The following is a 72,089-nucleotide window of genomic DNA, read 5'->3' as shown; positions in this document are numbered from 1 at the left end:
ATAAAGGAAATTTTTAATGAAAGAATGTAAATGAAACAACTTATTAAAGAATGCGTAAGTGATTTTGTAAAAGATTGAATAAGTAAATAAAAAGGACTATTTCACTTTGCTTCGCATGCACTTGAACAATTGTAGAAAGCATTTGAAATACAAATAAGCTTAATATTAAACAAGCAAATACTGCACCGAATATAAGTAGGTCTCAATTAATATTTAAGGTGTTAACAACAATAACTTTCTCATTTAATAATAACAAAAATAATTTTTGACTTACTAAAAAATCTTCTAATAAGAGTATCAATTTTTAAAAATTGCTTGTATTATTAAATTCTTTCATTTTTAGAGGTAATTATTTTTTTTTTGACTGGAATAGACTACATGTGTTACTACATAGTTAAAATATATAACTAAGCAGGTGACGCTTAAAAACATTTCACCATTTCACTTCGCCCCGCTATTTCATTTTGCTCCACATTCTCCTATTTGTTTAGCATCTATGATTTGCTATTACATTTGAAGTTATTTATTTGTTGGGAAATACAACAAAAAAAAAAAAAAAAAAAAAGAAGAAACAGTCAAATGTGTCATATGACAAGTTTAGGACTAAAATTACGAATATCAGTGCCCACTGTATGTGCTTATATTTATCTCCTTGACCAAATATTCTAATAAATCCGTTGCCTGTTCGGATTAAAAGAAAAAGTTTAAAATATGTATTTATAGCAGAAAAAAACTGTAAATTATAAAGTTATAAAGATTAAAATGAATTTACAGGCTTTTTGGAGTTTGTAAGCAGTTCTTCAATTTAAAATCGCATTCAACTTCTATTCTGGAGAGGTCATTATTAAATTTTGACCGCTTGTTACGGTAGGAAGGGGCGGCTTATTCGAACACAGATGTCGGGGGAGGGGGGGGGGGGTCTGGCATTCTCTCCTGGTCATTTCTTGAAATTGAAGTCTCTAAACATCAGCTTTAGGCTATTTTTGGTCACTCTAAGGGGGGGGGGGTGGATCATGACTTCCGTGACCCAAGCTCCTGGATTGACGTCTTTTCTAACAAAGTTCGTGATGGTTCAGAGTTTGAGAACATACTGTTCTCTCAAATATGCAAGATATTTATGGGTCTTTCACAAAGTCGTTGCTGTTGATTATTGCGAAATCAAACTGTTTGATGTCATAAACCGTTGAACTATCGCATTTGTTAATATCTACGTAATTAAACTAGTACCTGAAATTTCAGATAGCTAAGCCTTTTGGATTTCTCTCCCCCCCCCCCCTAAGAAAACAAATTAAATATAAAAACCTTGTTAAATCAGCTTTTGGCATTTTAAATCAAGTCAAAAATATTTCTTCATTCACATCATTGGTGCATGTAAATGCTCAACGCTTGGAGAGCTGGAATTAAAGAGCTTTTAAATATTCCACTAATTGCAACAACTTGTGTCCCAAGTAGTACGTAAATATCTATTTGTATAAGAGCAATTATGACCCCCTCCTCCCCTAGGAGAACTTTTTGGTTGCTCCCCTTTTAATCCTGCGATCTGCCAATTTGAAGAATTTCCAAGGCATAAACGTTACTTTAAGGTCTTACAAAAACGAATAAATAAATAAATAAATAAATAAAATATATAAATAAAATTAACGGAGGGGAGAAAACTTTGTGCCCACTGAGGCAAGCATTACTAGTTTTTAAACTTTCTTTTTATATGCTGAAACAACAATCTAGAATTGATCCCTCATTCCATAAGCAATTCATAAAAATACCTCTTATTAATTGAAAATATATTTAATTACATTTCCGGAATATATATTTTGACGTTTGAAATAAAAGAAATAATTCACAAACTGGATGTCTTTCATCTAAAAATATTTTTAATAACCTGAGGAGCGTTTAAAAATATTTTTCTACGAGGGAGAAAAAAAGAATCTTATAGAGTTTAGTAAAACGAATCGAACCGAAAATAAACAGTCACGTTCTTTGCATTTCATATTAGATTGATGTCTATTTTTAGTTTCTACATTCATTTGACGTCACAATTTTGTTTTCAGTTTGTCATTTCCCTTTTTAGTCATTTTTTCTTTGATTGTTTGACACTTATATTAAATCTCACGGATTGAATTTAAAATTCTTTTAAATCTATATTTATGCATGCAACGTAACGTTAACACCACGTAACTGCACCACGTTTTATTTTATAATGTTGCATTTTAGGCGATTCCAGTTAGGAGTTGGATGATTCCTTATATTCCATTTTCTGCTAGTTCTGTTTTTGTTATTTTACTTTATGATTAGAACTATTTTATTAAAGGCTTATTTATTCACTATATTGCCCTTTTAATGGTCAAAATATTTAAAAACCTTTCACAAATTACTTAGGTACATACCATTGATGCTTTATTTTACAAATAGAAAATCAATTTACAAAATTGTTTTAATTTATATATATATATATATATATATATATATATATATATATATATATATATATATATATATATATATATATATATATATATATATATATATATATATATATATATATATATATATATATATATTTTTTTTTTTTTTTTCCATCATGAGCCTTCACGCATCGCAGATACATGAGCTTGGAGCTACAAACTGAATTGAACAGACAATGATAACAAAATTCAAAAATGGTAACAAGTAATATAAAATATTTTTTAAATCATAAAACAGTAAAATGGGGTTGTTTCCTTCAGTAAAAAATGCTCCTTCCCTCTTTGAAATTGGTAGAATAAGGAAAAACATGGACAGAAAATATTTTTATTTTCCTAAAATATAATTTTCAATTAATTTTTTAAAATATCTGATTTTAAAACCTAGATGTTTCAACATGTGACGCCACAAGTGGTGAAAGCCATCTTGAATCGGAGCGCGTGGTTGTCTTTTCTGGCAAGATTTCGCCATTTAATGATTTTTTCGCGTGAGGAGTTTATTAGCGTAACGAGAATAGTTAGTTAGCTAAAATATTCATTTAGCGCCTTTGCAGCGTCCTGAATCTTCATTCTGATAACCCTAGCGATTTGCTCACTTGTGACGTCAGCAGCGAAAATGAAAACAACGGCTGAATGTCGTTTAAGATTACTATTTTAAGAGAGAAAATGTCACAATTAAGAAAAAAATTAACTGACCCTATGTTTTTGACCATACTCTTTCAGAAATATATATATATATATATATATTTGAAAAATTAGAAACAACTCAATTATCAACACTAAGCAATAAAAATGCAAAATGCAACGATAAATAGGAGAAAAATACGTGCAGATGCATGAACGACAAAAGATTTTAAAAAACAATTGTTAGTTAGAGGATATTATTTAAATTTATAAACGAGATTCAACAGTGTCCGGCTTGGTTTGTACTGATTTCGTAAGAATGTTCCTTATGTAATCAACTTTATAAGACTCCAAGTTCCTAGAAAGACTTGGGAATGAGGGCCTTATCGAAGATAATAAATTCGCTAATATCTTTTTTAGAGTGTGTTATAAAAACATTGCATTCGTTATTTTAAATATATCAGGTATTTTAAACATGATAATTAATATTTTGGCGTTTTGTATTTATAAATTTGTGAAGGAGCATGAGTGGTTATATTTTTGTATAGGGTAACGACCCCGGTAATTGGCACTTTAAGATTTTGTCCTTTAAACTTACCTCTGTTTTCATTAGTTTGAAAAAAAAAAAAAAAACACTTGCAAATATTTTTGTATCAAAGAATGCATATCTGGGCTATATTTAGTTCACTAAAAGCAAAAATATTTGAACAGATATTTTTATAAAAATATATGCATTAAAAGTTACCAATATCACCAGTAATTGGCGCCAGATACCCCCGTGTATGACACCTTGTGATCTAATGATGTGTACATATTTATAAACTGGAAACTCACTTTATTTTTCAATTTTAGATTACATACAATTTTTATCATCTTAAGAAACATAATTAATGTTAATTTAAAGTAGGTAATTTTACATAAATTAATGCTAAATCACACATTTTGACATTGAAAAAGTATTTTTGAGACATAAAAATAAATTTGGAGTATTACATGGAAAAAACATCGATATTATTGCTGTTTCTTCGGTCGGTATGATGCAGTTTTGATTTTATGAATTATAGTTGTTTCCACAGAAAAGGGAACATTATCCGATGATTCTAAGGGACCATAAAAGATGAAACGGTTCAATACAATCGCAATATCTGACTGTGTTGGCCAGACGTAATTTTTTTTTTTGTTGTTTCTCTTAACAATTTGCCAGTAGGTTCTGTAGGATTCAAACCAATAGTACAACATATAGGTTGTACTATTGATTGATATTTTTATCAATATGTACCATAGATTGATATTAATATTATTGCAGCAAAAGTATCAGAAATCAAACTAGTGGCACATTGCACAACTCATTAGTGACTTTGGCACATGTGCCAATTACTGGGGACCAGCAAAACTGAAGCCCCTCTAAATGGCATCCATCAATTACTTCAAAAATCCCAAAACAGACAAAAATATACTTCTACCTAACATCTTTCAACTAAACAAAACTTTTGTCAACCAAAATTTAAATTATATTTTAAGTCAGATTTTAATGGATTGATGAATGCTCATGCTTCCCTTAAGCCAGAGAAGAAGCTTTTACAACAAAAATGGCTGATTTGACACAAGCCACATTGTTTCTTCTTCCTATGCACTGTTTCCATTTAGTAAGATTAATTGAAGTTATAATATTTAAAGTAAATGTATATTTAGTTGGTATATATTTTTTTAAATTTTGGATATGAATCTTATTTTAGGACATTTCTGCATTTCTGTTGGAAGTGCTTATCACTGGGGACCTGCCAATTACGGGGGGGGGGGGGGGGTGTTACTCTGCGCGTGTATTTATCGTAAATATATTTTTCGTTCTTAACCATTTTATATGTTACATAAGGGTTATGCTTAAGCCACGTTCCCAAAGATATTTTTCTTTTGATTCACTTATTATCTGGAGGATAAATTACTAGCACAAATCATTATGATTCTAAGTCACAAGCTTTTGAGAATCACTAAAACACAAATATTATTTACACACGAAAAATAATTGCATATAAGTTACTCATAAAAAATCAAATTGAGTTAGAAAAATGCTAAATATGAGTTATTCGGAGAAACATCATTGCAAAATTTCTCCCACATACGCACATAATAAACGGCAAACGACTTTAGAAATTGGCGGACCCTGTATAGGTAGTTTAAAGACTTTAGGCTAATAAACCAAAGTCCACCAAAATTGTCACATTAAAAAAAATAATAAAAACTGAATGAAAAAAAAAGTACTTGACTTAAACTTTCCCGATTAAGCTAATACATAATTTTGGCATACATAATTTTTTGTCCATACGAACAAAATATGGGGGGGGGGGGAACTAATTTTTCAAGTCGCTCATTATCTCATATTTTTTCTTTTAAGTCAAAACAATTGTAAAAAAAGTTTCATCTAATTTGTACAACGGCAACCCGTGCCGACTTGCACCTGAAAGTGAACCAGCACTGTGTACTAGGCCGAATCAAAAATAATACACACACACACACACACACACACACACACACACACACACACACATATATATATATATATATATATATATATATATATATATATATATATATATATATATATATATATATATGTTGGAAGTTCGAAATTTCATGTTGTTAAAACGTAACCCTTATAGCCCCACATTGTACCACAAATATATTTATCCTCTCTTGCAATCTTGCAATTTAGACTCCCACGTTCAAAATGTGGATTTTTTAAATTTTAAGTTGAATTTTTCATTTTAAATACATTATTTTTTTATTATTCATTTGCAAAAATGTTGATTTAAAAATGTGTTGCTAATAATTTTTAACTTGATATTTTATTTAAATGTATATGTAATTTTTTAAAAGATAAATAAAAAAAATCAATTTTTTGAAGAAAATTGTAAATTTTAGGCCTCCTGCTGGACACCTAAATAATTTTTAATTTGGCTAAATATTTTTGCAGTATATGTGGCAATAGGAGCGGCGTTTTATCAACATGAAATTCCGAACTTCCAAAAAAATTTTTTTTATTTTTTATTCGTCCTAGCACACAGGGCTGGTTTACACTTTCAGGCGCAAGTCGGCACGGGATGTCTTTGTTCAAGTTATATGAATCTTTTTTACAACTATTTTGACCTAAAAGGAAAAATATAAGAGAGAGAGAGAGAGAGAGAGAGAGAGAGAGATAATGCACAAGTAGAAGAAACTATTTTTTTAAATACGCATTCAAAATAATAGTAGACGTCTAATAAAATTAATTAGAAACATTTATTATTGAAAAATTATAATTTTGTCTTAATAAAATACCGAAAATACTAGTAAATCTTATGAAATATCGGTTTTAAAGAATTGAAGGGCTCGGAGAAAGAATGTGACGTGCCACATGAAGTGAAATTTTCAGTAGGCAAATTTCCAACTTCTAAAAAATATTTGTAGAATTTTTCAAAGGTGTTATACATTCTATATTCTCTGCAATACGAAAACCAGATATGCTTTTCTCCAAAAGACATAGTCCTTTGTCACGTTCATTTCAATTTTAGTTATGAGAAACAAAAATTTTGATGGAAAAGTCACTCCTTGTGGCTTGTCACATTTCTGCCCCGAGCACTTCAGTTGAAAAATAACTCGAACTACCGGTATTCGGTATAGCGGAATACCACTATTGCAATCACTAACTATGAGGCTAAATACTTCCTGAATCACTCCACTTTTACATTCTATTACTTTTTAACCACAACTTTCTTCATAAGTAAAAGCTTATTGCGTTATTGTTTTCGTAATGGTTGACTTATTAATTGCTAACGCCTATAAAATTGTTTGGCAGTGTAGTTGGTTTCGACGTTCGTTCGTGTTGTATTTTTAGAGGAGTTGCAGAGCTAATTATTTAACGTCTTATTGAAAAAGCATTTCTATGCAACGTAAAGATAAAAAAAATGTCAGCGTTAAAAATACATAAATAAAAAAATAATGTTATTAATTGCTAACGCCTATAAAATTATGTGGCGGTGTAGTTGGTTTCGACATTCATTCGTGATGTATTTTTAGAGGAGTTGCAGAGCTAAGTATTTAACGTCTTATTGAAAAAGCATTTCTATACAACGTAAAGATAAATAAAATGTCAGCGTTAAGAATGCATAAATAAAAAAGTAATGTAAATATAAAAAAATGGAATTTGTGACTTTCTTTGACTCATGTCTTCTTATCATTATTAATGCTTGGAAGTTCCCCCGATAAAGGAAATCACAGAATAGCAGAGATCCCATCTTTTGTGTAGGAAGATTTGATGATTTGTATGTGAAGAGTGACTTAGTAAGTAAGAATTTATTGAAGATAAGATGATTTATTTCAATTCACTTCAGAAAAGTTTATTTAAGATAGATAGAGGAAGTATTAGTCATTACTAAAACTTCTTTTTTCTGATGCTGAAATTTTAAACATTTATTTTCCATGTTTCGAAATTTTCTTTGCATATTTACTACATTGCGTTTTGCTAGACTTAAACCTGAAAAGTTTCGAGTTTTTTTTTTATCGTATTGTCAATCAGAAAATGATTCGTTTATTTTTTTGGTATATACTTAGGGTTACTGGCTGTCCGGATCTCAAGTTCCCTTCTAGATTCTTGTCCCAATCTGAAAAATGTGGAGGTTTGAAGATGCTAGTCGTTTTGACATCATTTCACTTTGATTCAGTCAGATTCAGGGCGGATACAGAAAATATTTTTGGAGGGGTCCCGGCAAGTTGAAGAGCGCCCCCCTCACCATACAATGTTTGGTAACAAAGTTTTCATAACTTTATTTTATAATGTTTCTTTTTCTTGGATCCGTTAAGGATAATTAATCTATTTTTATGCACATAAATATTGTGTAGTAATATACTTTGAATGTGGACGTTAACTATCTCTTAACATTTCAAGCCAAATAAATATTAAACCCTACATAATTTCACAGAGATGATGTAAATTGAATGGTTTTAATTAGGAACATTGTCATAATGATTATAACACAAGGCAAGGTTATTAAAGAAACCCATACCTCTTTTGAGTTTTTTTAAATTAATAAAATTTTATTTCAACTATAAAATATTATGTAATCAAGAAAGATTCATAACATCTGTTAGAATCCAGAAACTATTCTTTTGCTAATTACAAGGCAAATGCTGATTTGTTCAAAATCGTGATACAGTTGAGAAAACAATTTGAAACTACATGTTGTTTCATTAATATTACGGTTTTTCCAAGAAACTACCATGTGATTTCTTTCTTTTTGCCGTTTTTACAAGCTGAAAAAAAGAAATCTATTACTTAGTATATATAGCTTCCGGGATCGAAATAATTAAAAAAAATGTAATTATTGATTCCACCAAAGAAGAATGAATGCAGGAATCACGATAACTACATTCCTTTTATTTCGAAACCAGTGAGTTAAATGCATTCTACCATTTTATCCTGGACTCCAACATTACTTCTTTAGCAAAGAAAATTCTTTTATTCAAGTGAGGCAGCGAGAAGCAAAGGGATGTGACAAAATGAAAAATTTGGAGGTAATCTGTACAAATGGTAGGTGAACCTCTCCTCTGTATTGGGGCAAGAGATAGTACTAGTAGCCTTGGTAAGTGCTGCTGTACAGCATAATTTAGAAAAAAATTAATGAAAGCCTACCTAGGGTCTGAACTTTGAATGCGTTTTACTAAAAACTTTAAAAAAACCACTTACATCCCTTTGCTTCTCACCGCCTCAAATATTCTTTGTGTGTTTGTGTTCTTTTTGAATAACTGAAAAAAAATAGTGTCTTTATATTACAGAGAAGTCAATTCAAAAATAATAAAAGAAATAGTTTAATTAATTTATCTCTTTGGGAGGAGCCCGAGCCCCCTGCACCCCTCCACCCTAATATCCGCTGCTGGCATTTTTATCTCTGACTTGTGTTAGTGTTAATTCTACGGAATATGGTATTTCGATTTTTAAATCAAAAAGATCTTTTCTTTACCAAGAGCTTTTCCCAATCAAGTTTGCTTGAAGGAAATTCTGCCTTAAAGTTCGGGCTTTGAACTTGCCTTTAGTTTCTCTGTAGGCGCTAACGTAAAGTTTTTTTTTGCACTGTTCAAAATTGAACGAAAAATTGTTCAAAAAGTGAAAAGTGGGAATGAGATGTCCTTGCCTAGATCTTTCAAAAAAAAAAAAAAAAAGAAAAAAAAGAAAAAGAAAAAGAAAAAAGAAAACAAAAAAGTCCGAACCAGACCATTTACTCAAAAGTTATTAGAGGGAGACAGACAGACTGACCGACTAACAGACAGACAGACAGACCGACATTTTTCCATCTCAAAACCTTACTTTCCAAATGTTCGATATTTATTTCATCATTTTATTCGTTTTTATTTTTTAGCGACATTTTTGAGATACATGAAGTATATTTTCATGCTTGTTTTCTTCTTTGCTTTACTACACCGGGAAAGTCGGCTAAAAAGATTGCACGATTTGTACTTAACTGAATAAAAAGACATGAATTTCCAATTTCATCAAAATTTTTCTGAAATGGAGAAAACTTCCTAAATACCCAATGAATTTTAAATTAACATTCGATTTAAAACCCAAGAGAAAAACAAGTTATCGACTTGTCTGAGAGCTCTTTCGTCATTTATGGATAGCGTCTTTCTTAGCTTGCGTCATTTCAGCTATTATTCGAACCCGATTTAGAATCAACGTTTGCATTTATTCACGGCTTTTTATCTCTTTTCCATTCCAGAACTATTTTTCTTATACGGACTGGCGGTGTTACAGATTATGTGGAAGCCATATCTGTCGTTTGACGCATGTGCTATTAATAACCCTTGTTAATACTTGACGGTGAGAAATGTCTTAATGCTCGCTTCTTCTTCAAATAAGAATAACATGATGAAATTTTATAAAAAAATAACAATTAAAGCTTAAAAACTTCTGTCTATGGATCATTCCTCGTCAAATAGCCAAAATTAAATAGTTGGCCGCGCCATCATGTCTCCGATTTTTTTCCATTATTTTTTTTAAGAATAGATATCTATAAGAAAAGCCCGAATTAATGTTTTTAGATGTTTTGAATGAAAACTACGCTTTGGAGAATTTGTTCAAAAATTCGATTTTTGATCATTTTTCGGAGTCACTGTTTTGGCATGAATTCAGAAAATCTCTCTAATTTCTTTATTTTTCAACCAATTAAGCTGAATTTGGTATCAATTTCAAGCTAGTATTTTTCTCTTTCAGTGTGAACAACAGAAAGTATTCTATAAACAGTAGGGTGTTGCCGTTCTTTATCTAAAGTCGGTTTTTATGTTCTTTCAATTGGGAGATTAAATAAGTTATATCTCCGGAGTACCTACTACGATCTGCATCAATTTTTTTTTGTAGCATATTTAAATCATTTTCGTGCTATGTAGAAAAAAGTAGAAGGGTGTTTTTTGTTGTTTTGAAATAAAAAAAAAGTTTGTTTTACAGAAAATACAAATTTTCTATTACTTCAAATCCCTTTTAAGCTTAAAAAAAAGTCAAAAACTTTTCAGAACAATTAATATTGGACTCCCAAAGGATTTGTATCAATAATCAATCGCTAAAAAGTTGTTTACTTTTTAAAAGAATTGTGTAAAAACTTCCGTTTTAGACTTTGCAAAATAAATAAATAAATAAAAAAAAACACTTTTGATTGAAAGTGTACTAAATATTAAGAATAATAATTTGGAGAATAGTATAAAAAATATTTTTAATGGAATTATTATTATTATTATTATTATTTTTTTTTGTCATTAAAGGATGGAAAAAAATTACTGTTGAAAATTTTTCTTAGCATAATCTTGTTTGGATTACGCTACACCTGACAATGAACTTCCACACTTGCAGTAAGTACTCCACAACTCTAGATTTCTCTGAAGGAGATTATTTTTGCTAATTGAAGTATATTTTAAAACCTCTTTTAAACTTAGTGATAGAAATTCTGACTTTTTCATCTTCTGGTACAAAGGAAATAGTAAATTTAAAAAAAAAATGCCGTCCGCACAACATGCCGTGCCGCCTTTCATTTCACATTTCATAATCGACGAAAGCTATGTGTCTATTAACTTTCGAAGCGAAAGAAGAATGATGCGTATTGCATGAGTATTGTAAGAGCGGAAGATCATTGTCAGGCGTTATGTAATCCAAACAAATTTATGTTATGAAAACTTTTCAATAGTAATTATACTTTTTCCCCCCATTTTGTCCATTATTTTCATAAAAAAATAATGGACGAAATCTGAGATATAACGGTACATGGCATTAGGCGATTTGACGTGAAATGACCCCTATTAGATTTAATACGTTTAAAAGCACTGCAAAAGGGGTATAATTATTTGAAAATGTTTTAGTAGCAGGTAACTTACGGTTAAATAGTCACAATTATATCCTCCAAAACTATGTTTTTATGCATTGAAACCAATTTTGTTACAATGAATAAATTAAATAAATATTTGTGAAAAAAAAGATTAAAAAAGTTTTTTAACAGTTAAAATACTCCATGACATTTTTTAAAGGAGTGAAATTTATTTTGATGGATTGATATATTAGAAGAGAGCGAAAATCATAGCATGTGAATGAATGGCGGAAAAAGCGTTGTATGTAGGTTTTTAACATTTTTTTTTACAGTGGAAAAATGGTGAATATAGTCCAGAGAATGAATCACCCGTTATTTTATTTTGTTTACACGGTCAAAAATGTGCTAATTGGCATTGACCTTGTAAATAAAGTTTTCATAATTTATGGAAGAACATAGTTATTTTCATACAATACAACGTTTCATACATATCAACATACAACGTTTTACCCGCCATCCATTCATATAATGACCAATTCCATTTAAAAAAAAAAAAAACAGGACGAGATGAGATATGCAATGATTGTTCAAATTTTTAACACTTAAAATGTTTGACACTTTGTTTGAAAGAATATTAAAATGTAATATTTTGAAAATTCCAATTGCTTTTTTTTCCCTTTTTCCACTATGTAAAATTTCAAATACAAAGCTCGTATATAATTTTGAATAAATTTTTGAGACGTGTTTTTGATTTTCTCTGCGTAAAATACGCATGTAAATGCATTAAAAATATCTTTAGTTCTAGAAATAGTTTAAATGCAAATATTTGAAATCAGTTCCAGTCTAGGCCGTTTGAGTGAAGTTTAACCGATGTATTTGAAAATCGATCTAATATACGATTGAGTAGGCTTATTTAGTGATGAGCAACTTCGTAAGAGTTTTATTTATTTGAGAAATTTAATGATTGATTAATTTCCAGTGGTGCCAAACTAGTAGGGGTTGAAACTTTTAGGGGGAAGGGGTACTTTTGAGGGGTGTTTTTCACTTTTTTTTTGGGGTGAGGGGACTCTTGCTCTTTCGGGTTCTTCGCGATATTTAGGAGGAGGAGGGGGGGTGCGTCTTTGCTTCTAAGGGGGCACCCCTGTAATTTCGAATCGTTTTTTAAAACTGCTAAAACTCTGAAGCGTGATGTGTGATAAACGTTACAAAACTGATCTGTCTACTTTGAATAGATTTCTCAAAAAATATTATGCCACTGCTAAGTACAAAGATGTTTTAAAATTGAAAGCTATGGTTTCGAAGTTTGAAATGCATATTCATTTACCTTTTCTGAAGTTAAAAAAAAAAAAAAAGAAAATCTGGAGCTACTTATCACAGTCAAAATGCCTTCCACATATTTTAATCATTGAAGTTGCGTTAAAAAGATGCGTCTTTTGCTTAAGTAGATCAGTGTTTACAAAAAATTTTGTTTTTGAAATCAAAAATATACATTTCGAAGATAGTAGGGGATGTTTTGCGAACGGTATGATTACTCTGAAACAGCTTCAGCGTTTTAGTTAGTAATTTATCTTTATAGTTTCCGTTTAACAGCTAAACATTATTTGCTTAAATCCATTTATGAGTCGCTTTATCTTAAAGAAAAACATTTCTTAATTAAATTAGTCAATTTTTTAGAAGGTTTTTGGAGCCTCTTTTCACAAGTTTCTCGTATAGTTTCATAGAAATGTATGTTAAACACAACTATTATAAAATTCAATTTTTAGAAACGTAATAACACTTTAGCAGTACTACTTGGTGCTTCAGTTAAATAATTCAGAACTCCTAGGAATGGGCAGGATGCATCCTGACGACTCGAAATTACGAAATCATACAGTAATGGGGGAAGGGATTGGGGGGGGGGGGTCCTGACGCGAGAAATTTTTGATATTCCGGGAGTATTCCAGACTGTTCGGAGCTCCATGCGCCGGAAGATGTGAGGTGTGCATTGTAGCCAGGAGAAAAAAAACTTAGACCACTTACTTTTACACATGTACCTTGTACTTTTTTACATGTAAAATAAGAAAGGTTTTTCGCTTACGGTCTGTTTTCTTTATGGTGCTTCTGTGTAGGGGGGGGGGCGGTATATGGACCATTTCTTCGTCTTTTGAAAACTCAATTTTTTAAACGACTGGACGTACTCTTTCTGTATTTAATATCGCTGTTTTTTTATGTTCGAAAAAATAAATAGTTATTTTATATCGCCAGAGAGAAAAACAGACTATAAATGTTTGAAAAAATCCAATTTTGTAAAACATAATTTTCTTTCTAAATGTTTTATTCTCATTTTTTGAAAGCTGAAATAAGGTAGGTTGTTTCTGAAATTATTTTTAATTTCATCACTTAAGTCAATTATTTTAGTCAGAATTCTTCATTTTTATTTTTATCCATGTAAATGCAGCAGTCTCCCCACTTAATCTGATCACTTTAAGATATAATGACTTCGATAAAAACCGATTGCTAACAATAAACAAATCAGGAAAAGATTTATTTTTACCAACTAAGATCACACACATTTAAAAATACAATGAAAAAAAACTCACATTTAAGTACTGTGAGTTTTTTCATTTTATTTTTAATGATGAACTTTTTTCATAAGCGATTAATATCATAAACCGCTTCCTCCAGTCAGAGGATACTGCTTTGTATATGGTACTTTTCTGTTAAAGGTATTTCCCTTGGAGCATTTGTAATTTTTGGCGATTTTAATTTAGGAAACTACACGCAAAGACAAAAATTTCGCAGTTAGCGGTATTCAACAACTTTAATTTCTAAATTCTAGGTTTGCCATATACTTGTAGATATGTCGCCAAGGCAGAATGTAAACAAATCGTCAAACCGAGAAAACATTTTTAACGGAAAAGTACCTCGTTAATAAATTTTATGTAGGGAAATGTATGGCAAAGTGAAGAAGAATGAGCTTTTTAAAAATGAACACATTTGAAATTTGTTTTGAAACTGACAGTATATAAAGAAAGAACATTGTATTTTATAATTAAAAACTCGCATTGAAATATTATTTTTAATTTTTGGCTCTAAAACTGTGCCTTCAAAAAAAAGTGGAAAATTTTCACTCTTTTTTTCATAGGGCAAAGTGAAAAATGAACTATTTTTCAAATGAAATATTTTTTATTCGATTGGGAAAAATATTTTTTAACATAAAATAATGAGTAAATAAAAGCATAAACAATAAATAAAAAGATAATGTAACGTAAACTAATAAATAAATATTTTTTTCCAAATACATGATGAGGAAAAATAAATGAGTGAATAAAATAGTGAATGAATAAGAAAATAAATGAAAGAATGAATTAATATATAAGTGAATGATTAAACGAAGGAATGCAAATAAATTAGTTAATAAATGAATACGTAAGTGATTTAGTAAATTATTGAATGAGTAAACGAAATGAACTTTTCATTTCACTTTGCCCCACATTCTGTTACCTATCTTTATATGAAATTTGAGATTTCTTTGAAAAAACTTTTATTCTTTTTGTCAAGAAATCTGCAGATTGTTTTAAACAAAATTAATTGAAAGAAAGAGGGCGTATAGAATGTAAATATAACTTTATTATCTCTCGCGGTTCGACACAATGTCAATGATGTTATATACATCCAGTACAACAGAATTGGTGATGCTTAATTTTTCACCAGGACAAGATGCCGTTTTAAAAGGCGGTCACATTCCGCCTAAAATGTTATGACACATTGAAACACACGTAACGTGATGAATATTAAAAAATATACATCGTATATATATATATGTATATGTATATATATATATTTGACATTTGGCAATATTAACAACAGTAACAGTTAAAAAGCTCTGTGAAATAAACAATGAAGCACTAACAATACGATGCACAACAACACAATTAGTTTATGTTTCGAAAATATAACATTTATTTGTTTCAAATGAACGAGTTGTTGAATTCTTAGTGAAATTCAAAGTAGATGTGAGAAGAAATTTTCTCGACGCATTATTTAATATTTTTTCAACAAATACTAAAATTATCGGATGAGGGGGGAGGGGGAGAGAAATATATTTTGTAAGTTCCACAAAAAAGAAACTGCGTTTACGTCTTATAAATCGTATTTATTTGTGAAATGGTTAAAGGTACCAGAACTATGAAAGAAATTAACATCTCAACCATTTGTCTGTTCTGATGTAAATATTTCTGTATTTAATATTCCCCTGATATATCTCAACTAAGATACGAAAAAAAAAACAAAAACAAAGAAAGAATGTATGCTTTTTAATTTTACGTGTTGCTGAAGGTGTTTTTGATTTTGACTACAATTTTTAATAACTTTTTGTCGAGTGCATTTTTTAAACAAACAATAATATTGCACTAAAACTCATAAGGTAACAAGGTAGGAAAGCTTTAGGTTTTCTTTCCCAACAAGAATGAATTTTTTTCAAGGTTTTTTGTTTCGTTTAGAATAAACTAAAATTATTTTATGTATTTTAAAGAAACAAAGCAAGTAAAGATTTACCTGAATGTCTTAGGGTAAAAATAGCGCGGTGACAACTAAAGCCTTCAGAATTCGCATATAAAGTGTACTTGCTCATTTCCAAAACCGTTATTAATAACCAACAAATCAACGTTTCAGAGGAAGAAAAATGTACTTTGCCACGAACAGAGAAAATGTAAGCCATAAATAAACTTTTCCCCCTTAATTTTTAGAAAATAATTTTCAAAGAAAAAAACAGGGGGTGGGAAGCTTCAATTAAAGTGTGATTACATATCGCAAGGTATGTTATTTCCCTTCATTTATATCAAATGTATTTTTGATATTTTTACATATGAATTAACTTCGCAACATTGCGTTTAAGAAGTAGATTGTAATTTAACTTTACTAGCAATGGTCGGTCTAACTATAATTGGAAAAATTTTTTCACTCAAAGAAATAAGTTTGGCACCCCTTCCAAAGGGCTATTATGTCACCCAACAGGGAAAAAGGTTTAATAATAAATTCTGGTACCTTAGAAGAGTATCACTGTATGTTCAATGGACAAATTAACTTTATTGAAGTTTTCATTAAAAAAAAAGTTTGAAATGTACAAAAAAGATATGGGCGAAAAATATGCAAAGAGTTTCTTATTAATATCAATATCATGTTATAAAAATTACTTTTTTTAAACTAATGTAAAAACATTTCCGTTTAAAACTTTAAATTTTCTTTATAAAAGAACAAGTGTTGATTGATTAAGGTTTTACGAAGTCTTAATAATCTTTTTCGTTTAATATACTAAACAATTCGTTCACCTAAACTCATAGAAAATTATCATTATTTTGCCCAATGCTCTTAGAATCTCTTAACACTAACAATTAGAAACAACAAATTTTCAAAATATGCAATATAAATAACTCAATTTTCAACACCGGTAAAATACAATACATAATATTCATTTCATTACATAAAATTTGATTTTCGAAATCATTTAATTTCGCTTTTAATAGACATTTTTGTATTCATAAACGTTAAAATCTTGCACTTTCCAATTGCTTACAACAATAATAATGCTTTGAAAGACAAAATAAGTATTTACAAAAATAATTGTTATAAACAAAACTAGAAGCAGGGTTTTGATTTCATAAAAACAATAGCAAAGTAAATAAACACATAAAACACAAAAAGTCTGTACATTAACATGAAATTTAAATACTTGATGCCACAAGAAAATTTTGACAGATAAGACATCATTTGTACAAAGATGAATACAGTGGTAAATCACATTAAGTTTTGTAATGCATCAGTTACGTGCTGTTTATAATTACAACAATGTTTTTAACTGTGATTGTGCCGGCAAAACGTACGAATGAAAATAATGATACACAAAGTTCAAAATGTACATAAATAAAAAGAAAACGTGAACATCTTTAAAAACTATAGAAGACAGTTTGTTGATGGAGTTTTATGTACAATGAAAAATCACCGGAGGAAAAAAAAATCCGGACATGTTTTAATGTTCAAATGAGCACATTTAGATAATTAAATCTATGAGGAGCACCAACGCTTGATATGAGATATTTTAATGAAACTATAATTTGCGTTTATTAAAGATCGCGTTTCATTGAAGAATAAAGCTGTGGTTAAAATCTAAATTAAACCATTATTACTTTGGAACAGCATAATTAGCTATGCTGAAATAAAGTTTTTAAAGCTATACTGAGCAGAAAAACATTTTATTGTCACAAAATTTCAAAAATAAAGTTGCACCCTAAATGTCAATAAAATTACTATCAAATCTGGCTTACCTTATGTGGAATTTCATTATTTTGTAACATCCATACAAATTCGTGAAGTGCTTTTAATACATGAAAAAATTACGAATTCAAAGCTTTTTATACTTCAATTATAAGTCATAAATTGGTTTGAAGAATACTGATAATATTCATATCATTTTTTTCGAAACCTTAATCAGGATGTTTTGTTTTTGTTTTGGACGAAAAATAATAAACATTGTTCGTTTTATGACTTGTGATTTCAAATTGAATATTTTGAATTACAGTTTTGTTTAAAGAAGTAAAAAGTAAATAAATAAATAAATAAATAAAAACGCTAAAATCTATGAACCTTAAAGCAGTTTTTTTTTATCCTTTCCTTTTTTTTTGGAATACAAAATTTTAACATCGCGTGTACAATTATTTAAGTAAGTCGTGTAATTTATGAGCTGAGGAAAAAAAACTACCTATTCCAATAAATAAATAAATAAATAAAATAAAATAAATAAGAAAACAAAATAACTGTCTGCTATTGAAAAAGAGCAAATTAAGATATAAATAGCTAGTTCATAATTTGAAAGTATCCGGATATATTTTTAGGGGTAAAGAGTGTACTTTTAAAGTATAAAATTACAGTAAGCTTACTACATAATAACTCATAACCGAAGAAAAATGAAAAATTAATAAGTTTTGTAATATTTACAATAAAGTAAAACCATCAGTTAGTTTTTAACGAATTTATTTTGAGAAGGCAAATTCTTCGATTTTTTTTCTAAAATCATTTACTGGTTAAAAATTATTTGAGTTATAGATGTGTAATACGTAGTATATATTTTTTACTTTCTAGACAATTATAGTCCTGTTACTAATATTTGTGAACAAATCAAATACTTTGAAGCGAAATGCATATTTAAACGTAGTAAGTAACGTATTTTCATTGCGTCGAATGCTTGATTTAATTGGCACAAAAATATTTTATCGCATGCTATGAAAAGACATGTTAGTTGTTTCATTATTAAAATGCATTGACGATTACATTTATGGGAATATTTTTTTAATTTTTAAACAAAATTAAAATCGGACAGAAGTAAAATTCAAACAACGTTGGTGGCCTCTTTTATCTGTTAAAAATCTGATTTCTGCAAATTTCTAATTTTTTTTTTAGTAGCGACTAATAAGAGAAAAATAAATATATGATTGTATGGTTATAAGGTATGATAAAAAGAATACAAAAATACGAGTCAGTTGAGTCTGTGAAGGATCAGACTTGTTGTAAGGCGTATTTACTGCTAAATACCAGAATAAAAATAGATTTGTTTAGTATGTTTGTTCAAAATGTTTTCTTCTCCTTTTTTTAAAGAAGTGCTGTTGCCACCTCACACACATCCTAAGCTAGCTTCTACTTTCTTCTTCTACCTTAAAAATCACAATTGAAGTTCATTTAATTTTCTGGTCAAAGCATTATTTTGACTTAATCAACGTAATGAAAAATGTTTTGTTATCTATGAAGAAAACTGATTATAATAAAACTTTTCACAAATTAAATTTTACTATCAAAACTTGCTTGTTCAAATCCTTATTGAGTAATATTTTTCCAGATTAATGAACCACTATACTGTTCATAAACAATTGGTTTCTAGTTAAAAGTGGTAAATTTTTGTAACAGTAATAAAAAAATTATTTTTTGGGTCTGATTATATGATGCGCTTACGGTACGATTGCGCTGCATTAGAGCTATTAATAGTTTGAACTAACGGGTGTAAGTAAAATACCGTTACTTTTCCACTATAGTTACGTTTCTTGGCACCTTTTCCAACTTGACGATTATTTTTTTCCTTAATCATTGTTCTATGTTTGATCAAAGTTGCAAAAAAATTTTCGGCGATACTATACGTTATTTTGTCTTTTTGATGAACTTTTCAACAAAACAAATGGTTCAAAAAGACCAAAAAGTTCTACGAAAATGAGAAATAGTCTGCCAAATAACCAAATCAAGCTCTTAAAATGTTTTTAAAAAAATGCGCAAAATAAAAACCAAGACAGTAAATAACGTGAATAACTCGATTACAGTAGCCCGTTAGGTACAAATTAATAATAACACTAATTAAACAAATAAATAAAGAGAAATCAAGTAAAATAGAAGCTTCATTGAAATTTAAAATATTCCACCACATAAATACACTGAATCATTTATTAACATTAAAAGTTCCATTAAAATGCAAAGCCAGAATCAGAGGAGCAAACATGGCGGCAACGTATTTTTTTTTTCGCCAAAGCAGAAAGTAACAAGTCGCCAAGCCAACTGACGTATTTTCGAGGGAAAAGTACCGAAATATCGAACTATCTATGAAAACGTTCACAAGTTGAGGTGCGTTGATTTCAACGCAGGATCAACGCTGTGATTTGGAATGTCGCTTAAGCGCAATAGCGCGTTGAAGCTGCTATGAAATAACCGAGTGTCAGCGTGCAAACGCTTTCGTATATTACTTGGTATTTCACTTACATCAGTTCTAACCATTGATCATTATAACACAGCGCAATTGCACCGTAAACGCATCATGCGAACACGTCCTTTACCGTAATACTTTTTCGAAAGATTAAAACATTTACACTTGCAAAAATACATAAAATGTTATTCTTTAAAAGAATGTTTCTTAAGATATAATGAAGATGTGCCTATTTTTCTCAACAATAATATGTCAGAAAATGTTTATAAAGTAATTATAAGTCAGACGTTTCTTTTTCTATAAGATAAATGAATTGTATTAGTTGTATATTATTTTTCTAATGAAATTGCTACAATGCGGAACATAGCTGCAAAAGTTTCGTCCATAATCAGTTTTCTTTGCACTTAAAAAACTAATGTATTTTCCAAAAAGAATAACTTAGAGTTCTTAAGCATAGAGAAATAATTTAAAAATATGTATTCGGAAAAAAAACCTCACAATGCGTTCAAAATTTAAGAGTAAATTATTTTTCGTTAACTAACATGTATAATCTAAAATTAATATATCTACATCGATAAAACGTAGTATAGCAGTTTCTTTTTACATAACATAAAAGCACAAAAATTACTTTCATCATCATAGATTTGTAAAAATAATTCGTGAATGCAATGTACAAAACGTACAACTCGAACTATTTTGTTTAAAAAATAGAATTTCGTGTTTGAAATGTTTGAGATAAAAGAGTTATTTTTCACTGCACCTTCATAGAATGTAATTAATACTTACAGAACGTAATATTAAATCAACATTTTAAACTACAGCATCACTGTAAATTCAAAAGTTGAAAATGAATCTATAAAAATACCGTTTTTGGAGCTAGATTAATTTTCAATACCTGAGTTTTATTGTAGATTGGCACCATTATGAAAGACAAAAAAATCTAAATTACCTGTATTTTCATGTACATCTTGTGTAATTTTTTCATTAATAAGTTAGATAAATATACACATAAAATTTCAATAATTTTAGAACTTGCAAAATGATTAAAATTACTGCAACAGTGAATTAAATTTCTTTTCTAACAAGTGATTTTTTTTTTTTTTTTGGCTAAATGAAATTCCATTTGCCATCGAGACAAACTTGCATTTAGTATTTTTTTTTTTTAAAGCCAAACAGCTTTTTAACTTTCATAGAGAGAAATTTAAAACAAATATTATCTTTATTTTTAAAAGAAATTCCTTCGAATATAGTGTAAAAGAAAAACTCACTTTACCAATCATGGGAAAAAATACATTTACGCATTTCTTATTATTACCTAAATGATTTTTTATTTTAAAAATACATATTATATATCGTCACAATTTCATTTTTGAATTTTTAAACGTTTTCCAGTAATTTTTCTGTTTTAAGGAGAGATATCAAGCTCGAATGTTCAATTGTTAACTATAACTTTCTTATTTTAGTAAACATATTTACAGTCGAAATTGACTGTCATTTCCTACTATAAAATCTCTCATGTTTGTCATGTGAAAAATATGGACTGGTTTAGCTGCCTCAAAAAATAACAGAGAGAAAAAAAATAAATAAAATATCACTTTCACGCCTTACTGTAGCTTAAAATCTTGATTTTTGCAAGAAACACATTTACACAAATAGGCACTGGCCTTAAAATATGCAAGCTTCAAAAGCTGAATATCACTTAAAATTTCTACTTACAGTGCAGAAAAGAAATATGTAAATCTGACGTGAAATTGAAAATGAACTGAAATGTAAACATTTTTTAAAAAAAAATACACAACCATACTCAGATAGACCACGTCGTCAGAACGAAAACTTCAACTAGTTGGTTTTAATGATAAAAGTTTCATACACATAAAAATGAAAATTCTGTACAGATAATTAGATTATAACTATTTATACTAAATTACAGTTTACTCATCGAAAGTAATAGTATCTCCTATAATCATATCTGATCTAATTTAATATTTGTTCCCACCAGTTCATATAGCTGAAAGTTTGGCGCTATAATGGCAGCATTTAGAATTGATATTTGTTTGTGTACATGAAAATTAATTTAAACGTAGAACATAACAAAGCACCTAAGTGCTGACAGAATTAAGACCAGAATACTAAAAAATTAGTTTTATTATTAATTTAATTTGAATTATTTCATTTCCTTAAAGTAAAAAATACTAATAGTGTATACATACTTAAAACAACTATAAGTGAATTTATGAAATATTTATGGTAGCCCAAGCAATGCCCGATCGTGCGCCAGCTTAGATTATAGGAGCATTATCTGACAGTTCTAAATGTTGATTTCTGAATCGAGAAGCATGGAAATGACATTGTATTTCCAATATTAAGTATTCAAATATGATTTGCTGCAATTAAAATGTTTAATTTCCTATATTTCCATTTTGACTCATATGAAACAATAGAATTATAAAACAAACGTATTTGAAGTTCAAATACTTTTCAATTAGTATTACTATTTTCTTACAAGTAAAATTGAGCTCAGAAAAAGCCAATGAAATGATGATGTTACAGCATGTGACTATCACAAAATCGACCAGCTCTCTTGAATATAGGCGGATTCAGGAAAAATCAGTTTGTAATGCAGTTTCTCATCGCATTATATGCGGAAATACAAGTGTATTCTTGTATTTAGTAGTTAAAAATGTTGGCTAAAAATGTGCAGAACTCTGTATTAGCATCTGTTATTGATTTAAAGTAATTAAAAAATATTTGCACAATGCCGCTTTGTGTTTTAGACTAACGCAACTTGAAAATATCCTCATGGCACAGCGTATTTTTAGTGGATTTTCCTGTTTATTTAGCAGTTATCTCCAAATAATAATAATAATAATAATAATAAAAATAAATAAATAAATAAATAAATAAATAAAAATAAAATAAAAATAAAAAAAGAAATTTTTATTTTGGAAAGTAGGAGAATGATTTGAAGATTTCCCCAAGTACAGTTTCTACTGTACAACAGATTGCAAAATAATTTCGCATTTTAATTTCAGAGAAATTCCATGCGGGACTTACATTTGAGAAACGATGAAATTTATTATGTTATAATTGAAAAAAAGCATTTGTCACAAATATTAAGTTTCACCAATAAGATATTTGCAGCAAAGTTTTGCTAGATTTAACCAACTTCTTGGTGAAACATTGAACTTTATTTTAAGTAATGCTGAACACAATCGAATGTTTGAACTGCACTCCAGCTATAGCTCCTAACTCTGAAAAATGTGTTGTTTTTTTAAGTGTGGAATTTTCCGTGTTATTTAAATCGCGCTGAAAAGCGTGTTGTTTTTCAGAGCGACGTGTTCCTGAATCCGCCCTTTGTCATGGAGTTGAGTTTGCGTTCGGACGACAACAACCACACCACTTAGAAGCGTTCCAAATCTTCCTTCTTACACGAACTGTCTGTCAAAGCTACATCACACCTGAGGGCAGTGGCTGACGTGGTGGTGACCACGGGGGTCGCGAGGGGTCCAGCGAGGAGACTAGTGGAGGGTGGAATGTCCAGCAGCAGGAGCCCGCCCTGTTGCTGTTGCTGCTGAGGCGACACCGCCAAAGTGGTGACCGGCGGTTGTCCCTGCGACGAGGACTGCTGTCGCTTCGACCTCTGCTTGAGGTGCACTTTGGCGTGCCGCTTCTTCTCGTCGCTGCGCGCGAACTTGCGTCCGCAGGTTTCGCAGGTGAAGGGCTTCTCGCCCGTGTGCGTGCGGATGTGTGTGGTGAGGTGGTCGGAGCGGCTGAAGGAGCGCATGCAGATGCGGCACTGGAAGGGCTTCTGGCCCGTGTGGATGCGGATGTGGCGCGTGAGCTCGTCGCTGCGCGAGAAGCGGCGGTCGCAGCTGTCGATGGGGCAGGCGTAGGGCCGCTCGTGCAGGGGCGTCTTGGAGGGACGGTTCGGGTACTTCCGGGGCTTGACCGGCAACAGCTTCAGAGGCACGCTGCTGCTCTGGTAGGCCTGGCTGAGGATCTCGTGGCCCTGCAAAAACCGACAAGACTCCATCACATCCTGGATGAAACAAAAGGTGACGAGTTACACAATCATCTTCGGAAGCACGAAGACTGCAACAACCCCTGATAGCACAACATGTCACGGTAAAGTTAAGGTGACGTCACAATGATAGCGCAGTGGCGGATTTACTGGTTTAGGGGCTCGTCGCAATGTGGTTTTGAAGCCTTCAAAGAGATCAACAGTACTATAGTGCATTCAGCGAGAATTGATAGTGGAAGTGGGCCAAATAGTAAGCCTCTTTGTTTACTTTCGCTATCAATTCTCCATGAATGCCTTATGCGTACATTATAAATTTATCACACGCCTTTTTTTATTCCCATCGGTGCCCTATGTCATAGAGGGCCCTCGCAATTGCGACATTTGCTACATGGTAAATCCGCCACTGTGGTCACGGTCACAAAATGACATAACTGTGACGTCTCACAGGCGCCACGTTGTGACACATTTGGGACATAATTCATAAGACTTCACTGCAGCAATTTATGACCGGTTACTTCATGACTTTGTGAAAACGTCACTGCAATGTCTCTTAGTGACGTCGAAACGGACTAACATTCAGAAGTTCTGCAACCTGACGATGACTTTACAGTGACGTTTCACGACCGTCACGCTATGAAGGCCCTTATGTGAGTATCACATGACTTTCACATAAGGGTTCCATGTCAGTCACTGTGCTATTAGGGATATCAATTTTCAACACACACATGGAACTTTTTAATCTTCTACTAGCGGAAGGTTAGACTACAATAGAAGTAGAAGAGTGATTTTAAAGTTCTACTAGACCGACTTTAAAAGACAAATATTAGTCATGCAACGTTACATCAAATTTTTAAACGTTCTCCTGCTAAAACATCAGAAACGTGAAGGGCTAAAAAAAAAATATATATATATATATGCATGCTATTTAAGTTTTTTCCCCATAAGACTAAACATTTGACACCCTATATCATGTAGAACAGATAAGGACAACTAGTGAAGAATGGGAACGTTTCCCTTTTAAACTGTATTTTTAAAGGCCCACAGAAAAATATAGACATTTATTTTTACTAGACATATCTATTAATCTCTGATGCCACTAAAGTGGAAGGGAAAAGAAACATTTCAAGTTCTCTAAAAGAGATTTGTCTGAAAACGTCGAAAGTTACTAGCAGCTAAAATTAATTTACGTATAGTCTGTAAGCATAGTTCGGCGCATCCCGTAAAAAGTTGGTAAAACTTGGATAAATAAGCAGTTAAGTTACCGCTCTAAGCCGTTGCTAAGACAGAATTATAGGCAGGTACGGACAGTTTACTTTTAATCCCGATTATGGGTGGAACTGGAGTATGAGTATCTGGATGTTATACTCGGGTTTTCTGTAAATGTTTTTTAGTTCTGCATTAGCTCTGACTACACAGTTAAATATAAGTTGAATGTTTCACCAAGAAATTAGCAAAAAAAAAAAAAAAGAGCTGCAATCATGTAATTGGTGATAAGTTTCACAAATGTGATGGTGTTTCCGATGCTTAACAGTTTGTAAAAGCACCATTTCCTTGGTGAAACTCATTACCAATAAGATGGGTGCAGCTAAATGTTAGCTAGACTTAACCAATTTCTTTGTGAAACATTGAACTTTCTCATTGGCAATAAGTTTCATTAATGTAATGGTGCTTTTGGTAGCCATCAGTTTTTACCAGTGAGATGGTTAAAGCTAAAAGTTTGCTAGAAATAACCAATTTCCTGATGAAACATTTTACATTTTCATTGGTGATAAGTTTCACTAATTTAATGGTGCGTTTCGTAGTCATCAGTTTCTAAAAGCACCATCACATTGGTGAAATTCGTCACCAATAACATGGTTGCAGCTAAATTTTGCTAGATTGAACCAAGTTCTTGATGAAGCATCGAATTTTATTTTTAACAGAGTATGGGATAGTAATTCGTAGTTTTGTGGTTCATATTATTTTGAATGAATGATCGACAAGTGAGTCTTACTTTGCTAGTGCTTTGATTGTACTCCGCCAGGGAGGCTGATGATGGGACACTCGTGAGCAGCATGGTGGTCGTGCCTTCCGCCGAAGAACAGGAGGATGCAACTGCTCCGGCCTCTTCGGGGAGGGGTTCCATCTTGGGGACGAGAATGGATGGTGAGAGGGAGAAGTCGGCCGACGTCGTCGTCCAGTGGTACTTGCCCGCACTCACGGAGGATGGAGAGGAGCGGTGGTAGACAATGTCGTCCGGATTGACGACTCCCATCAGATCGGACGTGGAAGACGTCGACGTCGAATAGGAGGGGGACTGCTGCTTAAGGGCGAAGGACACGGGGTCAAACTGCTGCTGAGACACAACGACTGCAAACTGGTCGAGCAGTTCCTGCTGCTGCTGCTGCTGCTGTTGCTCCTGATGAGAAGGACTCCCGCTCGAGAGGAAGGTGGCTTGTTGCTGCGCAGTGTCCTCGTCGTAGGGATGGTGGTGGTGCTGATGATGGTGGTGCAGTGGAGGCGTGGATGGCGGAGGTGGTGTAGGAGTGGACGTGGCCATGATGTTGATGAGGGGGGTCAGGAGGCTCTTCTCTGAGCCGGAGGACGGGCTGTGGAGCCAGTCGGAAGGGGAGAGCCCACCACCGGAGGCGGAGGACGAACAGGCCGACGTGACGGGCGTTGTGGCGGTGGTGAAGCTGCCCCGGTAGCTGATGCGGCCGACCGGGGAGTTGCTGTGACTGCCGGGGAACATAGTTCCCACACACTCCGTCCGGTCATTTAAGGGGTCCGCGGCCTCGGCTGCAAGAAAAACAGAAACTCATTACTTTCGTGCTCTTGGTTTCTAAAGTCATTCAAATCTTACTCACTACAACAACGCAGAGGAAAATGTTTTTTACAAAATCTCTGCTGACTTAGATTTGGGCAATTTCATTTTAATAGACCTATTATTTGCTGCTCTAAACACTTAACAAAGACTCCAAGTATGTTATATTATTTTCCAATGCATTAATTTTTGAAGACGGACACTATATAATGCAATTAAATTTTGAAGATATCAGAAACAATATTTAAATAATACTTTTAGGCTCATTAACGGACGTATCTTGTCCATTACTCTGCAAAATGTTTTATTTAAATATTGTTAATGGAAATCATCAAAATCTAATTGCATTTTATAGAAGTAGAGTTCATGTTATTCATGAAGTTCTTGCAATAAAATAAAAACATGGTATATTTGAAGTCTTTGTTGAGTATTTAGTGCAACGTATGTTGCCGTGACATTGCCCACTTTTGAGTTGCATACTAATTCTAAAATTGTAGATAAGTTTTCCTCTACCACGTAGAGTTTTTTCTCTGCACTTAACATGAAAGTGACCACCTTCCACTGGATTTCACACGAAGCCTTATTACGGCCTAATGTACTTCTTGTGGCTGACATTAACGTCTTTATTTAAAATAAAGTGTTTCTCTTCCGAAATATTATTGCTATTATTTGTGACAATTTTTAATTCACGGCAAAAATATTTCTGTGAGGAATCTAAAATAATTCCGTGTTTATCAGAAACACAAAAATACATTAAAAAAAATAGTGTTAGCAATGTATGCAATTATTGCTCACCTAAATATATTTTTTGGACTATTTTTTTAAATTTTACCTCATATTCCTCCTTTGGTTCAAAGTTACTCTATGCAGCAAGGTTACTTTGAACCTGGTTATAAATTCATCTTAGGTGGTTTTAAATTAATTATTATTTTTTAAACTTTGGATACAAATACAATATTTTAAGGGGAGTGAGTCGGTACTCTGTATACGTGAAATGCTAAAGTGGAGTAACCTTTATGTACCTTTTTCTCAAAAAGTGCTCATGGTAGAAGCTTACAATTGTCTTAGTGTTTTGAAGAGACATTTTTAAAAGCGTACTGAAGCGAAATTTTAAAGCAATTCTGTTTATTTCAAATTTATAAAATTTTAATTTAATTTTTTTAAAGAAGCACTTGCACAACCTTACAATCTTAAGGCGTAAGATTTACGTTTCCAGCTGCCAATTTTTTTCGCAAAAAATTTGAAATTTCATAACATTACTCAGAAAATTACGATTCAACAGTTTCAGATTTTAATATCAAAGAATTTATTTTAAAGTATAATCTGTTAGTTCATTAATTTAGAATTATTTCGTGAAATTATAGTTAATTAATTAAACTAATGAAGCCAATTTGTGATTATAATTGGGGTTATTAGTTATGTGATAATTAATTACTAAGTGGTGATCCACAACTAACCCTAAAAACTGAGCACTTGACCCTTTTCAGAGTTTTCAAAAATGCATACCATTGAGAGGCATTCATTATATTCAATTGATAAAGACAGATAGATTGATTCTTTTATAAAAGATGCCGTTTCTTAAACACTAAAATAAAATATTTTTAAGGAAATTTTGAAGTGTGAACTTGCACTGTAAATGTAGCTTCACTATCTTATCCGAAGTAGGACCAACTAGCAGGATTTACATGTTAAGCGCAGGTTACATTCGATCAACAGAAAACGCCGTCTGCAAACCATCAGCCACTAAAAACCTTAACCAAAAACTATTCGATTTCGTTACGCTTTTCCGAAAATCACTGCAATTTGATTAGTTATGTTCATTGTTGGTTGTGGTTTGCAGTTGCCACTTGGCAGTAAACAGATTGGAACGACTGCATGAATTGATATGCTTTGCATCATAAAGCAACATAATAAATAAAAAATACTTAATAATAATGATAATATAAACTCATCTCCGTTTATTATGATCACTGCACAAGGATCTGTTTAAGCGAGGCAACAAAATATGGCATTTCATCATACTTTAAATATATTCAGCTGAACGGAGTAAAGTGAAGATGAATAAGAAAAATTTGTTTTTACAAATTTTTTAGAAATTTATAAATAAAAGAAAGCTACAGATGACAATAAGCAGTTATATAAAAGTAAAATATTACCATGAAAAACGTTTTAAGTAATTGCATAAGAAAAAAAAATTGTGCTCATTTCTTCGAACACTAGATACTATAGCAAGTACTTGAAAAACAATATAATTCTGTTTCACATTATAGTTTCTGAAAATCGCTTAATTTCGGTGTAAAATACATCAGGAGTTATAGATGTCGAAAAAGTTAGTAAAACTTTTCCTGCTTAAGCTACTCTACATTAAGATGCAAAATAATTTTATTAATGATAAAAAAATGATAACATGTGAAGTTATATTAAGTTGTAAGAATAGCTACTTCGAGTCAATAAGTTACACCACAGCATAACGAGTGAAAATATATTAATTAAAAAAGTATGCTTCAGTTATTGATATGATTGCATAATTTGTATCTTTTAACTGAGAGCACTTATTCTTTGCTCAGAATTGTCATCTGCAAGCAAAAATAATTTAAAAAACCTTTGTTTAAATAAGCTGTCGAGTAGATTTTGCAAACAATCACTAAGCAAGTTAAAATATTGCACAGACATGTTCAATGCTTATTTAAACTTAGCTGTTGTAATTTTCATAAATCTTAATGTAACAATTAAGAGAATTAGTATACAAAGTCAAAATAATAAACGAATGTGTATGATTTTTAGTTTAATTTCAAAAATAATCCTGTTAAAATTACAAAAAAAAAAAAAAACATTAGGTAAAATATACAACTTAAGCGACATCGAGTTCATTCTAATCACAATATATTTATGATACCAGAGCAAAAGCACCCATTTAAAGCTTTATTTTAATGCTTAAAAATCAATAATAGCAGAGTTAAAGCTTTGATTTAAAGTTTAATTAATGTTTTGTAAGGTATTTGTTACAACACGTTCAAAAGATTTAATAGAAGTTTTATTTTTTGAAACTTTGCATTTTTTAGTTCATAATGTCTACCAATTTACATATACTTTTTTTAAATAAAAATATCGGTTGGTTAAGATTTGAGATAACTAGGTTGGATACGAAAAGCTGCAAACAGCTGGGCGTCAACACAGGATCCACAATTAGAAAAATGTGTAGCTTAATGATACCTTGAAAACATAAATGTCACTTCAGATATGTATGAAAATCATTTAAAAATGATTCCTATTTTTGTCGAAATAGTCAAGTATCCTTTATTTTGTAATTTAACTGAACTGTACGCATCGTTTATGGTTGCCATCTAATGTTTATGATTTTTTTATCTTTTGTTTTTGACTCGAAAGATGGTTATAAATTGGTTACATCATAAAAAAATATGACTTTTAAAGTAGTCTTGACGTTTAGAAAATATATGTTTTCATTTGAACTACAGAAATGTAACACAATTATAAGCAGGATACAGAATATATATTAACTTGCATTTCAACATCGTTAATTAGAGCAGTGATGTTTCTCCAATGTATGCAATATAAGAAACAGATTTCGACACCACATTAGTTTAGGTTATTGCATAAAAAAAAACTTTCAAATTGCATTAGTTTCTTAAAATATGAATGCAACTGTTGACTAAATATCTGGTTAAACATTTTCAACTAGTGAGTAGCTGCATACATCAATTGTTTCATTCAGCAGTTTTTAAATGGATTCACTCAAAGCACAATTGTGAAACAGCAATTTACTTCCCCAATATGCGCAGTACGAAGGCGCAATAACTTTACCATAAATCGGAATACATATTAATTACTTTTAGCACACAAATTAATAATCCAGATCGTAATATTAATCATCCAAATGCAATAGTTATGCGACATGGTTTGAAAAAAGGATTTTTTCAATTCCCAGGTCATCTTCAATAAAAATCAATGGCGGTTGAGTAAGTTCGTTACCGGATAAACCCATTCATGAATTTGGAAAGCAGAGAATTGAGAACACTAAGCAAAAGCAAAATGAATTGCATTATAGAAGTAACAAGCAAGCAACAAACATAAGTCTTATCAGTTGATTTTTGCAGTAGAGTTAATTCCACTACAAATAAATCTCCAAAAGCAATTTTCGTGGAAAATATTTAGAACATGCGACACACATGGGAGTCGTTGTCCAAAAGCAATATTCCAACAATGACAGCGATCTTGTATTCTAGTAATATCAATTCAATCAATAACGACAAATTTCAAGATATTTTACAGGTATGCCTTTTGCAAGAATCAGGGGATGGATGTGGGTTGAGATAGCTCATGGGGTGCAACGACCCCTGGGGTGAGGTAAAGACATATGCCAGACGAGTTGAGAAGGTAAACACTGTATCGAATAAATGATGCTTACTGGCGAGCGGTTGTCCTCAGGAGGGTCGTAAGGTGTCATCATCGGAAATCGTCCTCATTGTCGTAGAAAAATCAAAACAAGAGGAGAGATGGAATAGGGATTCTTCGGAGGCTTCCCCCATCCCGTTCGAATTTGGAAGATCCGGAGAGAACGCCTTCGCGCGTGGCTATCATTCGCCGGCAGGCAGGTTGCTGGTAAGCTCGCTCTATCCCTGTTCCGCGGAAAACTCCCACGCAGACGATCCGTACACAGCGTGGGAGTTTTTTATCCCGAGGATGCTAGTGACGGGACGGTTGGGGGCGCTTCGGACGGCAGCTGACTACTCGATTCTCTTCAACAGGTGGAAAAGTGCGCTCCTCTGAGGGTTCAGGAAGCAAGTACCTTGACATTTCGAGTGAGGAGGGTTGAGATTATCTGTTGGGGACTTTCTGAGAAGGAGTTCTTAAACTAATAGGATGAAGAAGTTCATTCGTCTTCAGAGGGAATTCATTAATTGTTGATAAATGACTTTTTTCTTTCAGATTTTCCAATATTGGTGAAGATATTACGGCAGCACGACATATTATAATAAATATATATCTATATATAGTGGCGTACCTAGCATGGGCGACACCTGGGGTGGTAATATGTGGTAATTCCCCCCCCCCCTACAAACGCGAAAAAAAAAAAGGTTTTAATGTTCGATGAAAGCATGCATATTTACACACTTTTCAGAAACTGCTACATTTGTGTTATTAGGAAATTTTAAGTATGTTAATGAGCAAAAGACAAAAAAAATTATGAACGCTGTTTGTATACCCTAGATGCAAATGTGCAGGGTCGATGCAAGGTATCTCAAACACAGGGGCAAATAATGGATTTCAGATTTTGGTTTGAGAGGAAGTCACTAAGTTTTGACAAGATGATCCTAATCCTGATTATATTATTTACTCCATGATGTGAAATAGGGGTCACGGAGGCACGTGAGTCTCCTTCCCTCCTAGGAAAACTTTCAAATTTGTAGTCTTAAAAATGCATTTTAGTTTTATATTTTTCAAAAACTTGTAATTCTACTTTGGGTCTCATCCCCCAGACGGGTTGAACCCGGGGCGGATCGCCCCCTCGCCTCCCCATTGCGACGCCACTGATACTATATTTATCTGTGTGTGTGTGTGTGTGCGCGCGCGGATAAAAAATTTTGAAACAAATAAGATAACATAAAACGATAAATACAGAAATAAATAGAAAACTCTGAAAAACTAAATTTTCCATTCATTCTTTCCAATTTACTAATTTTTTTTCAACTACTATATAACGCACCTTAGTTTCAAAGGAATTATTATTGATAATAATATTTTAAACATTTATTATTAGATTTAAATGATTGACTAAGAAGATATATTTTTTAATGGTTTATTAAACCGAACTGACATTTTAAAATCCAAAAAAATTGTCAACCAGTTTTCTCTACACCCTGATATTTTGAAGAGGGAGATAATGTCTAATCTAATACGGGACCTTTTTATGTCAGTTTCGAGTATAAGATGCACAAGAAGTTTTGAGCCTACTTCTTGAAGAAAAGTATCGTTTTACAGTCCGTGAAGCACATAGATGCATAAATAAATATATAAATGTTATTTTATCAAAACGTAAAAGGTCATTATCAATAAAACTTGAAATTTAACGCATTATTGAAGGATAGGATAAGTCGGAGTTCAATTGGTTGCTTTTCGTTATTCGTACTATTTTTTAAACGAAATTTCCCAAACGAATACACCAATATTTAAGGTTTATGTCACTCTAGACGTTTTATCAAATATTAGGTCCTTTTCAAAAATTAGAGAAATTTATAATAAGATATATTTACTTTTTAAAGATTAATACGTAGAACTGTTACCGCCTTATTTCAACAGATAAAATACGCACTAGCTTTAATCTGATCCAGCATCGAAATAATAAGCTCTAAAAAATGTTTTATTCTAAAAACACAAAGCTACCACAATTTTAATATCGTGCATGTATTTCCAGACAAGGAATTTCGCAGGACTTTTCGGTTACTAGATTTTGAATTATTGTTATAATTTATTTAACGAAATCAAAGTAACAGTAGAAACTATAACAATTGTCTTTTTTCACAAAATTACGATGAAATTTTTTACTGACAGAAAATATAAAATATCACATTTTATATGACATATTTGGGTTATGTTTTGACAGATTATTTTAACGGTAAAAAAATTGAAGTAACTACTTAGAAATTGTTGCTGAACAAATTTTATCTTTGTCGCTTTTGTTTAAGCTTTCGATTCACAAAACTAGAACGATACATGTTTAACAATATCATTAATATCTTGATTTAAAAATTATTGGGGATAAATTGTTTGAAAAAAAAAAAAAAAAAAAAAAAACCTGGACGTATTGGTACGGGCAAGATATTTTTCCAGAAAAATAATTTTTTAATTTAGAAAATTTCTTTCGTATTTTTAAAAGCAAATGATTGCTTGTTTCAAAAATACTTTTACACATTAACAGCAATTAAATCTAGTTTTGACACTCAATAGCATATAAAGCATCCAATCAGCACTAAAGTTTATTCTTCGCAAAGTTTAAATCGCAGTGATAAAAATGAATAAATTATCTTTTCACCTGAATTTGTTTTTGAATTTTAAGCTTGTGTTTAAATTCAGTACATTTAACTCTTGAAAATTTCTGTGCAACTGACTTCTCTTTTGTAACTTTTTTTTAAAAGCTTCTCTTGGATGCTTAATTCCGTATATGTACCAACTAAAATAAATTTACCAACTAAAATAAAATTTTCTAATACGTTTTTTAAGAAATTAAGTTTAAGCTAGACCTTCCAAAGTTATCAAATATTTGAAGTTTCACTTCACAATTTTCAGCTAAAATTTATTTTTATAAAATATTAAGTTAGAATTGCTTTTCTTCCAAACTTGCTAAACTTTTCTTGCTAACTTCAAAGGGGTTTTCCCCTTCGAAGTTAGCTAAAAATCACTTTTCAATTGCTAACTACTTAAAGATGCGCTCACAGGAATTTTCAATTGTTTTATTAATTAGAAACAGCATTTATACAGATCTACTTTTGGTTTGAATTTGCAAGAAGTTTTTTTTTTTTACTTGATAGTTAACTTTTAAGATTTCAATCACAGATTCGGTATAACTATCTTTTGCTCATTTTAAAACTTAAAGTTCCTTTTAAAATCCTTTACCGAAAAAAATGGGAAATAAAATAAAATTTTAAGTTGGAAAATTTTTAAGTTCTGCCCCTATCAATTATATCCTTTACAAGCCACCAAACATCAATTAAATATTACGTTTTTAAAATGTTTTCAGATGTGTCACTATTTTTGCCAGCCAGCGATGCCTTATTTTTACCCAACCTACCATTAATGCAAATGAAGGGTTACGGGGAAGAACGATCAAAGTCCATTTTTCTAAAAAACTCCCGTTAACCTATGTTATTATTACAGACAGTTGATTATTACAGACAGTATTCAAGAGAAACATTATTCAGGCAAGAATCATCCTTGTGAGTGAGTTTAACTGTGAAGAATGAGGCTAACTTGGAAATGATTCGAGAATTTAGACTCCAAAACGTAATGAGGGAAATTTTAGCATGGTGGACTATGATCATTCTTCCCCGTGGCCCTTCAAATGTAATAAATCATATTGCTTTTGCAGGTTGCGTATTTTAGTTAATGGCAAATCTAGAATTGAGTTATGTTTCAGAAGATGTATCCTCGACACATACAGCAAAAATATTCTCAACGGGCAAACTAAAGATATTTCAAAAAATCTTAACGTTACCTGGATAACGCCCCATATAATGACTACTTCTGACTCTTCTGTAATAGTGGGCATCCTGAGGAACCGCAGGTGTCCGACGAGGAACAGGCGAAGGCCACCAAGGGTTGTACCCCGGGTGACTGACTGGATGTACCGGGCTTTGGCAAGGAGCGAATCGCCTGCAACAATTGTCCACTTGAGCCATCGGCATGGCGGTTCTACGGTTCGGGGGGCCCTCGATTGGGGCCCACGGGTACGTCGGAGCACCGGTACGTGGACCCCGATGCTGGTCCAGTGTTAGCACCTTGCTGAGTTGGAAGCAACTTTGGAAAGTGGGCTTATTCCTGCACAATTTTTTTTAACGGAAGATTTTTACCAGTGTGCAATAATCCTTGGTTAAACAGTCAGCTAGTTTTCAGCACGTCTCTGATTTAGAAGCAACTATCGAATAGTGCTTGTTCCTTGACAATATTTTTTTACTCCTTGGTTAAATAACTAGTGTCATTCAAAAAGCATTTTCATCACATTGCTGAGTTGGAAGTAACTTCGGAAATTGCTGATTCCTTCACTATCAATTTTTTAACGGATGATGTTCCTAGTATGACAATCCTTGATTGACAATAATCCTTGGTTCAATAGTAACTCCTTGGATAAATAACTAGTGTCATTCAAATAGCATTTTCATCACATTGCTGAGTTGGAACTGACTTCGGAGAAATTGCTGATTCTCTCGTTCACTATGAATTTTTTAGCGGAAGATGTAGCTAATATACAATAATACTTGGTTAAATTGTTAGATAAAGTACTATCTTTTATATAGCGTTTTTATGCTCTGTTTAATAGTTTGTGAGCAAAATGTCATTAAAAATAACTCTTTTCCGAGTTTTAAAGAACATTATTCGATAAAGTATTCTGCACCAAGCACAACGAATATTCTAACGATAATTATGAAACATTAGTGATTTAACTAAACATATTTCGCCACAAAATACCGCACTCTCAACGTACTCCTAAACATCGTGACGACAAAACCGTTGTATTCTGATGTACGTTCGAAATATGTTGGCTCAATATAAATACTTTTAGACAGATATTAACAAAAGTTTTCTTTGCCGCAACAGTTGGTACAAGATAAGATTTCTTTCTTTAAAGACTCATGTTTTGAATGGAATGACAGCTTCATAGTGTTAATTTTTTTCCAAATAAAGAAGTTCAAAACTGATTACCAAACAAAGTTTACAAACAAACATGATAAAATTAACTTTTTGATAGTTGATCTAATAAATAAAACTTAAAGTCATGAAAAAAAAAAAAAAAGAAACATATCTTAAGAGAAAAACATTTTTTCAACGTAAACTATATTTTATTTTTCAAGGAACAAATTACTCTTTTTATATTGTAATTGTATTCCTGGTATGTGGACTTGAAATGTTGTACTCAGTAACATCAGCGAACAAATTTTGGTACAAGAAATTTTATGGTTTTCTTCTAAGCGATCAGCACAATGTTTTCTTCTTTTTTAGTAAAATATTATTAAATTCTGTAATCTGAGGAACAAATTTTTCTTTCAATTATATGATGCTATCCAAGATATGTAGACTTGAAAACGTTGTAGACAGCAACATCACCGAACCTAATTTTCTTTTCGCAAATAAATCTCGATGATCTGCTTGCTAAGGAGACTTTTTCCACAAAAATCAGAAGATGCAGATGAATTCCCGAAGAATCAGCAGCCCATGGAGAGATGTTGTTCACTCGAAGACATGCGCAATGTGGACCACGAACACAACATCCGAAGATCACCAAAACACGTGCGAGTCAAAATCAGCCCACTCCTCCCTCGCTGCTGACGCGCAGTCGATCACACCGGATGGAGTTTCGCGGGCGCAACAGGTTTCCCGAAGAGCGGGATGCTCCTACCACATCTCTCTCTCAGCCTCAAAAGCACGTGTGACAACAGGTACCAAAACGACCGACGGAACCCGTCTACTGGGGGCACAAACCTGACCTCGAGGATGCCCACGATTGGTCAAAACTAGAAGAGGCCACACCTCCTCCGAAAACTTTTTGAACGTCTTCCCTTTTTTGTTCGTGTTGTTTCATCCCGTGTCATCAAATAAGGAACGGGTTGGAGCGAAGAAAGAAGCGCACAAATAAACAAACAGAGCCATAATATCGCTCTGAGATCATCATCAGCCGTGGCAGAACGTGGGAAGGTGAGCGCCCCCCCCCCCCTTTCTACTCAAAGAATATAAACAATCCTCACGTTATCGCTACTATCGATATTGCGGTTGTTAAAGCGTTGTTACTGCCGCTCTTATCGATGGAAGTTGTTACAAATAAATAAATGACAGATAAGGGGAAGAGGAAATGATTTTAGAAATTATTATCTGTGGGCTTCACTGAATTGCTCTTGAAATTCAGAAAATGCCCATTATAAACATTATTGCTGAAGCGAAAATGCTGAATGTTTAATCTAGAAGTGTGCAAGTCAATATCAATAAACGAACTAATGATGTTTTACGCGTCAATAAAATTCAATTTTCTACTAGATAAAACCACTAGTAGTTGATATCACACCAGTAGTTGACACTTATAAAAAATAAATTTACGACAGAAACTCAGACGCTGAAGATCGGTTAAGATTAAGCTGAAAACTAAGCATTGCACATTTCAACACTGTTTTAAATTTTTGTACAATTTTATAATTTCTCTTGTTAATTATTTTTTTTTCGTAAGTGTTAACTACTCGTGCAGTGTCAACTACTAATATGGGTGTCAACTACGGTTGGTTTTATCTCACATATGTTACACACGCAATCACCAATCATTTACCCCTTGTTACTTTTAATTTCTTATTTTGTTCGAAATAATATGAAATATATTTCCCACTTCTCTAAGAGTCTTTTTTTCTGTTCCAATGCTTACACTATTCCACATGACTGTTCATATGAAAATTTTCATATGTAATTAAATGTCCCATCAATATAAATGATTTTTTAAACATTTTCATGAAAATATACACGAGCTTAAAAGGTTTTTAATTTTGTTGTCAGGGTGAGATAAAAATTCAAGTATGGTGTAAAAAGCCCTTCTCTCTTCAGAAAAAGATTTTATTTCCAGTTTCATAATTAAATAATTGTGACTTTTTTTCTTAGTAGCACTGTTCTTTCTAATTTTAAGCTGTTATTCAAATTTTGTAATTGATTTTCGAAATAATGTAGATGCATTTGAAAAAAAAATGTAATAATACTTTCTAACGAGTTTAATATAATGATAACAATAATCGCAATAAAATACTTAATAGTAAAAAAAAAATAGTCGTGTAAAATTGTGAAATGATTAATAAAATTTTTAATTCAGCGCATAAAAACTATTTTTTGTATGCATAAAAACTTTTTTTTGCAGGCATAAAAAAGAATAAGCACTAAAATATAAAAACATTCTATTCATATAAAATTGATTATTCAAAAAACTTAAATTTCATACATTTGTCAATTTTAGTTTCTTAAATATCGAAAATGGTGTTAGTTTCATAATAGAAAATATTTACTCCTGCCAAAGAATTGTGCATGAAACGAAAAAGTAAAATCAAGCAGATAGCTTAACTTTTGCGTAAATCGTTATTATATAATCAATACTCAAAACACTATCTCTCTCCTCCCCTAACAACAATGATTTGTTTCCCAGAAACCTATAATGAAGTTATCACCTGAAAAGCGTGTGTATTTTCCTCTTTTCCAATTTGCTCCAACGATTCTGCGAAACAACCCCAACTACTTTATATTCGTCTGGAATAATATAACATCATATCCCCACTTTAGGATTTGTTTTTACTCTTCCTTCGGAAGTTATGAGAGCAAACATAATTGCAGGTGTACCTACTTAGCTGTTCCGCCTGCTTTCCGTAATAATTTCTTGCTATTTTTTTATGTACCCCCCCTCCCCCCCCCGCTTGTCGTTTCGAAGAATAGGTTAAGTGTAGCATTCTCCTAAAACTGTTCCCCAGTTGACATTTTACAAATACTCCATTTTCATTATACCTAATGTCAAACAGCCTTGCGCGTTTGCCTCTTAAAGGTCAATGTATGTACATTTTCTTTGCTTGTTCAACTGGCCTATGGTAAATGTCAAGTTTGTTTTTGAATTGCGTACGGCAGTTACCAGTTTCAGACGCAAAGTACTAAACATTTGTAAGCGGATTTCCTTTCTAGAATTATACAATGTTTCAAAATTCAACGTATGCTATTCAAAATATTTGATTTTTTTTCGAATTTTGACCTAACTATGTGAGGAGGGAGTTTCCAAATTTAAAGGTAGATAGATACATGTATTTAAACTCTATATTCATAAAATAATTATTTGAGACAAAATGTAAAATTTATTTAAACAATAAAACTATAAAATAAAAATATTTCTAAATAATTTAGTATTTCAGTTGTTATTTACATTTTAAAGTTAGTATTTACGTTGTATTGTACATGCTGTAAATTTTTCGTTTAAAACGCTTAATGAAAAATAATGCTTATGTTAAAAAGTACAAATTATTTCATTTTATCTAATGAGATCAGAAAAAAATATGTTATAAAGTTAGTTAAAGTGTTAAACCTGATAATATAATATTCCTGCCAACAAAAATTATCTTTCCTATCAAAAAAAAAAATATTATCGGAAATTCTGTTGCAGGGCAGATAAGCAAACGTTTTGATTCTAGGTTTGCTTCGCTATGTCTTCGGTCTCACTTTCTAATTGAAATGTATTTTGTTTAAAGGGCGTAAGGCAACATACGAACAGTGTTGATTTACGCCCAAAAAATAAAATTGATTCAATTCTCCAACACTTTTTCTCCAGTTAATCCTAATTTTAATACCATACATATCTCAACGAACATTAATGCTTCTAAACTTTTGAATCTCTCCATATATTTTTTAATTTAGTATTCCATTTTTCAAGTTCTTCAATTTTTATTTTGAGCCTTTCTGAATTTTCATTTGATATGGGTCCGACTAAAGTCGCAGAAGTGTCACTTAACCAAGACTTTTGAACTATGCTTAACTTTCTTCAATCCTAAACCTTAACTTTTTTAGTTCTCTTGTTCTTAAATCCAGTCAAATTTCCGCTAACATTAGATTAGACGGGAATCTGAAGAAATGCAGGGTCTTCAATTTTTTTTAAACGGTCCTGATGTTTCTTTACTTTTAACCCTACTTTAGCAGCATAATTTTCCAAGATTTACTCCGCTTTGCCAGAATTTTATAGAAACTTCAACTTTTTATAACTTTTAAAGTTCGCAGAATATATTTTTTTAAATTAATAGCCTGCTTTTTTAAAGATTGTTTCCGATTTTTAAATAATATACTGAGCTAAGTCTTACGTCAAATAAATGTCGGTTCTATTTTTATCGAAGCCTTTCCATATTTAAGACTCTTTCACTGCTTGCATTACCACACTGCTTTTATTTTCATCTTTCTGACGTTTAGGGAAACAGTTGATTATAAGTAAAGAAAAGGGGGAAAACACGGACAAAACTCCTTTAGAGGGAGTTCCTAACAGCAACCTTCATGTTGAGAATTATTTTTCTAGTAATACTTACTGCCATCCTTTAAAACGGAAAGGATGCAGAATTGATCCTGGATATTTTGAAAAATGATTCTTAGGTAGGAAACATTTTTAAACGGATTTTTTTTAAACTTATTGGTAATAAAATATATTGTAATCAATATAGTTTACGTCATTTAAAATTAAAAACCATGCAATGAGATTTGAAGAATTGTTTTTACAAACGGATTTAAAGAATTGTCTTTACAAACAGACGTTTTTAAAAAATCTCGTCCCCCCCCCTTCTCCTGAAAATATTATTGCAGGTGAAGGGTAAAATTGGGAATGAGAAAATTCTTTAACTACCAGTAACAGTCTCATTATTAGGCCCCTTTTATAAAAAAGTGGCAATTTTTTTTTACAAGTCAAAGTGATAAACAAATATAGTTTCATTTGTTTGAATTATTAATCCTAAAAACAGGAAATTAATGTAAGCATTATATTTTTGATAAATTTGTTCATAAAAGCTGCATTTTGATTAGAGTGGGAACGATTTTATCAATTAAATATACTTCATGCATTTTGTACACTGAAATGTCACTAGCCTATTTTTTGAGGTGGTGATCAGTTTGTAATTTATAGAAAATTTTTAACCGCCACTTGTTTTCATTTAACCGCCCTGTAGTCGGTGACGACCATTAATTGTTCAAGATTACTTGCAAGAGCTCACGTGATCTTGGAAAACTTTGCGTTATGTAATCGTACCAAACTGTGTCTTGTTAGAATTCAAAAGTACCAAAATTTCAAAGAAAAATTTAGATAAAAAGGTTTTGTTGGCAGGAATGGAGAAAGAAAAAAAGTTTGGTAGTCAAAGAACTCAAAAATACACACCAGAATTCCATGGAATGCGGAGCGAATCAAGCAAGGCGTCGCAGCTCCGGAAGTTCCGGCATTTGTCCGGATCAAACATGTCTAGAATAATAACCGAAGCTGGGGCTTTAGGTAAATGTATAAAAGTGTGAAAAATAGCAATCTAAAAATACTATAAATATAAATACTTTATTATTATTATTATTAGTATTATTATTATTATTATTATTATTATTATTATTATTATTATTATTATTATTATTATTATTATTATTGTTATTAAAATAAAGAATAATTTTAATGATTAGTAATGATAACAATATTAAAAACCAGTTGTATTTTTATCAGTAAAAAAAAAAGAATTCTAACGTTACATAGCGTTTGTAATTTTTTTCATTCGCCACAAGATTGCAACTTGCGAATCATCATGGCGAAATAATAACATGATGGATGCACACCATCGAAATGATACTGTCGATAGTTGAATAGCATGAAAGCATCGATGTATTTTGAATAAAAGTGACATTTATGGATAATATTATTAAAATTTAAACAATTGATTTTGTATTCTCCACAATTTACTATATTGCTTTCTGTTTACAAAATTATTGGGTTTATTTTAATTTGCATAAATATTTCGCACTTAGCTTAAATCTATTTCTTCGTGAATCTGTATATTTTTTATCCACACATACCGTAATGTAAAGGAAAAATCCAATTTACATTGCTATCAAAATTGTTACTTTTTAAACAAAAAATAACAAGGTAGATTTTAATATATATATATATATATATATATATATATATATATATATATATATATATATATATATATATATATATATATATATATATATATATATATATATATATATATATATATATATATATATATATATATATATATATATATATATATATATATATATATATATATATATATATATATATATATATATATATATATATATTATATATATATATATATATATATATATATATATATATATATATATATATATATATATATATATATATATATATATATATATATATATATATATATATATATATATATATATATATATAAAGAAGTACACAACATCAGTTTCAAGCAAGCATTGCTCTAATGTTCTTGCATTCTTCATCTATTGGTTTTTCAGTGAAAAAAAAAATTAAATATTTTTTCAACATTCAAATAACACCACCTAATGATTTTGTTTTACAAAAGTTAATCAAGTATTCCTGTTAGCTTTAAACCTAAGCCACCTGTTGATTTTTTTTTATCAAGTCAATCAAGCATTCCTTTTTCCCCAACTTACGCCACCTATTGTTTTGTTTCCCAGATCAATTATATTTCTCTCGGACATTAATCCAAGCTGCGCATTGATTTTCTTTAGAAAGTCTATCAAAAATGTCTCTAGGCTACCAATTCACGACATCTATTTATTTTGTTGGAGTTATTTCCAGCGAAAATTACATTACATGAATAAGTTGTATGTTTTAGTTTAGTTGTAAAAACGTCTTTGTAGCATTAACAATAATATAGTGTATGAATTTACATTCCTGACACTCCCCTTTGAAGGGATCAAAGAATAAGCTGCGTTTTGGGGACTTGGACTACGAAAAACTCGCCGTGGACACCCAGTTTATGCCTAAAAAGGACACGTATGACCACCCTACGAAAATAACCCCTTCCAAAACTAGAAGCTGGATCCGCCCTCTAAAGTCATCAACAGGTTTCATCAAGTAATCAATGTCAATCTGCGGTGACGTCGAAAAATGACGTTGCAAATATGTCTTCATCATGTCACTAAGTGACTAGTCACAAATTAATTCTTGCAGAGACATCGCAGTGAAGTCGCGTGAAACATTTAACACATATGTCACAGAGTGACTCCTTTGAGACTTCACAATTCGGTCACTTTTTGACTTGCGATCATTGTGACTCGCAATGAAATCCCTGTAACTATATCGTGACATATTGTGCTATCGTAGTAATTTGGGGATTCTAAGACTCTGTGGTAGAAGCTTCGTCTGCCGAAATTTAAAGAAAAGTCACCAAATTTCCAAAAACTCCCACGAGTTTTGGTAAGCAAGGGAAGATATCGTACACACACTTTGCAGATGGATGTCCTGCCACATGCAGATGGTGAAATCGCATCCTTTAATTTCTCGCCAAGTCTTTAAATTTGGCACTTTTCTTGAAATTTCGGCAGATTTTACGACTTTTTTTCTTGAAAATGTGGGGACGAGGGCAAATGGTTTTTACATCAAAATGTTGAAATATCCTGTTTCAATTACTACCAATGAATTTTTTTTCATGGTCAGAACGAAAAAAAAAAAAATCCACACACGCACCGAAGTAGCCCGCATAATTTATTTTGAGATTTTCTACTCATCATATCAAAGAATCACTTTGTGTAGGATAAAGAGCCATTTTTTTGGTTTTGGAATTCGCTGCTTCAAAATATTAAACCGGTATTAATTAAGTGTTCATTAGCATCCGCTTTTGGAATATGAAACGAAACGTTCTATCCACTGAGTCTAATTTACACATCATTAAACACCTACGATTATGGAAATCCCCAATGGAAAGCGTAGGCCAGGAACTAAAGCAAAAACAAATCGCGTAGAATACGAATGTTCGTGCAATCAAAAAAGCCGAAAAAAATGGACTCGCACACATCCACGCCTTTTTTACTAACAGTTGTCACGTAACGAATATGTCAGCTAAGGGGAAAAGTCTGCCATCTAGCACTCAACTCTTCTCAAATAAAAAAATAAAAAAATAAGTAAGGAGCTCGATTGTTACCACGTGGCAACGTTCTGTTTTCGTGCCTTCAATTCAATGCTTGCCACCCCCGGTTAAGCGAAAATGGTTCCGGTCCTTCAGCTGGAATGGAAAGAAAGAGATGTGGGGGGAAAACATGGGATGAGAAATAAGAAAAAAAAAAGAAAAAGTGCTGGAATTAGCTATAGGGGAAAAAAGGGGAAACGTGAAAAAAAAAAAAAATGATGGCTCGTGTCTTGTAGCAATTGAAATGAATTGCATAAACGGCCGTTGACTTAAAACACTTGTTGCGATACCGTATGGGGAGAACAGAAAAAGAGCGAATCTCACGATGGGAAACCGTTTTTTCTTTCGTTTTGATGGGGGAGCATAGCTACATCATAAAACGTATGGTTAGTCCAAAATGAACCTTATGTATATTTATAAAGATAGTTATTTTTATTTTTGTTTTCTCTCTTAATTGTATAAATTATTCATTTTTTTCTAAGTTTGCAAATGCTCAATACACCACAAATAATTACTAAGAGTGGGTTACAAATTATAAGGATTATCAACTAAACATCATTTTGTAACTTCAGAGAAAGTATTAGTTACTCTAACTCCTCCCACCCGTAATCGATACAAAGAAATTAGCATGTATAACCATTAAAGCATTTTCTCAGTTTGTGCGAAAAAGAATCTTCTAATGCAATAAAAAGTATGTGTCTGTAATATATTGCATATTACAAATATGCATCTATGGTACTTAAAAAAACATCAACAAATAAGTATGTAGCCGCGATACATTAATACTTGAAAAGCATTGGATAAGGTTAACCAAAGTTGATGGAAAATAGAATGAGTTGGGCAGGTAACCTAGAGAATTGCTCTTATGGTTGTTAATACTCCATTTATATCCCTCATAAGAAACGATGGAGGAACTTTCTGGATGATGATTTTTCAATTCTAAAAAATCAAGACCTGGAGATCAATTTCTGACAGAAGGGAGGAATGGGAAGGAATTCTACAGAAGATCAGGGCCTACAAGAGGCTGTCGTGCCAATGCTGACGATGACAGCTGGTGGAAACTGGAATGAAACAGTACTGGAATCTTTAAAATTTCATTAACCAAATAAAAGTTATAACAGGAGCCATTTGCGATTCGTTAATTTTAACTGAAATTAGATTGGTACATCTTGGCAATCGAATTGATCCCTAATTGAAGCACCTAGAATCCAAGAGTTGTAAATGCCAACATTAAAAATTGGGGCATAACTAGTACAATTAGTAGAAAATAGTCTCTTACAGTTTGAAACAAGAGCTGGTACTAGTAGCCCTGGTAGGTGCTACTATAAAACATGATTTAGCCCAACTAGAGTTTGAACATTGCACGCTTTTACTCAAAAGTTAAAAACGTCCACTTACATTCGGCAGTTGTCACCGAATCTAAATTTTTGGGAGAGCAAAAATTCACGATTTGCCAAATGGTATTACAAATTTTGCCGAATGATAAAATACGGGTTTGCACACATACGTCTAATAAAAAATGACATTTGGGGATTCACAATTATGTCTCAAATTTACCGAATCGACAGACAAAATTTGCCGAATAAAGAAATTTTTGGGAGGTCTCCCTTTGGGGTGCCCCTGTTCCTGGTACTGCACTTCGTTTCATAAAAGTTTCATAGTTGTCGACGTTGTGAAAAACATTTTAAAATATTTTTAAACGTTACGTGTGCTACCTGGGATTTTTTTCTCACTACCCTAACTATAGTCATGTAAATAAATTTAATCAGTAATCTGAAGGAATTTCATTCGGTAAATTTACTTACCAAAAAAAAAAAAAAAAATCAAGCACTTTTGTATTTTGATTGGCGATGTCCAATCTATTCCATCGAAGGAATGCCCCTCGTGGCTTATCAGCGTTCGGAAGAAGATCATTCAGTGTAGGCAACCCCCCTTTGTAAGCGATCGTAGTCTTAACTGAAATAGTATTTCAAGCGTGAAGGGTCCAGGCATCACCGAAAACCATCACGCAGGTCTCACAAATCACGCGTTCCATTTTCTCCTTTTTCTAAAGCCGGATATCACCTTTGCGACGAAGAGGGCATGGGGAAGAGGGCATCATTTCGGGCCACGCGACCCTTGCGCCGATCGATGGTCACTCCAAATCGAACACAATGGCAGGAAAGGAAGACCGAATTGTTCCGAGACAGACGATTTCTAGAATTGCCATGCTTCACGCAGGTTCTTGTCTTCTACAAACAATTTTAATCACCGTAAAATATTATTTGTTTGTTGCTGTCAATGGCACACAAGGGGGGTTGGGGTAGATAGGGTGGTGCACCCTTTTAAACTGTTCCGCTTTTAGGCTTTTAGGGCAAAAGGATGGATGCCTGTGCAATTTCGTTGGCATTGAAAAATTTTTATTTTCCTACATAGAGTTCACTTTTTAATTTTTTTAAATTTTATTTTATTATTTTTTTAAAAAAGTTCTATTGTTCTGTTTTTCCAAAAAAAAAAAAAAAAAGAGCCCAGAACCGAAAGAACGTTTTCATTTTGATAAACTAACTGAAGAATTTGCAGAAATTTTCTCAGCTGCCACAACAGAATCTGGAATAAACGGGGCCGCCGAGTGCTTAGGCGGACCCCTTGTCAGTTTGGTTATCGGGCGCCTCCTCCCATAAAGCTCGTCAAATGTATATTACTCCAATTCCTAGCCGGGCCCCCTCATGGGAAGGGCCCCTAGTTTCAGACTAGGCTAGTTACAGTACAGTAAAAATGTTTGTATTTTTGCATAACATAACTTAACATAAATAAAGAACAAGTGTATGTACGATAAAGGAGGTACAAAAAATAATTAAATAATAAATAAATAAAACAAAAACAACTGAGTTTAAATTTACAAATTTTCAACCCCCCCCCCAAAAAAAACAGCTGTTGGCAATTCCTTTTTATTGCGAAAATACATGTTCCTAATTTTTTTCAAATACAAATACAAAAGTGACGACCAGCAACAGGCTCTGGGCCCAGTTAGGCTGGTCCTAGTCAATTTACAATCCCCAGTGAAGATCAATGGCCCACTTAAAACTATCTACTCCCTTGCTCATTACCACCTCTTCCGGTAAGCTGTTCCAAGGTTCCACTACCCTGCTAAAATGATAATTTTTCCTAATATCCATGTTAGCCTGAGATTTAAATAGCTTAAAACAATGACCCCTTGTCCTGTTTTCAGTGCTAAACTTCAGCCCTGTAACATCTTTCATTTAAATAAATTTAAACAACTGAATTATGTCCCCTCGGTCTCTTCTTTTATCAAGACTGTACATTTTTAGCCTTCTAAGCCTGGAATCATAATCTAAGTGGGAAAGTCCATTTATTAGCCTTGTAGTCCGCCTTTGAACCCTTTCCAATACATTAATATCTTTCTTAAGATAAGGAGACCAAAACTGAACAGCATACTCCAAATGATGTCTTACCAAACTTCTACATAAGGGCAGAAGAACTTCTTTAGAAGGCAGAAAAACTTCTTATTGATTCATTCGCGGCTAATCCGCCACGCGGATAATCGGGAGGTGACTGTATTCTTTAAAAATAGGATGTGAAGCATTATTTGTGGTTTGCCGATCGAGAAAAACTCAATTAAATTCGAGGGTAGCTTAAAAGAATAAAAAACTAACCACACAATTAAAAAAAAATGATGAAAACCACTATGATGAGAATATCGGTATCCATCCCGACCCCAGAAAGATTCTAGCCCGAATTGACGGCGCAAAATGCGAGCATTTCCGCGATGGTTTATTTTTAGGCTGAAGAGAGAGATAAGTGAAGAGACGCCAGAAAATTCCGTTCTGTCTCTTATTTCTCAAACAGAACGGCGTTATGTTTAATTATGTCCCAAAGCTCGGTTTCGAATTCCAGAAACAGAAGGCTCGCTCGAATGGGGGCAACGACTTGGTTCTGACACACTCCGGGAACTGTTTGACAATTTTATTATTCGGGGGAATTTCCCGACAACTTATTTAGGGAAGTTGACAACTGGATCGAAGGACTTGAAGCTGGAGTGTGACTCGACTTGGTAACTAATTGGGGAATCCCTAGCAGATACGGAACTTAAGAGGCAAAATTGTAGCGTTTAGTATCAAAATATGCTTAATCGAAAAAGAAAAAAATTCCAGCGTATCTCACACACACAAACTAATTTCATTTGTCTCTTCTCCATAATTTCTTATCCAAAGAAATTCATAAAATGTAAAAAAAAAAATAATTTGAATTCTTAAATTTTAAATTCAAATTATGTTTTTCGCAATCACGAGTTGCGACAGGACCCTACTCATTGGTTACTACTCTACTTGTAACCAATACTTGTAACATTGGTTACTACACTTGTTTCTAGACGCGGCTCTTGTCCCTCCAAGTCTACCCTCCTGTCGAACGGAGACGTTTGAATTAGTTGTGTATGTGTAGGCTTTTGTGTATGTGTAGACCTGTCTGTATGCACGTTGGCATGTGCGTATGTGTGTGAGTGCGTATGTGTATGAGTGTGCATGTGTCTAGGACATGGACGCCACTGACCAGGAGCAGCTACCGGAGGACGGAGCCGCGCCAGCAGGTGACGGTGGTGGTCGAGAAAGGCATGGAACATCAAAGACGGTCAAATAAAGAACAATAAGCAATCGTGATTGCTCAAAAAAAAAAAAAAAAAAAAAAAATCGGGAGAAACCAAAACATTTCATTCTCTGCCCACTTAATTTTCCCAAAAGATATTTCATTTTTCGTATCAAAATCAATTATAAGTACAAGGTTTTCTAAAAGTCGTTGACACATTTTACAAACTCATAGAAAAGGAAAACATTCTCGTAGGAATGTGTGGTTTGTGCCACAATACTTCCCAAATTCAAGAGCTTTTTATGACATTGTAAAATGAGTTACAAACAACTTACTGTGACGACTGTACCGTCACAATATGTTTGATACAGAAGAGAAGAAATAGATAATTGCTGAAGAAAAGTGTTCATATTGCTTAAATTTAAACAACAGTAATGCCAAATGTGCTCCAGCATAGGTTGAAATGCCATATAACATTTAGCTCTTTTCTAAATAAAAGATAGAAAAAGAGGAAAAAGTTAAAAACGAATAAATAAGGTATATAAATAATTTCAAAAATACCACTGTGAAAAATAAACACAAACAGAGATATTTTTAACGACTCTACGAGCATATGTTACACATAGAAAAACGAAAATGCGTCTCAAACATTTAGTTAATCGTATTTTCATGCTTTGCATTTTCTATAAAAGTTTAGTATCTGAGAATACCGGAAAAAAAAGAACAATCTAAATTTTTTAAACAACGCAGTTAATTTTAATTTTTAAATTCAAGTACAAAATGTCCGACACACTAAAATCAAAATAATAAGCACATATACTTTCCATGCCATCTTCTATTTTCATCCCTGGAAAGTTAGTAATAGTACGGAATCGAGCACTATTAAGGTTTGCTATGTGTGTGTTTTCGGATTTTTACCTCCTCTATAAAGTGAGTTTTACATTCCTAAAAAAGTTCAACGGGTATTTTTTTCAAGCCTTAGAAACAGGGCTGCCGATTTGGAGAGTAAAGGAGTCGGACTGATTTTGGAGAGGAGTTGGGAGACGAAGGCTTTAAAATTTCAAGGGTCGGAGCCGGAGTCGGTGGGTTTTCGCCGAGTGTGCATTTCTGTTGTGACTGCAGAGTCCAAGATCATGGTTGGACTGCTTTTGGAACACAAGAGTTGGAGTCGGGGTGTAGGGCTCTAAAAATTTAGGAGTCAGAGTCGGTTCTTTCCCCTCCGACGCCAAAGCCCTGTATGAAAATAGCCCAAGTGAAACTTTCTACGCCAGAATTTTTTAATGCTAGTTTCAGATTGAAAAAATTGGTTCGTACATTAATCGGGTTTCAAGCATTAAAAAAAAAAGAATGCTTTTGAGGTGCATTTTCACCATTGCAAGTTTGTTCTTTTGAATTTTTTTAACCCGTTAAATTTGCTAGGTACTCATTACAAGAAACTAACTCTTGCTAATAAAATTATCTCATCGTGTGGTTTATCGGCGGAACGAAATAGGGAATTCCTTTTCACGAGAGAAGGCCGCTAAAGCTGTTCTACAACAGCCAGCTCGCTCTCCTTCCTTTTCACTGCATTGCTGCGAATTCTGCTCTCTCCCCGAAAAGGCCTCTTCGCTCTGGAAACACGAGCAGCCATAAACAAACATTCCATTTGAGGTTCTGGATAAGAGGTTAGGGTGTAGCTTCAAATGGATGCTGGAAACTACCTTGCAGTTTCATAACAGATATCCTTTTGCAAGAGCACACAATCTGGGGACAATAATAACTTCGTTCTGTTAAGATCAAGATGAACGGTCGTCATCTGCCACGTGGTAGCTAAATAAATAATAATAAAAAAAAAAGCGTGGCAACTTAAAATATTAGTATCATTCATCATCTGGTCTCTTCTGTGTTATCAATTTTAACATTAATTCCAGAAATTAACTACGTTAAGTTTTGTTTTAAATTGATGTATATATTTTTTTGTTTTACTAGCAATTTGAAAGCTAATTTGTTGTTTAGTTACTTTTATTGGTTCACAAAAAAGGTGGTAACTAGAAAAAAAAAGAAAAGAAAATGAGACTAATAAATGAGACCAGTGGCGAACCCACCACTGGCGACTAGAAAAATTTCCCAATTTTGATCTCTGCTGTTCAGTGAAAGTTTTTTCCAAGGTGTGGACTCCTTGACATTATTTTTTAGAAGAGTGAAATTCATATTGGAGGAGAGAAATATACGAAAACAGCTACTAGAATGATCAATTCCATATAAGACTATTTTTTTTAATGACCAGATGGAAGATGGGTGGGAAAGGAAAAATGTGTGGACTATTTTGATTTCTTAACTTTTAAAATGTTTTGAATTTTCCCATTTTTTTCTCCAAAAGAGTTTTACTCATGGAGGTTGTGGTTTCTGTGCCCTAACCAGCTCTTTATGTGGACTACTTTTTTTTTTTATTTAAAGGAACGACTTATTTAATAAGTAGTTTTGCTTAAAATATGTTTGCCCTTAATGAATTTGAGTAAGTGTGTAAAATAAAACAATTATGTTTTTAAACTTGAAGAAAGGGAAACCAACAAAATTATGGGAAAAGCGAATGAGTAAAGTACTAAAGTTTTAGCATTCTTTGAAAAAAAAAAAAAAAAAAAAAAAAAACTGTGAGTACTCGTGAAGGAAAATTTTTTCACTCAATAAAAAATAAACGACAATCCTCGTCGTTTAGAAAAGTAAAGCTATTGCGAAAAGAACTTAAGTAGTATATGGTCAAGAAAAGATATTGAAGCTATGAAGACGAAATATCTATGGAAGAATGTTTTCCATAAATGAATGCATTCTTCCGAGATAGCGTAAACTTAATCTCATTGAGATAGAGTAAACTTAATCTCATTGAGATAGAGTAAATTCAATCTCAAACAGGGAAAGAAAACAGAAGTTAGGAGAAATTTGTTTTCCGTAAAAAATATGTAATATTTCGAAAGAGAGTTCATTCAATCTCATCGAGATAGGGTTAATTCAATTTTAAACAATGCAAGAAAAGACGAAATGTCTATAGAGCATTTTTTTTTCTATAAAAGACTGTATTCTTCCGAGATAAAGTACATTCAATTTAATCGAGATAGCACAAATCGAACCGCCAGCAAGGCAAAAAAGGACGAAATATCTATGGAGAAAATGTTTTTATATATGAATGTATTTTTCCGAGATAGCGTAAATTCAATTTCGTCGATAGAGCCTGAATTCAATCTCAATGTTCAGTAATTCAGTATGTCAGGTGTTAGTTTTTCTTTTCACAGACTTATCAAAAGAGCACTTGCTTTGAAATATCAAACATTTTTATCTATTTTATAGTTTTCATAGAACTGTATAAATTGCATGTCGTTATATAGTTACGAAATTAATGAGTTTCAATTGAATTATGTATTTGAGAGCAATTAAAATCACTCTAAAAATTTCAGAGAATGAATCGTTTTGATAAGGCTGACCTATTAACGTTAATTTCTGAAGTGAAATTCCGCACCATAATTCCTACATTCAATTTTAACATTCTGGAATTTTTGCTTTTGAACATATCGTCGCCTCAGAGCAACAGTAGGATATCTTAGTGTTATTCCTGGGATTAGATGTCTTAGTGTTGATCTGAGGCGACGATATGCCTTTTAGCATATGTTCTTAACCTTAAACAATGTTTGAAATCCTCTTGCTTGCAACAAGCCATGATGAAAACATTTAAATCTAAGAAATGTTTTAAAATGTATTTTAAATTCTACAGCGCAAAAAAAAAAAAAAATAAATAAATAAATAAAAAAAAATAAATAAATAAAAAAAAATAAGCCTGTGAAAGAAATTAAGTAAACAAATAGGTAAAAACAGCGAAATGCTCAAGTTGCATGTCAGAGGAAGAGTTGAATAAAAACTTTTATTTCTCAAAACAAATTACGCAGAAAACCTTTTCATTTTCTTCTTAACGAAATTGTACACAATGTGTTCGCATGCATATTTTTATGATTTGGTTGAACTCAAATTTTATTATTTTGTTTGAGGCATACTTTTCTATGTTTTTTGCGTGAATAAATTGCCATAGACCACATTATTTTGTAATAACCCTTCAAAAAAGAACAAAACTAAATAGTTATTCGTGAAGTATTGACTATAACGTACGTTTTAAGTTGAACAAAAGACTAAAATAAATTTCGAATAGTTAAGGCTAACATAGGGTAAATTTGAACGAAAAAGAGATTAAAAACAGAAACTGATACGTAGAAGCAACATTTAATACAAATACTACAGCAAAACTTAAGACTGAATTTAATTTACTTCGACCAGGAAAACAATTCATTGTTTTTGGCGGCATACAAAACATATACTCTTCAGAAAGATACCAGAATAAATTTATTCTTCGAACAATTGAATAAAATTATACACTCATCAGCATTGTTCAAAAAGACGGCAAAAATGAAATATTTTGAAGCATTATAAGCATTTTAAAGACAGCAATCTTTGAAAGGACTTGTCTTTGAAGTCGAACAGCTATTTTAGAGCCACTTGGAGTTGAATACAAGAGTTTCGCTACTAAATATAGTAGTGAAAAAAAGGACGTTATTTGTTATTTTATGCTCAAAAGGTGGTTGCTTCTTAAGAACTTTTGATTTTATGCGTGCTTGTATTTTTACAAATCCTGTATGATGGCGGGTTAAAAAATACAGATAAGTTACTTAAAAAATATGATCACTAATACGTAGAGGCATCATTTAATACAAACACTACAGCAAAACTAAGAGTGAATTTAAGTTATTTCGACAAGGAAAACAATTCCTCGTCGATTGATTATGAACCTCAAATAATAATGAAATTCGTCATGTATAGGGCTCACAATTTTACATTACTAAGCAACACAGTTCACTTTTTTCAGCAACTAAAAATGCTGTAGTGATTGCATTGACCTTCTTCTATTTCTTTGCAAAAAGTTGTCTTCTAATAGACAACTGAAAGCTAGAAAGCGACAGAACATGTCAAGAGGGGAAAATAGCATTTACATTTAAATAAAAAGAACGTTTTTTTTGTTTTTTTTGAGGAATTTGTTTTATTTTTTTCAATATAAAAGTGAATTTAAAAAAAATTCAATGCAACAAGGACAATTTTCAATTTAAAAAAGAAAGCATAACATTTTAAAAGGTAAGTGAGGAGTTTGGTGACATTATATCTAAAAATCTGCCTTCAAAAATGTTAATACTTTTCCGAGTAAAAGAGGTCAAGGTCACGTAGCAGTATTGTGAAATTTAGGACTTCTTAATAAGACATTTTAATGGCGAAGTCAATATTAATTTTTACCTTAGAAAATAAAAAAAAGAACTAACGCTATTTTTGATGATATAGTATATTGATTTTGTTTCGTTTCGTATGTTTAAGAATTAACAATTTATAAATCCAGTAAATGCTTTCACTTCTTCAATGATACTCTTCTGCTTTCCTTTAGACTGCTCGTTTCATTTTCAGCATTTACGCGTTAAATCTTATAAAATTAATATTGAAACAACCAAGAAATTCAGATCTTTGTAAAGGATTAAACTAGAAGAACATTAATGAGCTAATCCAATTGTGAGTAAATAACTCGTTATTTTCTAGACAATGAGCATAATTTCTTTTTCATTTTAAAAAGTAATGATTTCTTTCAAAGGTAACAAATTCAGTTTTAAATCCACTTTTTTATATTGAATATTTCAACAGCTGATGGTTATTTGTGAATTTTCTTCCACTTCTGACACATTTGTGAGTATACATTAAGAGTGATGAGATTTTTCTTTTGAATTCAGGGATGCGCAAAATAAATTTATAAATAAATACTAATAATGAATAATAAATAAATAAATAAAAAATAATAATAAATCAGTAAATAACAAATCAATAATATCAAAACACTAGAAAATATGATCATTTCTTGCTGAATCTTAAAATACACTTTTAAACTAATGACATATTTTTAAAGATTTTATTTTTGCGTTTCGTAATTTTTTAGCCCACATTAGCGCATATTTTTGGGAAATAGTTGAAGCAGATTTTTGAGAATTACGGTCTTTCCTTGACAAGACTTCTCTTTGTGAACACTCGCGATAAAATATTCCATGAACTTTAGTGTGCTTATTTTGCTTTGCTTAAAATTTATGATAAGTGTTCATTTTACTTCTTAACGGTGGCTGCTATGTATACAGTCATGAACGTATTAAGTAGGAACATAAACTTTAATCAATTCAACATTTCCTTGTCGTGAAGTTTTAACTTTGAGGACATGACACAAGTGTATTGAAAAAGAAGATAGACTTTGATCCGTTCAATATTACTCAATTACGACGTTTTACGTCTAGAGAACTTATATGACAACTGAATGTAAAATTCTCCTTATCAGATCAATGTTTTCCAGTTACGACATTTTACGTCTGAATAACTTGTATGACAGCCTAATGTAAAGTGCTCCTGATCAGATCAATATTTCAATAACGTCTCTTACGTCAGGAGAACTTATATGACTGCTAAAAAAACTGCTCCTAATCAGTTCAATGTTTCACGTCTGGAGAACTTATATGACAGATAAATGTAATGGGCTCCTGATCAGATCGCTGTTCCCGAATTACGACATTTAACGTCTGGAGAACATGTATGACAGCGAAATGTAAAGTGCTCCTGGTCAGACAATACTTTACAGTAATGTTTTTTACGCCAGGACAACTTATATGACAGTTAAATGTCAAGTGCTCCTGATCAGTTCAATATTTCCCAGTTACGCCCAGAGTACTGATATTAGTGATAAATAATAAGTGTTCTGGATCAGTTCATCACTTCCAAGCTTAGACACATCACCTCTGGGGTATAGATATAAGTGTAATAACAAAATGCATGTAAAATAATATTTAGGAGCAGTAAGTAAAAAAATTGAGGCATTCATAAAATATTAATAATAACCAAGTGAAAGGAAACAATATAATGTTGAAAATTCAGGTATACACGTTATGAAACCTTCATTTGTTATAATGTGAAGTAGTTGTCAAATTAAAAAGTTAACAAACCGAGTGTTTGAACTTTCAGTAAAAAGTGAGCAGCAAGATTTATAAAAATAGTCACAACATTTTGAGCATTATTTCTTAAAATTAACCATCAAGCAGGCATTGAGCCTCCAATCCCCCCTCACTTATTATTATTTTTTAAATGATAGGCCTGCCACTAAAGCTCTTTTATGTATTAACAGAAAGGAAAATAATAGCAAATTAAAAAAATATGCTTATTTATTATTAAATTTGTAAGTGATGAAATTAACATGACTATAAATTTTATATTATAAATTTTATCAGCTTAAGTATTTAAAATGTTGTTTTAATATGTTAAACAACACAATAAAACAAACTATTATTACAACAGTAACAGTTTAGTAGTTTAATATAATATTTTATATAAATGGTAACATTCAACGTGTTGTGTTGTTCTAAACAACACAATAAAAAAAACTATATTATTACAACAGTAAAGTTTTATTAGTTGAATTTTACATTCAACGTGTTGTGAAATATTGGCAAAATTTGTTGGATTAGTCAAGTTAATTTAGATTTTAAAAGTATATAATGTTATCACTAAATGTAAAAATATTAAAATAAGCAATTAAGTCTTTTGTTCTAGATGTTAAATTAACGTATTTTTGTCAAACCATGAAAATATCAAAATATGTAACCAGAGTTTATTTAGCTAATGTATTTTGTCATTATAAGTTATAGAAAAAGTACTAGAAATATTATTCGCTTCCTTTTGTAAGTAAAACTAAATGTCTAATCTAATCTAAATAGTGTATGACGAACAAACCAATACAAAACATGTAATGATTTAGTAATTCTTTTCTTGTGGTAATTGTTCATAAAAGAATGATTCTTATATGATATTACATGAGACAAAACTGGAAGACATGAAGGCTAAGAAGATTTTTGGAAATGCTTCAGTGTATATTTTTTTATAACTAACCTATAGCATAATTAAACATTTCTGAGACACAATTCTAATGAACAAATTTTCAATGATTCTAATATAATTTTCAGTAAACTATAAGTTGTTTAGAACAAAAGTAAATAATCAGAGTACAAGCAATTTTTACATTGTCTATAATACAATTTATATATTAAATAATTTAGTAACTTATTTTTTACTTAAAATAAAGGAGTAATTTAAAGTTGGTTGTCTTATTTTTTGACGAAATGTTGACACAGAAAATTTGAAACTTTACGTAAGATGTTCCACACAGTCTGAAGATAAAATGTTAGGATAGTCAAGCTAATCTAAAACTTAAGATAGAACGAAAATAATGTAATTTTAAGTTAAAATTAAATTAACTTTTATGTGTAATGATTAAAATGTTTAAATTAAAAAACAATATATTTATTATTAAAATTATAGGCAAAAATTATAACAAATAAATTCTTATAAGCTTATTCTCCATAGAAAAAGAGTGTAAAAAAGTGTTGAAGTTCAAAATGATATTACTCAGCTTATACGTGTAAGTTAATTCTTGATATTGAGAAAGGGAATATCGACACATATTATTTACACCACTGAACTAATAAATTAAGATATTTGTAAAAACTACAAGTATCATTCTTGTCACTCAATGAAAACAAGCAACAGAAGTTTAATTTTATCAAGTACTCTTTTATATAACTAAATAAATTAAAAACAAGGTAACAAAGGGCAATTTGTGTAATGTAGATGAGTTGTTCTTTTTCAATTTCTTTTCGACAACACATTAAAGATGTTAGCTTGATGCTCAAAAAGTGTTAACTCTATAGAGTTTGTTGTTCTGTACTTAATTCCAAGGAAATTAAAAACATTCTTTAAAAAGTAATTAAACATTTATAAACAATTTGAAATGTGATAAATGAATATTAATTGTTTTCTTGAAAAATCTTCATCAGCATTCAGTGAGAGAATTTCACTACTTAAATTTAAAATAAAGTACTATGGTTATTCAAAAGTATAAAGCATGGAAACTAAGGTAAACTCTCATGAAAATTCTAAGTAACAATTTAGAGTAAACTACAATGGTTATTTAAAAGTATAAAGCATGTAAACTACGGTAAACTCTCATGAAAATTCTAAGGAACAATGTACCAAAATACCGTTTCTGAAAATCAAAAAATCGCTAATGGCTCGTAAATACTACAAGGTATGAATTAAAAGAGGAAAAAGAGCCTGCCACGGCAACGTAGAGCTCATTAGCATAATAAAGATATTAGCTTTATCTTTAAATATTTAAACTCTACTAAGAGTTCGCTGTTCTGTTTTCAATTTCAAGAAAAAAGTAATACAGTTAATAATTTCTGGTTTACAACTAATTTAAAATGTGATAAATGGTTTAAGTCTTCAATTATTTTTCCAAAAGAATTCATCAGAGTTTAATGAGAAACTTTCACAGTTAAATTTAATATTAAATACAGTGGGTAATCAAAAATGTAAAGTTCGAAACTAAAGTTAACTCTCGTATTTGCATCCAAATTTAAAGTAACAATGTACCAATTTATGATTTCTGAAAATTCGACAATCACTAATGGTTGTTGAAAAAACTAAAAGTTATGAAGTAACAAATTATAATTTCAGAAAATCAGACGATCTCAATTATCTGCTCTAGTAAGTACTTGAAATATGAATTAAAACACTAAGAAGCGATGTACTGTACTTAATGATTTTTTTATGAAAATAAGACTAACTCTATTGGAAATTCTCGTAAATGAATTCTATGTAACAATGTACAGAATAATCTTTTTTAAAAATCGGACAATATCTAATGGCTGTTCTCGTAAAAACTAAAAGTGATGAATTAAAATTCAATGTAACAATGTACTGAAATAATATTTCTGAAAATCAAACAATTTCCTTTGACTAGTGTTCTCGTAAACACTAAAATTTATGAACAAAAATTTTATGTAACAATGTACCAAATAATCATTTCTGAAAATCAGACAATATATAATGGCTGTTCTCGTAAATTCTAAAAGTTATGAATTAAAAGAGAAAAAAAAGAGCCAACCATGGCAACGAGGAGCTCATTCAGCTTTTCTCGAAATGTCAAACAGTCATTGGTAGATGACCTTAAACTAGCGCCCCCGTTACCATAGTGGCAGACGAAGTTAAAGGGATGAGGGGGGAGGATGAAAGGTTCTCTCACCTGTGATGGGGACCGGATCCGAGATGGTGGTATCCGTACAGAAGAAAGTGCTCACGTCGGCACTAGTGGACACGGGGGTGTTGAGCGTGTCGTCCTCCATCCCTTCCTCATCTTGGTCCTCTTTCTTCACACGCGCCGCCGGGTTCACGAGGCGAATGTCAACAGTGGGGTGGTAGTGGTGGTGAGGGGGGGAGGACTTGACCTCCTCGACCCCCGTCAGCTTGAATGTGTCGAAGCTGAGGCTGAACGAGGGGTGCGAGGGCCCCGTCTCCAGGGGGGCCCCCGTCAGCGGACCGATCGTGTCCATAATCATGCTGGACGCAGGGTCCGCGGGGTCCTGGGACTCGGTCACTGTTCCGTTTGGGGGTTGTTGTTTGTGGGACGTCAGCACGCGGATGCGGAGCTCGAGAAAGACACTGTTCATCGAGAGTGAAATTGAACCATGACTCGGTTCCGTGAACCGTCAAGTCCGGCGCACGACGTCAAAATGCGCGTAAACCCATTCAACCTGTACTCTTTATACGTCGCCGTTACTGAATGAAGGCCGCTTCCGTGAGCACTTCCATATTTGGCGAGCCGGAACCTGGCCTCCGACCAATCGGGTGGCTATGCGGCTGTTGACGTCGTCGTGACGTCAGAGATGCTTTGCGTTCATTCAATCCAAAGGCTTATATTTTTTTTATTTGTTTATTTATTTGTTTTTATCTGTCCTACTGATGCCGCTCGATCTATATTCTTATTTATTTTGTGAATTCTGCGGTTTTGTTGTATATTGTATCTATTTCAGACACTGGACTGGTTCCATGTTTGTTTATAGGTTACGTTTTCTTGACAGCTGACTCGGAAGCAGTTGCGCGCCAAAAAAGAAAAATATTGGTGGCGCTGTTTCAGAACTGAGAGTCTTAATTTTGCAACATAAAAAAATCCAGTGCAATGAATGTTCACCAATTTGTAAATTCTTTCACCACCTTTATGTTTATTTTTTGTTATTTTTCAAAATGCAAGATGTTCAAAAGCTCCAACAACGAACACTTTCACGGAATAAAATTTTGTTGACAGAGTGCGAACATTGAAGTCATAATATTTATTAATAATTCTAATTTGAAAAAATTGTAAATATTTTTAAGCTTCATACCATCAATAAATTCTTTCAGTTTCTAATATTCATAAATGCAAACATTGTATGTATCTTCTTAAAACAAATATATCCTTCAAATTTACAGTGCAATACAGCAATTATAAGTTCATTTTTAAAATCTAAAAACTCAAAAAATGCACTTCAATTACTCTTATACGTGTAGAAAATTCAGAGCACCATTGAATATGTTGATTTCATATTCGAGTAAACTCGTTAACCACCGCTGGAAGGAACTTTGCATGCAAATAGAAATTTTAAAAAATGCACGTAACTTAGTCTAAATGCACATAATTTGGCACGATTGGATGATGGCACTTTGCGAATAGTTGAAAATAATATTTTAATATATTTTCTCTCAGATATCTAGTTTTCTAATGGCAGCAATTGGTTATGTTTGTATTTTATCAGGATGCAAGTATTGTAAAACCAAAAAGCAATGATTCTTACAAGGCGCACTAAGCAGTTTTCAAAATGCATCTGAAAAATTCTTCTGTAAACGTCGATTTTTCACTTCTTTTTTAAGCTCAGATTCAGAAAGTAAAGACCAAAATCTCAAAATCAGGACGGATGTACAACAGCTCTTTGAGCAACAGGTGCAGTCGTACTCTAACACAGGCTCTTTCAAAAATTCAGTTAAAATATTTTTAACAAAAATACTTGCAGTTTTAGAAGTGCACTGTAGAGTTCGAAACTTTGTTAAAAATCAGTGCACTTTAGAGAGAAAACCGTGCACACAAATATCAAAAAAAGTATTTTTCTAAAAAATAGTGAGTACCTGAATTTCAAAACATCAACACAGCTTGAGCCACGAAACCGCTGCTATTCTTCTCTGCACGTAATCCTCATTTTTCCTTTGCTATCATCTCGTTGCATCCTCCTATGCACTATGCACAACGCACAAAACAAACGCTGCGATAATTTTTCCCCAACCGTGCACATCGCATCGTTACCAGCGTTCATATAACACCAGCAGCTTCTCTGCTTTGCCAAGGGCTTTCGGAAATCCAAGGTCTCGGGCTCATGAATAATTCCGAGCCTCATTATCGCAACTTCGGCATTTTCATGACCATATATGGTTACCGAAGAATGCCGAGCGGACCCGAAGTGGTGGTGACGTCAACCTCAGCAGACATCGGAGAAGAGGAGGGATAATGGCGGCTTGTCAAGAAGAGGTGCCAAGTGATGCTGCGCAGTGGATCGTTTTTGTTGGCACAAAGGTCTCTCTATTCCAAGGGAAAAAATGATCGCTTGGATTTTTGTTTATTTTTATGCAGTATTATCTATCTGTGAACTAGATTTCTCTCTCTCTCTGGCACATCCCACTTTGACAGCTGCATTTTGTTTGTTGTGTATTTTATGTAATCTTTTGCCCCTATCTAATCTGGATATTATTTAATTTTTCTGCTTCAAAGGAATTTCGAACTCTCCTCGAGATTACTGCGTAAAAAACGAAGCAGTTTAATTACTATTTTTTTCTTCTTCTTTTCTTTGGTGCATTTGCGAATTTTTCTCCAAAAACAATTGCAAAAGAAAAAAACAAAACAAAATTTGTTGCTCTCAAAGTTAACGTTTAGAGTCTGGGGATGACCGCCATTTCTAATTTTCTGAACATTTAAAAAGGCAGATTTAAACTATTTTTCAAACACTGACATGTTTTTGAACCAAAGGTTACATTTTCAGCAATTCGAAGATGTTTTTACATTTTTTATTCTTTGAGGTTACTACCTGAAAAAAGAAAACAAAGCAGTTCAATTTTTCCTTATTTTCTCCTTTTTCTTTTGCTTATCAGCAAATTTATTTTAATAACAATGGCAAAAGAAAACAACGGAAATTAGTTGTTTACAAATTGAACGTCTCCAGTCTGGGGATTATTGTCATTCCTACTTTTAGAAGCATTTAAATAGGCATTTTTCAACGAATTTCCATATGACTTTTTAACTAAATGTTATATTTTCATCAATAGGAAGATGTTTTTAGTTTTCGGATCTACAATTTCTGTGTATTCGATCTTCCTTTGATCATGAAAAAGAAAACGGAGCAATTTAATGTTTTTTTCCCTTTTTTTTTGCATCTGCAAATTTTATTTCAAAAATAATTGTAGAAGAAAACAACTGACATTTGTGGCAGTTAGAAGCAAAGGGATTTAAGTGGCAAAATTAAAAATTGAAGATAACCAGTACAAATGGTAGATGAACCTCTCCTCTGTCTTGGAGCAAGAGGTAGTAAGTATAGTAAGCTGCTGTACAACATGATTTAGAAAAAAATAGCGAATGAAAACCTGCCTAGGAACTTATCTTTAAACGCGTTTTACTCAAAACTTGAAAATGTCCACTTAATCCCTTTGCTTCTCACTATCTCATTTGTTGTTTATAAATTAAACGTTTACGGTGTGGGAATAATTACCATTTCTACGTTTGGAAACATTATTAAGGGTGTTTTTACATCAATTTTCAAACGTGAACCTGTTTTTAAATTAGAGGTTTTCTTCTGGAGTGCCCCAATGGGAGGTTACGGGAACTTACTCAGATCTCTCAAAAGTTTTTGTTGTTAGGAAAATTTTGATTTTGTCTGACGATTTGGCAAATTTGGATAATAATGAAAAATTATTGAAGTTGTGATGATAACGCAATAATTTTGCCAATTGTTTCTTCCCATTGTAGGTATATCTAATTGTTCGTTTTTTTTTTTTTTTTTAAATCCCGAGTTTTATTCGGTAAATGGGAATTTTCAACTTCTCAAAAACTTAAGTTCGGAGGACCCTTGGTTGCATTTTTAGCTGTCAGGAGATTTGTTTGGATTTCAGATCATATTTTCAGACTTTTAAAGATGTTCTGGATTGCAGGTCATATTTTCAGGCGTCAGATGATTTTCTTTCTTAGCTGAGATAAAAATTGAAGGATCATGCAAATAGTTAAAAAAATATTTGTTCCAATGGTTGAAGTAGCTACGAGTACGAAAATGATTTAATTTCTATTTAAATAATAAGTTTTTAAGTTTTTCGTTCCAAAGAATGCATGTGTGTTAAAGCAAAATGTATGATTTAATATAACTCGGATTGTAAAAAATCAATACTTTTCGGATGTAGATAAGTACCCGATTTAATACTATCAGTACTACCTACACCAGCGTTTTTCGGCCTTTTCTGACCCATAGACGCTAAAAATTTGCCAGACTATTTCGCAGACCAAAGAAGTTTTTTTTTTCTTTTGCTAACAAATAAATAAACAAAATAAATGAATAAATAAATAAATAATGAAAAGTAAAAAAATAAAATAAGAAGAAAGCTTTATTTGGTATTTTAGAACTGCTACTTAAGTTGATTCTAATATTTTTATTATGATTTGCTCAAAATAAAACTTAAAAAATTAAAATAGGGATTTTTTTTAATTATTAAACGTAAGTAACTAATCAGAAAAATCACAGAAAATACTGAAAAGTAATCTAAAATTAGCGTAAAAAAAATATTGCATACGATGTTACTTTTTAACATTATTTGATTGTTAATTTATTTACTTCGAATAAAGATATTTTTTTTAAACATAGACAAGTAAATTATGTATTGAAACCAGCCAATTTTTCCGCAAACTAGCACCGGTGGAAAGTCACTGACCGGACGTGGTTTTGGAAATAGCGAAAATAAGCGACTTTGAATGTAATATAAGGTGAAGTAGTAATGTAAGTAATAATTATAGATGCACCAATAAGTAAATTGGCTGATTACCGATTAATCTAAACAAGATAATCGACCTATTAACTGACAGCCGATTAATTTTCAAGATAATAATTTCCAATGCTATAATTTCTCCTTTTATCTGAAATTTATAATTTCTTTTGACTTTTGCAAAATCAATTAATAATTTGTAAAAAAATGTGTCTCATGATTTAATTTTCTTTATTTTTATGCTTTCTTAAAAAGTGAAAGTAAAAAATGTTAATCAAATTCTGTAAGCCAACTTTCTTATCATTGTTAATAAATTTACATTCTGTAAATTAGACACGAATATACAATTATTTAGTTAGGTGCATATAATCAGTACGCACATTTAATTTTGTAGCTACTGTTCATTATTTTCAGTAGCCACTTGATTTAGAACTTTAAGTTTTCATGAAAATACAAAGGCAATCTTATAGAATTATTCTAGAAGTAGAATAGCAGAAAAAAAGTATTTACACACACGACAGATTGGAATAGTGTATATATATTTGCGTTTTTGAAGTAGTAAAACTAATTTAAATAAAAACAAAACATCATTTTTTTGTTGCAAAAATGAAATTTTAATCATGTTTTAAAAACCAAAACATATATAATAGTAATATCTTTTTTACTTTCTTCTATATCTAATATATAGAAGAAAGTATTGGATTCGTGCAAATTTTCGAATTTCGAATTTTGACGGATTCGAACGTTTTGAGGTTTACTGAGTCCATTTCGACTATTTTTGGAAAATGTCTGTGTGTGTGTGTGTGTGTGTGTGTGTGTGTGTGTGTGTGTGTGTGTGTGTGTGTGTGTGTGTATGTGTATGTGTGTCACGTCTGTGTGTGACCAGTTTTTTGTGGCCGCTCTACAGCAAAAACTACCGCATGAAATCGAACGAAATTTGGTACACATATGTGCCGCTATGTGAACTTGTGCCCATTGGTTTTTGGCGCGAATTCCTCCAAGGGGGGTGGAGCAATGGGACGTTTTTTGAGTTGAGCGTGCTTGCTATTCCTCATTAAGTAACTGGCGGAATCAAACAAAATTTGGTCCATGTGTTGCCATTAACAGGTGCTGATTCAATTTTGTTGTCAATAACTCAAACGGGGGGTTGAGCTATAGAACGTTTTTTGTCGTCAATTGTGACTGCTGTATCTCAAGAAATAATGAACGGAATGAAAGAAAAATTTATCGGCAAATAGCCCTTAGTGGGTATAAGAGCTGATTTTATTTTGGTGTCAACAGCTAAAAAGGGGGTAGCGCAATCACCCGTTCTTTTTTTCCATTGTGAGTGCCCTATCTCAAGAAGTAGTGCTACGTTCTGGTTGAAATTTGGAATATATGTGAATCCATATGTAAACAGGCTTCGGTTCAATTTTGACGCCAATCGCTCCAAGAGGTGTTGATTTTTTTTTTTTTTTTTTTTTTTTTGCGAATAAAAATAGCTTTATTAATGCAACAATAAGAAAGATAAATCGTAATAGATTGTCGTCTGCGTATTTCTCGTGATTTTAATTGTATGGAAATGATCAGAAATATTATCTCAATGATTTAAAATTTTTAACTGTTGCCATCTTATGTTTGTTAACAAATAAAATATTTGTAATTAATTCAAGCAAGACTTTTGAAATAACTTTCAATTTTCACTCTTTGCTTTGCTTTTGCAATAATTCAGACATTGGGATGGTCGTCAAGTTTTTGCATGTGTAATTTTGTTTTTGTTGGGAATATTGCTTCCTCATCAAGCATGGGGAGGGATCAGAAAAAAAAAATATATATATATAGAAGAAAGTTTCGTGATGGCCACAACATACTAGTTGTTGAATGAAAACATAGTTGGTTTCTAAAACAATATTTGAAACATAAATGTTGTGCATTAAATATACAAATTGAGATATACTGATATCCAGTGTAGTAGGGGAATGTGGGACAATATGAAATATTTAAAATAGCTTACTTTCTGCAAAACGAAACAATTGGAAATTTGTTCTAAAAGTTGCAGTACATAGAGAAAGAATAATGTATTTTGTAATGAAACTTGAGTTGAAAAATTATTATTTTTTTCGTAGTAAATTTGTACCTTAAAACAATAATAATAGTTAAAAAAAGGTGGAAATTTTCACCTTTATAAAACATGGGGAAAAAGTGAAAAATAAATTTTCGATTTGATTACTAAAAATATTTTTTATCAAATGAAAGCATAAATGAACGAACGAATTAATAATTAAATGAACGAATAATGAAACAAAAAAATGAATAAATAAATAAATAAATTGCTTAATACATGAGAAAAAATTAATCAGTGAATTAAATAGTGAATGAATAAGAAAAGTGAATGAATGGAAAAAAAATGAATTAATTAACGAAAGCATGGAAAAAATATTAATAAATGAATACGTAAGTGATTAAATAAATAAACAAATAAGTTTTCGAAATGAACAATTGCATTTTGTCCCATTCACTTTGTGCTGCATGTTTGACAATCTGTATTACACATTAAAAATCCAAAAGTGACAGAAATTAGATAAATAAGTGCTGCATGTCAGAAGATATCAATTAATATTTAAAAAATTAATCACACTCTTTTTTATAATAAACAAATTTTTGGAATATTACAAAAAATTAAAGTATGTGTAGCAAATTTTGAATGTGACTTGTAAAGTTATATGGCTTGATCTTTTCAACAGTTGATTGTTTGACTGAAATCAACTATATTTTTAAAAACAGAAATAAAATACTGCTACATAAGTCGCACTGTTAATTGAAAATATTTTACCATTTTACTTTGCCCACTATTTCATTCTGCTTCACATTCTTCTACTTATTTAGTTAATATTAGTCATGTTTCCATTTTCAGTTATTACAACTTCCAAAGTGTAGGTGGAGAAAATTGCCCGGGGCCAAAGGAACCAGTAGAGGCATGTGGGGCAAAGTGAAATAGTTAAGATGACTGAGCTTTTTCAAAATTAACAAATAGGAAATTTGCTTTGAAAACTACAGCACATAAAGAAAGAACATTTTATTTTATAATAAAGCTTACATTTAAAGTATTTTAAATTTTTGGTAGTAAATTTTCGCTTAAAAAAAAGTGGACATTTTTCACGGGTTTTTATTTTTATTTTATGGGACAAAGTGAAAAATGAAATCAATAAATGATTGAGCAAAAGAGTGACTAAATCGGTAAATAAGTGAATGCATGAATAAATAATATGATTAAATAAATTAAGGTAATTAATGAAGTAATTAATAAATAATACGTAGGAGGTTTAATAAATGATTGAATAATTAAATGGAAGTGACTTAGTAAATTATTAAATGATTAAACGAAATGAACCATTTCACTTTTCCCCATTCACTTTGCCCCGCACGTACTTGTCTAATTGTACAAAATATTTAAAATACAAATAAGCATAATATTAACTAAATAAAAATTTCAGCGAATATTAGTAGGTCTCAATTAATATTTCAAATGTTAAATACAAGAAATATAACATTCAATCATACCCAAAATAATTTCAGACTTGCTACAAAATATTACAAAGTGAGTATCAATTTTTGAAAATCGCTTGTATTATCATATTCTATGATTATCTGAGGGAGTTTTTTCTTGACTGAAATAGAGCACATGTGCTACTACATAGTAAAATATTACTTGATTAGTGGCGCTAAAAGCAGAGTAAATATTTCAACATTTCTCTTTACCCCACTACATAACCTTGCCCCACGTTTCCCCACATTTCGTTTACTTAGTCATTCAATTGTAACACCATTTATCCATTAATTTATAAATTTTTTTTTTCTACTTTTTTTTATTAATTCACTTACCTATTCACTCATGTTTTTTATTCATTCACTATGTTATTCCCCCATTTTTATACATTAATAAATTAATTTATTCTATTACTAGTTAATTGTTTCATTATTAATTTAATATTTGATGGGAAAAAAAACCCCAATAAAATAGAAAATATTTTATTAGAAAATTATTTTATTTTTACCATTGGCCATGAATGGGGCATTTCTTATTTTTTTTGGACGGTACAAATTTAGTGCTAGAAATGAAATCAGCTTTTCAATGCAAGTTTTATTACAAAATATATTGTTCTCTATGTGCTGTAAATTTAATAACAAACTTTCAATTTTTGCATTTTGAAAAAGTTATCTTAACTATTTCACTTAGCTCCACATTTCTCTATTCGGAACGTAAGATAACCTTACCTGCTAGCTTAATTCAGTTTAAGTTTAAGAAACAGAGGTCAATGATAATACACTGATCATGTCCTTGTGTATTGGCGGTTTTCGTTTGCTCATCCTTCACAATTCAGTTTCCAACCTTCCAGCGATTTTGACCTGAGTGCCATTCATTATATAAGATACTGGCTTCGTTACTTTCCGCATTTTCTTCGGGTCATTCTCGCGAATCCTGTCCGAAATTTTTGAATTTTGTTTATCAACTTCAATTTTTTCCACCAACCAATCACACTGGTGAACAAAATGATAAATCTCGCAATTTTTTATTTTCCTTTAGCCATGCCGTAACTCAATTTAACTTATTTTCATTAAATTTTCCATGAATAATTGAGAAAAAAGTTCTGAATTCAGTAAAACTAGTTGCTTAAATTTTAAAATGAACGTAAATTTGAAATGTGCGATTTAATTATTGTTTTATTGCGTGAAACCTGGATAAAAGTATACACTCAAAGGCAAGAAAATCCTCATTACGGTAAATTTTCTTCAGATAAGTCAATTTGAAGCCATAATCTGAATAAATGTTGCAATTAGTGAATGTTAAATGCTTTATTTTTCGAAATTAATTACAAATTTCAAAATTAATAACTGAAAAACCTTTAACATTGTTTTACTTATAACTGAACCCAATTTAATGTTATTTTGCCAATATTAATAACTGACATAGTAGTCCTAAATTCAAAACTCATAAATTTTATAAAACAATTAATGTAATTTAAGAAATGGGCAACTTGAATATATTATCATTACCTGAAACCTAGACAAAAACATAAAGTCAAAAGAGAAAAATTTCTGAATTATAGTCAAAGTTTGTTCATATTTGTCCATTAAAATCCTTAACACAAATCAATGTTGCCATTAGCAATTGTTTGGTTGCTGTATTTTTCAAAAGTAATGAAAATATTCAAAATATGATTTAACAATGAAACTTCTCATGCATGAAAAGTATTTAAATTTCTAGTTTTCTCCTCATAAATGCGTTTTAAGGTTGGAAAATAAAACGAACAATTTATCTTGTCATCAGATATTTTTCTTGTCATTTGCTATTTTAATTCTAAAAAGAATTTGTCAACGATTCAATTCGAGAAAGAAGATCACAAAACAAAAATGTAAATTATTTTTTTCTATACAACTTGTCATTTTTCAATTTTTTTTTTATTGTTATCGGGAAGCATTTTTATTGTCTGGTTTTGTTGTCAGAATGACTTGAGGCAAAAACCACAAATACATGTTTTCTATTTTGTTGAGTCGTTAGATACTGTTATTCTTACTTTGAAATTCAAAGGATTTTGAAATGTCTAAAGTTTTAACGCTGTCAAAACTATTTCCAAAAACAAGTTTTCAGAAACTATGGCCTTCAGGAATATTAAACAAACCCCCAAAACAGAGTTACTGCTTTAGTTAAACAAGGAATGGGGGAAAAAGTTCTAAATTATAATTTTTTAAAGGTTTTTTTTTCAACATTTCATCAGGCCATAATTTTTAACTCTTGTTTTCTAGGTGGTGGTGTTGTCGTGTCACAGTCGACAATCACTATGAAGATGAAGGTTACATTTCCTCAAGAAGTGGAACTTCTTTATCTTTACTAATAATAAAACTGAAAGTTTCTCTGTCTAGATATCTGTCCGGATCTCTGTCTGTCAGGATGTCTGTGACACACATAGCGCCTAGACCGTTCTGCCGATTTTCAGGAAATTTTGCACAGAATTAGTTTGTAGCATGGGGGTTGCACCTCGAAGCGATTTTTCGTCAATTCGATATTGTTCTTTTTCTGTTCCAATTTTAAGAACATTTACCGAGAAAAATTATAATAAGATGGACGAGTAAATTACCAAGTTATCATAACGTGGAACCGTAACATGGGCAAGCCAATTGGCGAGAAATTCATCACACATTATTTGTAAATATACAAGCGAACCAAATGACCTTTTAATTTTCTACTACGGGCAAAGCCACTACAGGGTGCCACTAGTTAACATATAAGAGAACACAAGAAAAATTTAGTTTAAGAAGAAGAAATAGCAGTCAAGGTTTGAATGGAACGCACATCCTTCGGCATTAAAAGCGAAGCTTCTATCTTAGAGCCACGGAGATCTAAGTAGGTGATGTTAGCTCAATTTAATCCATTTTTTTAGGTGCGTCAATGGTGTTCATATTTTCTGAAATAAACAAAGACTTAGGTACATACGTTTTTGGGCGTGGATATGACGCAAATGATAAATTTCGACGAAATTTTAAAAATGGAACCAAATTCATTAATAAAGTTAATTTTAATGCATAAAACCTATTTTAATCTGTATAGTATTTTTTGCTTTTGCTTGTTTAGCAGAATACTGCATTTTATTTTGTCATAGTATTTTTCGAGCCTATTCCCTCTTTTTTCCCCCAATATAGTTTATAGAGTTTTTTTACTGATATTATACATTATGCTTTAATTTAAATTTTTTCTCGAGGCTTTAGAGCTTAAATCTTTATAATTCGTAAATAATAAAAACATTTCCTATGGTAATAGTGACTGCAGCGTCAATAGGCTTGCAAATAACTTTCTTTTAAATTTCTTCCACGGGCAAATCCGTGGCAGGTACACTAGTGAAATTATAAAAAGACATTTTTGAAAACAATGTCATTGATCTCTTCCAACAAATACACGATTGAGGCCTATTAGGTACGAAAGTGTAGCTAGTTGAAATGGGAATTATTCTCAATTATTTTGAAATAAAAGTTTTTTGCTCGAAAAATATTTCGAGGATTAATATAGAGAAAGAATTTAACGTATACCGCAAAAATTATTTTTAGAGGAAATGAAATTAATTAATTTGACTATTTTGCTATGCTGCTTGGAGGGTGAAATAATAATCTCAGTTTAATTGAGGGAATCAGTTGGTGGTCGACAGCAGAATAGCTTTAAACGAGTCTTTTACGAGCAAGAAATAATAATGTTAATTGCTGTGCTGTATTTATAATGATTTAGGGTAATAACAATAAATCTATAAAACCGGATGTGGATTTTGAAACGATTGATGAATTCTATCCATGAGCAAATAATCAAGTACTTTTTCAAAAAACTTTTAAGGAAAAACTAAAGATTTCGCACAAAGTTGACTTAAAATTGCCTTACCAAAACACCAAAACACAACTTTCGCTTCCGATGTTTTTTTTTTTTTTTTAAGATTATCAAAATTTGTCGTTCTGAATAAACCGTACGCAAAGTTCTGAAAGGAATTTTAGCTAAAATTATTTTAACTTTATGAATGTATTTCGTTTACCTTAAAACGTTCTGATAGTATGTGTCGTGGAAAAATGTTCACTTTTTGCTTTCATGGGACAAAGTGACATACAAAAATTAGAAAATATATCTTATTTTATCATCACAATAGTTTTGTTTAAAAAAATAAGAAAATAAAGAATGAATGGATAAATTAACAGACAATGGGACAATAAACGAATAAATAATAAATATATTAATGTATGAGAAAAATAATTGAATATGAAATAAATAAGAAAATAAGTGAATGAATTAATGAATAAGTGAATTAGTGAATGAGGGAATGTAAATTAATTGATTAATAAATTAATACATAAGTGATTTAATAAGCAATTGAGAAAGTAAACGAAATAAACAATCTCACTTTGCCCCACATGCACTGGACTAATTGCACAAAACATTTAAAACAAAAAATGCTCAATATTGAATAGACATATACTGCATCGAATATTAGGAGGTCTCAATTGATATTTCAAATGTTAATAGCAAGAATTTTATCATTTTGTAGTAATAAAGGTAATGTTCGACTTCTTTATTGGTAGTTATAGTATGTTCTCATAAAGAATTGGAGATTTTTTTTTTGAATCTATTATATATGGAATCTATTATATCTATTTATTTGATCTATTTATAG

The 72,089-nt window shown here is 31.6% G+C and overlaps 1 protein-coding gene across 1 annotated transcript; it reads right to left on the bottom strand.

The window, feature by feature from the left end:
* Positions 1–23,520: 23,520 nt before the first annotated feature.
* On the bottom strand, positions 23,521–59,420 carry LOC129230371 (E3 SUMO-protein ligase EGR2-like). Its single transcript, XM_054864770.1, has 4 exons — positions 59,108–59,420; positions 41,583–41,663; positions 26,135–26,919; positions 23,521–24,129 (listed from the first exon to the last, which is right to left on the bottom strand). Exons 1-4 carry the CDS (start codon positions 59,418–59,420, stop codon positions 23,521–23,523), a joined length of 1,788 nt encoding a protein of 595 aa, XP_054720745.1.
* Positions 59,421–72,089: the final 12,669 nt, after the last annotated feature.

Source organism: Uloborus diversus, chromosome 9 (genome assembly GCF_026930045.1).
Source record: "Uloborus diversus isolate 005 chromosome 9, Udiv.v.3.1, whole genome shotgun sequence".
NCBI classification, from domain to species: domain Eukaryota; kingdom Metazoa; phylum Arthropoda; class Arachnida; order Araneae; family Uloboridae; genus Uloborus; species Uloborus diversus.
The sequence above is the reverse complement of the archived record's forward strand: the minus strand, read 5'-3'. Positions and strand labels throughout refer to the sequence as shown.

Bases quoted from the DNA above. Each gene is read 5' to 3' on its own strand.
- LOC129230371 (XM_054864770.1), bottom strand. From the start codon at position 59,420: ATGATTATGGACACGATCGGTCCGCTGACGGGGGCCCCCCTGGAGACG. The intron at 41,664-59,107 runs GTGAGAGAACCT...TTATTATTCTAG, and splicing joins GGATCCGGTCCCCATCACAG to ACATGTTTGATCCGGACAAA. The intron at 26,920-41,582 runs GTGTGTATTTTT...TTTTTCTTGCAG, and splicing joins CCGCATTCCATGGAATTCTG to CCGAGGCCGCGGACCCCTTA.